Here is a 72,089-nt window from a genome sequence, read left to right on the forward strand (position 1 = left end):
GTAAAACTTTCTATGGATTGTGTGTGAGCAGCACATCCGACAGAGCTTCACAGGCTTTTGGGTGCTTCATTTTCTAGTAAACCACCAGCTGTTTTTGACACTCTAGAAACATAATCTTTTTCCCGGAACAGTTAGGGGAACATCTCGGGCTTTGAGGCTTCACTTCCCCATCCCTACTAAACCACTAATGCTGTTTCGCGTACACAACACCAGACTAACGCAAAACCACAATGAACAGGTTAAAAAAGAATACATTCAAATGCTGCTTTATTTCTCTATGTTTTTAAAATGTAAACACACAACATAAAGAGCATGAAAATTAAACTGTATGAAGAAAGCTTGCTTTACAATAAATCATAAATAATAATAAAAAAAAAATCTGCTTGTAGGCCTGTGTATAAATCTACACACTCAGTAATAATCAAGCTGCAATCACCATCTCCATCTGGTACACATGATAGAATGTAGCCTACACAATGCATAAGGCCAGACCTACTCTTAAAATTCATGCTGAACAAAACCTAGCTAAAAAACTGCATGTTTCATCTCCAGACTGAATCCACCCCATAGCAGTATCAGTAATGACTGGTCACCAGTCATTGGCTATATTTCACTCCACTTTACTGAAACCACTACTGAGACTCACAGCAAACACAAGTCAATCAGACCTCGACTAACATGTGGCTTTATATCATATTTTTCCATTTGTTTGGTGGGTAAGATAATTCTTATTATTTATATTGATTGCTTTTTGTAAAGTGTGATTAATAATGTGTTTTTGTCCAGTTAGTTAACAGAAAAGTAACTTTTAATAATTTTTAAATCATTCCAAAAAAGCATTAAATGACATGCTGTTGTAATATCTTACCTACACTTGTTACTTAACTTGTTACCAATACACTAAATAATAGACCCTTCATATTTATTTGCTTCAGTTATTAAGATGCGGTTTTATTTTTGGTGTGTATAATGTGGATACAAATGCAGTGAAGTCAGTATCAGTGAGTCTGAGGGAGATTGTCACTGCTAAACACTGATGTACTACTGAACTACAGAGAGAGGAAGTGATTACTGTGGATGTTTGGACCTCGAGACACTCGTATAGCTGAAATCTATAAGCAGATCATTTCTGTTTATGATAAAAAAGAAAAATTCAGAGATAGACTCAACGTGGATAGTCAAACTGGATCTCTGACCATCAAAAACATCAGAAATGAACACTCTGGGCTTTATAAACTACAGATCTTCAGTCAAAGAGGAACTTCATTCAAGAGATTCAATGTTACTTGTTTATGGTGAGAATTGTTTTGTAAATTGTTCATTAACTTATGTCATGATTATACACACTTCATTTTGCTTTTGATCTGAAAATCTCATATGACAATAACATTTCTCATAAAAACATAACAATGTTGCCCCTTTTTAGCCCATTTGCCCATTCCAGTCATCACCAGTACTTCAAATTGTTCTTTTTCATCATCATCATCATCTTCAAACCAGTACTGTGCACTGCTGTGTTCAGCTGTGAATGTGAGTGCTGTGACTCTATCCTGGTACAAAGAAAAGTTTATTGTCCAGCATCAGTGTGTCTGATCTCAGCATCAGTCTCTCTCTACCTCTGGGAGGTGGAATATCAGGAGAAAAACACCTACAGCTGTGTGATCAACAATCCCATCAGAAAACCAGACCACACATCTCAACATCACTGCAACTCTGTGTCATATGTGTGAGGTATATCATCAGTGATGTAATACAGGCTATGCTGATTAGAGATGATCTGTGGCTCTTACAGGTTTATTCATGAAAAAAATTGAGTTAAATTTACTTTATTAATGAAAATAAAAAATTTTAGTTAAATTTTCTAGATTTTGTACGTTATAGATATCTAATTAAAAATAATTTAATTATTACCTAATGTCCAACCAGCCTTAAACATTCTTTTTTTACCCCTTTGGATTTTTGCTGTTTGTCTATAGTGGTTTGATTTTTAAAGTCACACCAAAAAAAGATTCAGTCAGTATCTGTTTAAAAGAGTTAAAAGTACATGAAGTAATGTTTCCATTTTCTTCTAGATCCTCCCTCAGACCCTTTCCAGTGTTGTGGTTTCACTGAAGCTGTGATCCGATGGTTGTCTCTGCTGTGGTGGGCGTGGCGGCTTTTGCTGTGGTGGTTTATTACATCAGATCCTGAGCTAAACAGAAGAGGAGAGAAGAAATATATGACTCTAAGAACGCGTCTTCAGTGTTGCTGGAAAATGAAAAAAGGCTCTAATGTCAAGTTTATGTAGATGAATATTATAAGAAAGTAGTATCAGAAAACATTACAAAGAAAATGTGTCTGTGGGGGATATTAGACAGATTTAACCAGGCTTAGAACATAGCAGCAGTTCACCATGTAGATTGGTTTTGATTTGTCATTTAAGATTCATATCAATGCAGTTAACTAAGGAGGGAAAACTCTTTTATAAAACCAAAACCTGGATGAGGGGGAAAGGTTTCTACCTGGAAAAAAGGGTTTAGAGATGCCAGCAGGTGGAGCTCACCATGTGCTTCTATGTTTAAGCTGATGCTGAAGGCTTAAAAAGAAATGACAACAATGTCAGCAAAAGTGTAGATGGTCCAGTTGCAGTTTGTACACTCATTATTTGATTGCTGTTTAGTTACAGCTGGATTATTCCCCTTTTTTAGGCGAAGCCTCATATAAATGCAGTACCTCAAACCTCAGAGTTGTGTGAAGACTGTGCTCCCCCCTTCGCATGCCATTTTTTGTTGAGGTGTAAATTTATATCTATTTGGTGTGGTTTGTATGCTGAAAAAAATTATGCTCTCCCCTCACGTTTTTTTCTGTTTTTCTCAAGTTGTACTAAACAGATGCACCATCGGTAAATAGTGATCACTTATAGTATTGTTCACATGTCTATATGAGTCTAAATGTCAGTGATTGTTAATGGACATTTAAATGTCCCAACTGTTTGATTTATCTTATGGTCATGTGATTCAATATGCAAACAGATGCAAATTTACTGTATCAACATGTTATGGCATTGCATGACAGAAGGAGTTCATATTAGAAGATACTTGAAATATAAAGTAATTACCTTAACATTCTTAGAGAGTAAAGAATGAAAAGGATCCAAAAATGAAAAATCTGTCATTTAAAAAAAAAAAAAAAAAAGGATCCATAGATTTGAAACACTATGAGGGTTAAGTCAAACTACATTTGCTTTTTAAGGAAGTGAAGCAATTAAAAATGAGATATCAAAATGTAGAAAACATGACCAGGGGCTAGTGTTCCTGTCATTAGAGAACGTTAAATGAGAAGCATGAAAATTCTTACATCTGGAAAAGGGTATCTTGTGGTGGATCAAATGCGTTTGTTGAGTCAGTTGAGGCACATGTAATACAAGATCAAGCAACTGCAGGACAGGTTCATGAAAAGCTAATAATGAATTAAACGATTAAATTTAGCTAATAATCTAAATAAATTAACAATATAAAGCACTTACTAAAACTTGTATTATTATATTATTAGTTTAACTGCCATTCATGTGTCAGTAACTGCCATTATAGGCCTGTCACAAGAATATATTGTATTTTTTGTGAGTTAAATTTTGGGATGCCCCAAAACTATGGATAACCTACCTAACCTTGTCGGGCGGCAGGACACATCTTGCAGTTTAAATTGCTAGATTAAAGACCATCTCTGTAACCTGGCTTACACATAACACACTAAACACTTCTAATATCCAAATCCATTTAAAGGATTTTTAGGTGCCTTATTTAGAAACCGTAACATCAACATTCCCTAAACCTGATGTACTTGCTAATACATTAGATGAATGGCATCTCCGCTTCATATTAGTCTCTTTTATTTATAGTATTTATATTTATTTTATTGTATTTATTATTATTTATACGTGTTACTCTTTATTCTGAGATCACAATAGTCACCAGATCCAAATTCTGTATCCAAAGAATCAGATGGTCACTGCAAGCACCCGGATCCAGTTCGTATCCAGGCCAGATGGTGTAATCAGCACCTAGCGGAGGGACCGTTTACAGCCCTGAATGTCAGAGGAGACCAGGACACCTAGATGAAGCCCCAGAAGTACAGATCGCCCTGTAAAGACCTCTTCACGCTAGACAGGCCACTGGGACAAGACCACAGGAACCAAGCTGAGTCGCTCTGCACCATCTGACTTTGCTGCAGCCTGAAATTTTTGGGGGAATGCTGGTTTTCGTCTGGTCAGAGGAGAACTGACGCCCCCAACTGAGCCTGGTTTCACCCAAGGTTTTTTTCTCCATTCTGTCACCGATGGAGTTTTGGTTCCTTGCCGCTGTCGCCTCTGCTTGCTTAGTTGGGGACACTTCATTTCCGCGATAATCGTCGACTTGATTGCACTGATACTATAGAATGATACTGTAAAGCTTGCTTTGGACACAGTCTGTATTGTAAAAAGTGACTAATGACTGTAAAATAGGTGACTTGACTTTACTGTAGACTTGACTATAAATTTGCCTTTGCATACGACTGGATGGACCACTACACTCATCACTAACATTTACAGGCTTTATACATTAAAAACATAACTATTTTCTTTAGGAAGTGTGAGCAAGTTTCCCTTAGCACTCACTCCACACGGAATAAGTACCACTGCCTATTGTTGTTTTGCAAACTTAATGGCCCGTGTTCTTATGTTAACAATAACAACAGGGACATTACCTGTAAAAAAGGTGTGCAAACACATGTAGAACTAAGGGCAGATTGTACACAGTAAAACTTTCTATGGATTGTGTGAGCAGCACATCCGACAGAGCTTCACAGGCTTTTGGGGTGCTTCATTTTCTAGTAAACCACCAGCTGGTTTTTGACACTCTAGAACACATAATCTTTTCCCGGAACAGTTAGGGGAACATCTCGGGCTTTGAGGCTCACTTCCCCATACCCTACTAACACTAATGCTGTTTCGCGTACACCACACCAGACTAACGCAAACCACAATGAACCAGGTAAAAAAAGAATACATTCAAATGGCTGCTTATTTCTAATGTTTTTAAATGGTAAACACACAACATAAAGAGCATGAAAATTAAACTGTATGAAGAAAGCTTGCTTACAATAATATATAATATAAAAAAAAAAAAATCTGCTTGTAGGGCCTGTGTAATTAATCTAAACACTCAGTAATAAATCAAGCTGCATCACCTCTCCATCTGGTACACATGATAGAATGTAGCCTACACAATGCATAAGGCCAGACCTACTCTTAAAAATTCATGCTGAACAAAACCTAGCTAAAAAACTGCATGTTTCATCTCAGACTGAATCCACCCCATAGCCGTAGTATCAGTAATGACGTCACCAGTCATTGGCTATATTTCACTCCACTTTACTGAAACCACTACTGAGACTCACAGCAACACAAGTCAATCAGACCTCGACTAACATGTGGCTTTATAATCATATTTTCCATTTGTTTGGTGGGAGATAATTCTTATTATTTATATTGCTTTTTTGTAAAGTGTGATTAATAATGTGTTTTGTCCAGTTAGTATTTTTACAGAAAAGTACTTTTAATAATTTGTAAATCATTCCAAATAAGCATTAAATGACATCTGCTGTTGTCATATCTTACCTAACACTTGTTACTTAACTTGTTACCAATACACTAATATCATAAACCCTTCATATTTATTTGCTCCATTTATTAAGATGCGGTTTTATTTTAGGTGTGTATAATGTGGATACAAATGCAGTGAAGTCAGTATCAGTGACTGAGGGGAGATTGTCACTCTAAACCCCACTGATGTTACTGAACTACAGAGAGAGGAGCGATACTGTGGAATGTTTGGACCTCGAGACCTCGTATAGCTGAAATTCTATAAGGCAGATCATTCTTCTGTTTATGATAACAAAGAAAAATTCAGAGATAGACTCAAAGTGGATAGTCCAACTGGATCTCTGAGCATCAAAAACATCAGAAATGAACACTCTGGACTTTATAAAAACTACAGATCTTCAGTCAAAGAGGAACTTCCTTCAAGAGATTCAAATGTTACTTGTTTATGGTGAGAATTGTTTTTGTAAATGTTCATTAACTTATGTCATGATTATACACTTCATTTTGCTTTTGAACTGAAAAATCTCATATAACAATAATACTTGTCTCATAAAACATATAATGTTGCCCTTTTTTTAGCCCATTTTGCCCATTCCAGTCATCACCAGTACTTCAAATTGTTCTTTTTTCATCATCATCATCATCAACCTCATCATCTTCAAATCAGTACTGTTCAAAACTGTGTTTTCAGCTGTGAATGTTGAGTGCTGTGACTCTCTCCTGGTACAACAGAAACAGTTTATTGTCCAAGCCCTCAGTGTGTCGATCTCAGCATCCAGTCTCTCTCTACCTCTGGAGGTGAATATTCAGGAAAAACCACCTCAGCTGTGTGATCAACAATCCCATCAGAAACCAAGACCACACATCTCAACATCACTCAAACTCTGTCCATATGGGTGAAGGTATATCATCAGGGATGTAAATACAGGCTATGCTGATTAGAGATGATCTTTGGCTCTTACAGGTTTTCATGAAAAAATGAGTTTTAATTTACTTTATTAATGAAAAATAATCGAGATTAATTACAGATTTGTTCTGAATTTTGTACTTTATAGAGATCTAATTAAAAATAAATTACAAAAAACCCCAAAACTCTTAGTTTAATGTCCCATGAAAAAATCAGTTACCTATCTGTGTCCACCAGCCTACGGACGACAAACAAACAGTTCCTTTTTACCCCTTTGGATTTGCTGTTTTGTCCTATAGTGGTTTTGTTTTAGTCACCACCAAAAAAAGATTCAGTCAGTATCTGTTTAAACTAGAGTTAAGTACATGAAGTAATGTTTCCATTTTCTTCTAGATCCTCCCTCAGGACCCTGTCCAGTGGATGTGGTTTCACTGATGAAGCTGTGATCCGATGGGTTGTCTCTGCTGTGGTGGGCGTGGTGGCTTTTGCTTTGGTGGTTTATTACATCAGAATCCTCGAGCTAAACAGAAGAGGAGAGAAGAAATATATGACTCTAAAGAACGCGTCGTCAGTGTTTCTGGGGAAATGAAAAAGGCTTCTAAATGTCAAGTTTAATGTAGATGTGAATATTATAAAGAAAAGTATCAGAAAACATTACACAAAGAAAATGTTGTCTGTGGTGGATATATAACCAGATTTAACCAGGCGTAGACCATAGCAGCAGTTCACCCATGTAGATTTGGTTTGATTTGTCATTTAAGATTCATATCAATGCAGTTAACCTAAGGAGGGAACTCTTTTTATACAAAACCTGGATGAGGGGGAAAGGTTTCTACCTGGAAAAAAGTGTTAGAGATGCCAGCAGGTGGAGCTCATCATGTGCTTCTATTGTTTAAGCTGATGCTGAAGGCGTTACAAAGAAATGACAACAATGGTCAGGCCAAAGTGTAGATGGTCCAGTTTTCGGTTTGTGACATCGTCATTATTTGATTGCTGTTAGTACAGCTTGGAGTTAATTCTTTTTTTTAGGCGAAGCCTCATATAAATGCAGTACCCTCAAACCTCAGAGTTGTGTGAAGGACTGTGCTCCCCCCTTCGCCATGCCATTTTTTGTTGAGGTGTAAATTTATATCTATTTGGTGTGGTTTGTATGCTGGAAAATTATGCTCTCCCCCTCACGTTTTTTTCTGGTTTCTCAAGTTGTACTAAACAGAATGCACCCATCGGTAAATAGTGATCACTTATAGTATTGTTCACATGTCTATATGAGTCTAAATGTCAGTGATTGTTAATGGACATTTAAATGTCCCACTATTGTTTATCTTATGGTCATGTGATTCAATATGCAGCAGGAACATGTATGTATCAACATGTATGCATTGCATGACAGAAGAGTCATTTAGAAGATTTGAAATATAAAGAATTACCTTAACATTCTTAAAGAATGAAAAGGATCCAAAAATGAAAAATCTGTCATTTAAAAAAAAAAAAAAAAGCCATATAGATTTGAAACACTATGAGTGTTAAGTCAAACTATTTTTTTTTAAGGAATTGAAGCAATTAAAAAATGAGATATCAAAATGTAGAACATGGGACCAGGGCTAGTGTTCATTAAGAGAACTTAAATGAGAAGCATGAAAAATTCTTACAGGAAAATGTATCTTTGTGGATCAAATGCTTTGAGTCCATTTGATGCACATGTTAATACAAGATCAGAGAACTGCAGGAGGTTCATGAAAAGCTAATAATTGAATTAAACGATAAATGTAAAATCTAAATAAATTAACAATATAAAGCACTTACTAAAAACTTGTATTATTATTATATTAGTTTAACTGCATGTCATGTGATCAGTAACTGACATTAGAGGGGCCTGTCACAAGAAGTTATTTGTATTTTTTGTGAGTTAAATTGGATGAGATTCAGCTGATTGCAGGTGACCTTGACAACTTAGATGCCAAACAAGGTCTTTGTCAGGACAGACACGTCAGTGGAAAAATATACGCATCAACAACAAAAACAGAAAAAAACAATGAAAACAACTAGAGATCATCAGGGGCTTTTGTTTTGTTTTTTTTGTATCTTTTTGGTTCTTAACGACTACATTCTTCTTATTTGAACAGAGGAAAATAATAACTGTGTCACAGTGACAGACTCAGTTCTTAAAAAAGATATTTGTTAGGTCTGGTTTATTTTCTTTACGGAGTCTGTACTAAAGCATGTTTGGTTGAGTGAAAGTAGGTGTATGGCCACGTGTTTGTTTAAATTTTGCTGTTGTAGTGTTTGTGTATGAATGGATTGACGAAGAGCTGTTGTATTTATTTTTTTCTCACACTTAAACCCCTAGAATTTTCAGTCTTTTAGACTTTTGGGACTTCCATGACCTGTGATCTGGATCTGATGCCTACCAAGAAACAACAGCACAATTGCTTGGCGGTCATTCTCGTTTGAAATGAATAATGTGAAATTGTGAATCCCTACTGGTGTACTACAGGAGCAAACTCAAACTACACTATTTCAGTGTTTTTCATAACCCTGTCCTGAAGCTACTGTCGTCTGGTGTAACTGCAGCTGTAGCAGAGGACACAAGCTGTTGGAGAAAGTAACTGAGGACTTGATATCGGAAACACTGAAGTTTGCACCAAACTACATAAGGTAAAAAAAAAAAAAAAATTATTAAATTCATGCAAATTGAATACAGAAGAGCACAAATAAGGAGCAGCTCACAATCTGTGTGCCGCTCTCTGGAGAGTGAAATAGTGCTCGAACCTTGTTGCATTAAACAGGTAGATGCATTACAATCCAAGTTACAGTCAGTGGTTGGTTGATTCGCTGAATAAGTAATTTGGTAGTTTGTTTTTGTATTTCTGTCGGTATGATTTTGCTCTTGGTCCTTCTAAATGTGCTTACAACTTGTACAAAATATCCACGTTCTTAAAATTAGAATACCAAATCAAATTGTAAGCCTATTGAGTTTTTAACCCAACCAATCTAAATCCAAAATATTTGCTTGTTGTTAACACTTTCTAGAACAAAGAAAAAAAACAATGCCTTCACTAAAAAGAAGACCGAGAGAGAGAGAGAGAGAGAGGAGAGAGAGAGATGAGAGGAGAGAGAGAGAGAAGAAGAGACATAGGGAAGCTGCTAAAGGCAGGTCAATATTCAAAAAAATAAATTTAAAGCTCCAGAAAGCCAGCAGGTTAATCATCATATGTGACCATGGACCACAAAACAGACATAAGGGTCAATTTTTGGAAATTCCATTTATGTATGGTTTGTTAGGATAGGAAAATATTTGGCCGGGAAAAAACCACGACTCACGACTTTTGTAGCGTTCAAGGCAAATCACGCCAACTTCCTGAGCGCAAGGAATTGTAGCTAGATTATTAATTTTATTGCAACGTATATTGTTTCCTAAAGTCTATTCTCACCATGTAACCACTTGCATAAACAACCGCATCCGTAGGTAATATATATCCATAGGGGTTGCCATTGTTTTTGTTTCGTGGGTTATGTGACGTCAGAGCTCGGAACCTGGTAGAGTACATCGATCTAGTACGAGTTCACGGGTTGGAAGTGTCACGGGTTTGACTGCCGTTCCAGTGCACTTTCACGGGTAGTAGGTTGGAAAAACACAGGTTACGGGTTGCCTGGAACGCGGTATTTATAAACTGGTTTTATGGTCCCAGGGTCACATATGTTTTTAACATGATTGGGCCTGTTACTAGCATATGCTGGAGTTATTAACATGTCGCTTGGATTTTTCTAGGTTATTAACATGTCTTGCTAGTATTATTAAAAAGTAACTAGCATGTTGTTAGCATGATTTAACAAGTAACTAACATGACAGGCAAGTGGCTACAATGTTGCATAAAATGATTAAAAAGTTACTAGCATGTCACTAGCACTAGCATATTTCTAGCCTGATTAGCATGTTACTAGCATGTTACTAGCATGTTACTAGCGGGAAGTCGTGGCCTAATGGTTAGAGAGTCGGACTCCCAATCGAAGGGTTGTGAGTTCGAGTCTCGGGCCGGCAGGAATTGTGGGTGAGGGGGGGATTGCATGTACAGTTCTCTCTCCACCTCCAATACCCTGACTTAGGTGCCCTTGAGCAAGGCATCGAACTCCCCAACTGCTCCCCCGGGCGCCGCAGCATAAAAATGGCTGCTCACTGCTCTGGGTGTGTGTTCACGGTGTGTGTGTTCACTGCTCTGTGTGTGTGCACTTCGGATGGGTTAAATGGCAGAGCACGAATTCTGAGTATGGGTCACCATACTTGGCTGAATGTCACGGCACTTTTCACATTTGCTAGCATGGTCAGCAAGTGACTAGCATGTTTCTAGTGTTATTACTAAGTTACTAGCATTTTGGTAGCATTTTTCTAGCATGATTAGCATTGTTACTAGCATGTTGTAAGCATGATTAACATGCTACTAGCATGTTGTTAGCATGATTAGCAAGTTACTAGCATGTCAATAACATGTTACTAGCATGTCACTAGCATGTTGCTAGCATGATTAGAACATAAACTAGCATGTTGTTAGCATTATTAGCAAGTTAGTAGCATGTTTCTAGCATGATTATAATGTTACTAGCATGTTTCTAGCATGATTAGCATGTTACTAGCATGTTGTTAGCATGATTAGCATGGTACTAGCATGTTGTTAGCATTATTAGCATGTTGCAAGCATGTTGCTAGCATGATTAGAAAGTTACTAGCATGTCACTAGCGCACTTCTAGCCTGATTAGCATGCTCAACTACAACGCATGTTGCTGCATGATTAGCATGTTGCAAGCATGTTGCTAGCAGATTAACAACTAACACCTTTGCTAGCATGATTCAAGCAAGTTACTTACAGGAGCATGATATTAAAAACTTTGTGTTAACAAGTTGTATCTGTCACTAGCGTGTTTCTAGCTGATTAGCATGTTATTGCATGTTGCTAGGCATTGAAGCGAGTTACTAACGGTCAACATCTTGCTAGCACTGATTAACATGTACTAGCATGGCTAGCATGATTGTTTCTAGCATGTTTGTATGATTTCTAGCCTGATTATCATGCAAGTTGTTAGTATGTTCATAGTTGTTCCTAGATAGATGATTAGCTAAAAAAATGTTATCATTAAGTTGTGTGTATCATGCATGTTCATTTTTATCATGACCCCTTTACCCCCAACCCTAGCACACGTGTTTATTAATAGCATGTCATTTATTACATTTGTTAATATAGCATGTTACCTAGTGTAGTATAATAGAAAACATGATTGCCAGGAAAAGCAATAAGTAATTTAGTTACAAAAAGGTCAAAAGCATGCACCTAAAGGTAAGCCTAGCACAATGGTGGTTGCAGCCCAGTTTACTGAAAAAAAAAGTTTTGAATGTCGGTGCGTATGCATAAGTAATTTAACTTTTAGTTCACCAATGATTAGCATGCTACTACAGTATTGTACATTTAGATGTTGTAAATACCTCAGTATTGTACGTTTTAATATCTGTAAAACGTAAGCATATGTGCGTTTTGTAGAAATACATTTTTCATAAAATACAGATTATCATCATGTTGGATGATGAGTTTAATCAGGTGTGTTTGATTAATCAGTTAGCTGTGTGTGTGTCGTTTAACCTCCAGGGCGAGATGGCAGCAGGATGCACAAAGAAAGCAGGCAGGTGGGGGGGGCATTTCTTGGCAGTTTAACAGATAACCCAAGCAAATTGGTATGCAGCTTTATGCAAAGCTGTTTTAAAACATTTACATGTGTATGTATTTGTGCAGTTTGCTGTTGTCTGAGTGCAACGGAGCAGTCAAAAATGCACTTAGTTAAAATGCTTGCCTGGAAACCACACCAAAGTACCCTTGGTTTTGGTCTTGTCTTTGTTTTTTTTTTTTTTTTTTTTTAATTGTCTATTAATGGTACTTGATTTTTTAACCACTTCAAGGCTACTGCTTTTTAAAAGTAATGTGTACTTGATTTAAATGCACTTTAAGGCTACACAACTATGGGTTGACATGTTTACACTATTTTGATTTATAAAGCTTGAGTTTCTTTTTATAAAATGGGGGCTGGCTCAGGCCTCTTGACTGAAGTGCAGTCATATAGTAGAATATTAAACCAGAATATATTCTATACAGGAAGAAAACAGGCATTAAAGGGATACTCCACCCCAAAATGAAAATTTTGTAATTAATCACTTACCCCATGTCGTTCCAAACCCATAAAAGCTTAGTTCGTCTTCGGAACACAATTTAATATATTTTGGATGAAAACTGGAGGCTTGTGACTGTCCCATTGACTGCCAAGTAAGTTACACTGTCAAGGTCCTGAAAAGTACGAAAGTCATCGACAGAATAGTCCATCTGCCATCAGTGATTCAACCGTTACATTATGAAGCAACAAGAATACTTTTTGTATGTGAAGAAAACTAAAATAACGACTTTATTCCACAATTTGTCTCCTCTGCGTCTCTCCACATCACTGTGGCTCCATTTTGGAGAATATGAGCTGAACGCAAGCAGCTTACGCTCATCTGTGTCTGCATTGCTGCACGGATGCTCTGTTTCGTTCAAATCAAGGCGTAAATACATGTAGAAAACGTATCCTTGTGTTGCGGCTGACACAGAATAGCATTCGCCGCTTGCGTTCAGCGCATATTCTCCAAAATGGCACTATGGTGATGCGGAGAGACACTTAGGAGATGAATTGTTGAATAAAGTCGTTATTTTTGTTTTCTTCAAGTACAAAAAGTATTCTCGTCACTTCAAAATGTTACGGTTGAATCACTGATGGCAGATGGACTATTCTGACGATGTCCTTAATGCTTTTCTGGACCTTGACACTGTTACTTACTTGGCAGTCTATGGGACAGTCACAAGCCTCCCAGTTTTCATCCAAAATATTTTAAATTGTGTTCCGAAGATGAACAAAGCTTTTACTGGTTTGGAACGACATGGTGATCATCAAACTACTCTACCTGGTTTGTTTATTTTGAATACGCGCCCTCTAGCGGCGAAAAATGACATATTGTGTCTAACATGGCCATGTTTTAAAAAATAATTTGGACGAATGACAGAGAATTTCTGTGTTGAAAATCTTACTTTCGGGTTGGTACAAGTTTCGGCTGGTTTTTTTAAATCTTGGATCTAATGACGTAGACAATGGTGGAACTCTTTATATGAGCATTTCCATTGGAAAAAGAGCTTTCGTACACGTCGACCAGAGGAGAGAGAGACCACGCTCATCAACACATTTCATCGGGAAATCCTCGGCAGCGCTGCATGCACAATTCCCAGTGATAAAAGATCCCATTCATGTAAGTACAACTGCATCAGATTTCTGTCTTTTGTTGGAAATCCGCACGTAAGTGAATATATGTTAATGGAAACAACACGAAACATCAGTATTATAGCTCCGCCCATGGCACGCCTCCAGGAGCTCGGCTTTTTCTGGAGAGAATCGGAAAGCTGTATTTTTCTTTTATAAATATGATAAAACTAAAGACTTTTAGGTGGTATGAAGGATGCAGTACTACTCGATAGGTACTCAAGATTAACATGAGATTAGGTGAAACTGTGTATGTTATGTACCCTTTAATGACAAAATTTTCATTTTGGGGTGGAGTATCCCTTTAAGCTAATGAATATTATTGAATTTTAATAATGTTATATTATTGACTAAAATGTCTAGCTTAGAAATAATGAACAGGATCCAGTATCCAGGTCCAAGTTTTAGATAGTTTATTAATAAAGAACAATATCTGAGTTAATCTTTAATCTCAACTGTGATTCTGCCTTTGACTGTTAATAGTGAAAGTAGGTCAGAGCTGCACAAATTGATTACACAGGATGTGGGCTGCATTACATGATAAAACAGCTGTTATTGGTTAAAGTGGGTGTGGGCTGCATTACATTATAAATTATTTGTTTTGATGTGTTTTTTTATTGTCTGCATATGCAATTTACAAGTTACATAAATAAGAAAAAAGTCAAAGATGAGAGGTGTGTAACAGTGCCTGCTGCATTGACATCCATTCTTTGCTGTGGTTTTTAGCTCATTTGCTATTTATTTTATGGTTCTTCATAGCTTTGATCTGATATTCACCAATTTTTTTCAAATAATCTTGAGACCTTGATGATTAGAACATCTTTGAAATCTTTTGAAAATCCGAACCACTTAATAATACGACCTACTAGTCAACAACGGTTAAATGTGTTCATTGTCATTATTTGGGTGCTAAAGCTGCCACTGAGGCCTTCAAATAACTGCTGCTATTCACTCTCTGAGTTAACTTGCTTTAAATGTGTTTGGAATGAGTTGCTTATACTAATTACTTTGCATTTTCTTTTTGTTTATTCCAGACCAAAGCAATAATATTTTGGGTTTACAATTATTTTGTGATATTTAATATTTTCTTTTTACCTTCATGATTTTACTTTTATGTGGTAGCGATTTCTACCCCCTAGGTAGAAAAATCTAATTCATGGGGGTTCAAATCACGTTGCCCTCGGTAAATCGCGTTAATGGTGTTCCTGACTGCAGTTCATGGTCTGCCTTTTCACAACATTTAATAAACAACATTTAATAAAATTTTAATGGTGCATTTTAGTTATTTTTTTATTTTTTTGAAGGGGGTCATGACCATGCACACTGTGCATGCTATTTGTTGAGAATAAAGCATAAAAAAATAGAGAATGACCATGCAGATTTGATGACCAGGTCATCCTCCACAGATACGTCATGGCAGTCCATCCATTTATCCAAGCTGTGCTGTAATAAATAGTGACAGTGACATGCAAATATTAATGTGCACAAATTTTAAGAAAAAAAAAAATGGAGTTAAGCAAATAAATAACCAGAAATCATCTTCCCAGGTGATAAAAATCATTACAACAAACTCTGCAAAGGAAAGATTGTAACTGATGTACATTTTTAATTTTTTCCACTTCATACGATTTTATGTTTCCAAAATATGTGCTGTATGAATCACTTGTAAATAAAATCAAAATGGCTTTAATTTTAGACTGTATTTCTCTCTCTCTCTCTCTCTCTCTCTCTCTCTCTCTATCTCTCTCTCTCTCTCTCTCTCTCGGGACCGTCTGAATTTTATACTGTAGAGGTAATAGAATCCCTGTGACTCTCTGTGACAGCTATCAGTATATCAATTTTGGAGTTTAATTATTCCAGATTTTTGAGCAAAGAATAGGGATCACCCATTTCTGATGCTCTGTCTATTCATCTCTTCTAGTGTATTCAGTGGACGACTTTTATTTTGTTTTTTTAAGACCCGGATGTTTTTCATACATCAAAAAAAACATTTTAAGATTATTCACTTCGGATAAATGCCTTTTTGGGTCTGGTAAAGTGGGCCATCTATGATTTATCATAAAAAATAAATAAAAAAATCAAAATAATAATATATATATATATATATATATATATATATATATATATATATATATATATATATATATATATCTGATTGGCCAGCTATCCAGTGCTTTGTGATTGGCCGAAAGCCTCAAGCATGTGATGGAAATGTTACGCCCCTTGTCATACTTTGATGCATGTCCCGGTCATAACACTGGCGAGAAAAGACAAAAATCCATTACAAACTAGGCATTTGTTGCATTCAGTGGGGACATAGTTATGGATTATAATGTCTAATACCAGAGATCCTCAAATCTGGACCTTGAGATCCACTTTCCTGCAGAGTTTAGCTCTAACCCTAATCAAACACACCTGAGCATGCTAATCAGTGCCAATCAATGTCTTTGGGATCATTAGAAAATCACAGGCAGGTGACTTTGATCAGGGTTGGAGCTAAACTCTGCAGCGCATTGGACCTCCAGGACAAGATTTGAGGAAGGGGGTCTTATACTGTGTTTTTACGCATTGCATTGCATCGTGGCGCGTAAACATAAAACCATGTCTGTATTTGTGATCGGATAAACAACAAGGTCTACTCTACCCTGCTCAAAACTCGCATTTGAATCATCAGTGGCAAATCCTTTACATATGTAAACGTACTTACAGACTGTGAGTCAGAACATTGTAGTCTTCTCTGCCAGGATCAGGAAACAGTCCTCCATAAAATGTGCTGCACACATCTGAATATTTGGGTTGAACTGTTCTAGAACAGTGTTGTAAATACAACTTAACCACTGATTTCTAGTTGTGTGTCTGTTGTTGAACCACAGGGAAGTTTTTTGACTTTCGAGACTTTTTTTTCAGCTTGTAAGGCTGGTTGGAGCGGTGGGCAACAGCAAGAATCAAATTTACACCTTCTTTCTTTGCATGAACATCTGGGTGGTGTTATGCAATTCTTCCTACATCTTGACGTAGACATGTGGGGGTGTGTTTAAATGGGGAGTTTTAGGAGTGCGTGGTTGACTCTTAACCTTTATAAAGAATATCTCTTTGGGTTTGAGACTTTAGTCTTTGCAACTTTACAGATCTTCTTCATGCACCAAGAGTTTGTAACACTCAAAAGAGAAAGGAAAACTTGAAATCGCGTCATATGACCCCTTTAAAATAAAATAAAACAAATAAAATTCTGTCTGTGTTTTCTGAACACTTTAAATGAGCTCTTATTGTGAGAATATTTTAAAGCTTTATTCTTTGCATCAAATCAAATATTTAAAGAATAGCAAGGGATATGTAGTAATCACGCATGTGTTTGTGCTTTAGGAGGTTGTAATATGCTATACTGTTAGCTCTAAACTGCTTGATGATACAAGTTTGGTAGGACTGGCATAATTTGAGCCGAAAGTCATGGGGTAAGTTGAACCAGTGGTGAATATAAAGCATTATGTTACTGTAATTCTTCATTATATTTCATAAATTGTATACCAAACATGATTTTGATCTTTGTTTTGAACTTGATTTTGTTCTGTCAATTTTAAATAGGCCTTGTTTATGAAAACTGGCCAATGAAGTTTTTATGAAATTGTAGCTAGTCTATCTTCCTGCTCTTAGTCAAATCTTAGTCCTTGCTAGTATTGCATTTCTTTTAATTTTTTTTTTCTTTTTAATTTTGCTCCTTGGTTCATTTACTTATTTGCTCTCACTTAGTAGTCTTAGTAGATGACTTTTCTGGTTTCATTTCATATTTTTCTTTATTACTTCTCTTATTATGTTCTAGTTACCATGTACTTTAGGTTTTTGTTCTGTTTGTCCTTTTTTTAGTTCTTTAGTTTGTTCACTTTTGTGTCCTTTGATTTGTTTCGTTTCTTGTTCTTTTAGTTCTTTGTTTAGCTTTGTTTTTTACTGCCTGTCTTGGTTACCTTGTCTTGTGTTCCTGTTGAGTCTTGTCCTGTTCTGTTGTGAGTGTTCTCTGTCCCAGCTCTGCCCACCTCCTGGTCTTCCCTGCCTGCTGGTTTCCTCTGCCTGCTGGTTTCTTCTGCCTGCTACATAGTTTTGTGTGGATTTTAATGGAAAACAGAACTTACAAACTCGTTGAGGCTCTGCCCCTTTCTTGATTCCCAATGGCTGCAAAGTAGCGGATTCACACATCCATGGGTGAATCAGTTTCATTTCAGCTGAAGAGACAGACTTGCGAGAAACCACACAGCATGTTCCTAGAACTTGTTTGAGTAATATCAAGACAAAAACACACATAGTAGGTTAGTTGTTCCCAAAGACTTGCTTTTGGCTCGTGGACCCACTTTGCTTCCTGTCATTTTCAGGTTACCACCTTATTCAAGATTTATTTGTGGCATGTTTGCCTTTATTTCGATAGGATAGTAGAGATCCTAATGAAATGAAGGCAAACATGGCACAAATAAATCTTTAAAAAAAGTGGTAACCTGATTTTGTAAGGACTTTTACTTGACATAACACTTAAAATTGCTTCTGTTGAAGTAGTTTTCTTTTACAAGTTTATTATTTTGAAAATAATAATAATAATAATAACAAGTTATTGGGAATAATCACATGCAGCACATAAAATGTATAAATATAGCCTATATAGGCCCGGATTGGCTAATCAGGAGCACCGGTCGGGTGGGCTGATGTTCCCAGCCAACATTTCTATATAGAGTCCATATGAGTTTAAAATGGGCTGAAAGATGGGCCCCATGTAGAATTGTTCCGCAAATTCCATAATGGCCCCATGTTAATTGCCCACATGGATTCATAATAGGATTTGCACTTGCCACTTGGTGGGACCCAACTGGGCAACATGCACAAGACCCACCTCTGTCCCAGCTTTAACCCAACCTACATTTGAATGTGGGGCCCATGTGGGTTTGAACTGGGCTGAAAAATGGGCTAAATATGGGATTGTCCGGGGGTACCATAACAGCCCCATGTTAACTGCCCACATGGATTTCATATAGGATTGCATATGCCACTAGGTGGGACCCAACTGGGCAACATAGGAAAGACCCACCTCGGCCCCAACTGTCATGCCACTGGGGTTGAAATATGGATGCTGCCCTAGGCTGTCTGCATGCACTCACAGCCGGCCCACTCTTTTTATTTATTATTTTCTCGCAGTTGCAGTCTGCAGGTTAATATAGGTTTGACAACCGTTCTGTATAATACGGAATTGTCCCGTATTTAAGGCATCAAAGAAGTGTCCCATATGAAATTGCAGTTTGTCCCATATTCACAGGCATATATGGCATATGGCCACCAGACACAATGAATAACAAAATCTCAATTGACAATTAATCTTTTTTTTTTTTTTTGTGAACATAGCCATTTGAGGAAGGCTTTAAGACCCTGCCACTGTATTATGCGACAGTAAAGGTTTAGGATTAACGGTGAAGAAAAAAAAAATAATAAATTTAATAATTTTCTTATTTGTTTTTTTTATTTTTATTTGTATTTTGTGGGTTTATATAATGATTGTATAACAACATAACTGTGTAACAAACCTATTGGCTTGAAATGAATGGGGCTATCAAATTTGTGTAAATCAAGTCTTTGCTCATTATAGGCAGGAGGGGCAATATTATTTGTCTAAAACTGGAAAGTTGCTGAGTTTAACAGGGCAGAGGACTGTGAATTTACAAGATCTGAACCGCTTCCTGAACCAGGCTGGCCAAGCGAGGCTTCGGACGTCATCAGGGACGTCATTGCTCTAAAGCGATATAAGCCTCGATACGCGCTTCACTGAAAGCTGCCGGGATTTCTCCACACACGCTCCAAAGCCTCGGCACAGACCGTAACACCACGACATCTCAGAAGAGCATTATTTCGACCTCCCTCTCGACACCGAATATCCACTTCAGTCGCGCGCGCCGCTGTTAACACGGGCTTTCGTTTTTACAGTTTAGGTTCAAGACACGGAAATATACGCAAACGATTGTTCAGTGATGCAGCGCGTAAACACAAACAACATGAAGGACATGACTGAGAAGAAGAGCCCTTTATTACAGAAGAAACCGATCAAGCGCCACTAGCCTACAGGTAGACTATTACTGTATATGCCGGTATATTTCCGTCCAGGACTGTTACGAGAAAGGGCAGTGATTGTAAATGAGGTGTGCAGACAGACTTGTGATGTAATTATATCGCCAATATAAAACTTTAAGTATTTAAGACCCATAATTAAGATAACAATGATTGTGTATTATATCCGATGGTTAAAATGATTGAAGGGAGAAACTTTTTTTTATTTTAAATGTATTTATTTATTTAAGATTATTCATATGCCTAAGATATTATGCCTTTTTTTAAAAAAAAGGGGGGGGGGTGGGGGGTGTACTTATAAATTCTTCACATATGCGATGTTCAAAGGACACATTATTTCTTTTTACATACTGCACATTGTTGCAGCACCCCTCTTTCCAACTTGTCAATTTGTAACGCTCAGTACCGCCCCTCCTTCCCTTCCGAAAAAAAAATTGATAATGCTGATTTGGCTTTTAGGTTCCTTTTTTTTTTTTTTTTTTTTTTTTTTTTTGAGATATTGCATAATATATTTAAAAAGGCGGAGGAAAGAGGAGATGCACCATGTACCACTGGAATAAGTGTTAAATCCTTTTTTTCTAAAAAAAAAAAAAAAAATAAAAAAAAAAAAAACAGACAGGCACAAAAAAATGGATGAAATGGGATGTAAGAAAAACTTTTATCCAGATTTTAACAATATTTTTCTTGTACATGTTTTTCTGTCACAGAAAAACATCTGTCCACTCCTGTGGACATCATGCAACAATTGAGCCTATTGAGCCTATGTATAGAGATTCTGTCTCGTTTTGCATGTTTTATCAAAATTATGATACCATTTACACTTAGATTTATTGAACAGCAATAATAGTCTTCAGATTTTATAATTTATTTAAATGCTTATAGTCTATATTTATGTATTAGGTCATATAAAAGTGTAGGCATGTATACATGAATACTGTATGAGTGCATGTATATGTGCGCATTGATTGTGTTCGAGTGTGTGGTGGGAGGGTGTGTGTGCTTGTGTGTGTTTGTATTTGTGCTCCCCTGTGTATGAATAGCCTACCACCAAAGAGTTATTGGCATGATTTTTCACTTTAATAAAAAAATTGTAAAAATAAAAATAAAAAAAAACTTGTGATTTAGTCTTTCATGCATGAAAGGGTTTTTAAAGTAAATGCTGTTCTTCTGAACTTCGATGCATTAAAGAATCCAGAAAAAAATATATGACATTTTCCATAATAATATTTATATCTGCATTTTTGATAAAATAGGCTAAATGCAGCCTTGGTGAGCATGAAAGACTTAATTCAAAAACATTAAAAGTTTAAAAAACATTAAAAGATCCCAAACTAATGTATATGTCTGATTTTTGATTTCAAATATAAACATTAATTATAAAGCATAACAATCATAAAAACTTTATCCTAACACAGCAGAACAACTGGGAGTTCGGAAGATCCACTGAAAGAGAATGAATATGGAAAGAAAAAACAGATGTATCGAAAGTAGGAACATATTTCTCATTTATTTTGAAAATGCTCAATATTCTTTACCGCAACATTTGCACAGTTTTATTTATGTATTTATTTTTGAAACAGATGGTAAACACATTGAAACACAGTTGGGAAACATGGCACTGCATGACGACATTCCACAACACGCATCGCTCAGACAACCATCAATTCAAAATTCAGACCAGTATCTTCAAGATTTCAGAATTGACCAGAAAAACGGTGGCACAGTAGTTGCTCCAAACATACTAGGATCCACAATAGCTGGTGATGTTACAGTGAACGTCAATGTGGTGAGTGTTTGATCATTAAAATACTGTAATATTGTTCATTTTGCTAAGTTGCTCATTTAAGAAATGGCTTAAGGGTATATTCTTATATATGCTGTTTATAATGATTTGTATGTTTTTTTTTTTTTTCAGCAACAGGTGCCACACTTTACCTCAGTAAACAACAATGGTAAAAGTTGTTGCTTAATAAAAATGTTCATTCATAAGCGCAATACTTCTGTTAATCACATGGCTTTGCCCTGATTTTTAGAAACTCTTCGGAGCGTAATGTTTGGGGTGTAATAGGGATTGGTTGAGGTCTATGATGGTGTTTTGGTGTGAGGTGATTTTGGATGGGTGTGTACATCAATAAGATCTACACTCAACTGTTCATCATCAATAATGAGTCGGACCCCATCAATAAAGAACACGAGATCTGGCAGATTGAGACGACCAATGATTTAAACACATCAGCGCAGACAGTCATAAACTACAATGAAATTCTTAAACCACCCTTGGGTGAAAATAGGACTATGAAGATCGTTTTAACAAAAGGAATTGCTGGAATCGGGAAAACAGTCACTGTGCAGAAGTTTGTCTATGACTGGGCAAGTGGAAAAGCCAATCAGGATCTAGAGCTGGTTTTTCTGCTCCCATTCCGAGAGCTGAACTTGCGTGAGGGAGAAAACCAGAGTCTTTTTGACCTTCTTTGTGCCTTTTACCCAGAATTCAAAGAGGCGAGGCCGATCTCTGACTGGATCTGTGATAGAAAAGTTCTGTTCATCTTAGATGGTCTGGATGAGTATAAAAAAGGACTGAGCTTTCAAACCAGCATTTTGTCAGATGTTGCTAAAGAAGCCCAGCTGGATGTCCTCCTAGCAAACCTTCTAAGAGGAAAACTGCTTCCATCCGCACACCTGTGGATCACCAGCCGGCCTGTGGCAGCTGAACAGCTTCCATCTGAGATCTTCAGACAGGGATATGTCACGCAGATCAGAGGATTCACAGATGAACAAAAGAAGGAGTACTTCACGAGGCAGTTTGAGGATCCGGATCTAACCAAAACAGTCACCTGTCACCTGAAGTCTCATAAGAGCCTGTGGATATTGTGCCACATACCTCTCTTTTGTTGGATTTCATCAGTTGTTCTGAAAACCATCATTAAAAGTCCAATTTCAAATAAAAGTCCAAATAAAGACAGGGACATGCCCTCAAATCAGACAGAAATGTATATCCACTATCTGCTCATTCAGACTGGGTTAAGCCACAACAAATATCAAGGGAAAAATGTGTCACCAGAAGACGCTCTCATACAGTACAAAGGACTGATTAAGAAACTGGCAGAATTGGCATACTGGAAGCTGAAGGAACAGAATGCCATCTTCAATAAAGAAGACTTGAGGAAATATAATATCACTCTTGATGAAGCTCTTCGATATCCTGGCATCATTACCTGTGTCTCTGAGTGCAAGTTTGAATTTAACAGAACTAAATTTTTCAGCTTTGTCCATCTCAGTGTCCAGGAATTCTTTGCAGCCTTGTTTGTTTTTCATGAATTTCTATCAGGAAACCAAGACTCCCTGGGATTAACTAAAGCGAAAAATGGGCAAAATTTGTCTGATTTTCTCAAAAGCGTGATTGATGTGGCAGTGGAAAGTAAAAATGAACACTTGGATCTTTTTAACTGTTTCCTCTTCGGAATTTCTTGTGATTCCAGCAGACGTTTACTCGAAGGATTCCTGCCTCGATTGGAAGACAGTAGTTTAGAAGATCACAAAAAAGTGACCAAGTACATTAAATCTTTAAGGAGAAAAGATCTGTCCCCCGAGAGATGCTTTAGTCTCGTTCGTTGCATCGTGGAGCTCAAAGACAGGTCTTTTTTGCAGATGCCAGATCTTGAAAGCTCACGGACCACAAAGCCCCTCACACTGTTCCAGTGCACACTTCTGGCTTTCCAGTTTGTGATGTCAGATACAGACCATGATGAGTTTGTCCTCAGGAAATTCAACATCACTTTAGAAGGATTTCAGAGATTCTCTCCAGCCATTACATGCTTCAGAAAGGCTATGTAAGTATTATGAAAACATCTTCATACTGTATCATAAAATATTCCCAGATTTTATATGGAACATTTTAACAATATTGACAGGTTCAAAGGAAGTGGCTTTACAGCGAAACACTGTGATGTCCTGGTGCCTTTCCTGACCTCACCTAACTCTCACCTGACTCAGCTTGATCTGAGCCACAATAGTTTGGGACTGTCTGGTCTGAAGCAACTTTCTAAGGCCTTCTGTGATCCCAAATGCCAGATTCAGATGCTGAACCTCAGCCACAATGACCTCCAAAGTCAGGACATGGAGTTCATCAAGGACATGCTTTCAGGATCAAATGTGAATCTGAAAATCCTGGACCTCAGTGACAATAATCTAGAAGATGAAGGAGTAAAAATCCTCTCTGCTGGGCTGCGGAGTGCTAAGTGTCATCTTGAAGTTCTGAAGTAAGTAAAATTGACTGCAAATATCAGGGTCCTGACAAGTGAGATAATTAGATGTTGTAAGGACATTTATGGTAAGTTTGAAAAGATGCTAAGGTGTTTGAAGAACGTAATGTTGATTTTATAGTGTGACATTTTTATTTAAAAAACATCAAATGTAATATTTGTTTGATGTTTTCATGTTGTTGGTAACTAATTGACTTGTATCTGCAAAAAAAAAAAAAGAATTAACAAAGGCACCTGTTATCAATCAAAATAAATCAACAACAAAGATGAAATATGTTATTTGATTAGCTGCATGTCACGTGACCATTAATGCATTAAAATGTATAACTTGAATGCAAAGTAATTTGCTAAATGGGTAAATAAATGATATACAGAAACCAAGCTATGCTGCTTGGTCCCTGAAATATGCAAACAGGCATGTAATGAATGTGATTCCTTGGCCAGTTGATCTAAATAAAAATCGTGATTTTGCCTTACAGACACTCAGGCTGTCAGATTCAAGAAGGAGTTTTGAAGTTGCTGTCGTCTTTGAAAGAAACTCTGAGAGAACTGGACCTGCGGTATAATGACCTCGGAAACATTGTGGAAAAGAAAGTTTGTGCACTGAAGGATAAGCTTCCCTCACTGAGGTACTTAGCTTTTATCTGGTATTGGTTCATGTGGAAGGTTGGTATGAACATCACTGGATCCCATGAAACATGTTGTGAGGGCTTTGATTCTTCCTAGCCATTCAGTGAATTGTTCACTGTTGAGTTCAAGTATACTTCCTTTACGCGACTTTGATACACAAGCACTGTAGGTGGAGACTAATGTAAAGTTAAAAATGAGAATGCTTTGTCGAACAAGAGACTATCCATTCATGTTTAAATGTGCTTCAATAAATGTGCAATGGTTTGATTCTTGTCTTAACATATTAACCCATTCTAACCCTTACTCTAACTCTAACTAGAATTTACACTGGAGGAGTCTGCAACCACCAACCAGGACTGTACAAATGTGAGTTTAAACATGGGTCATTATAAAGATTGCAGGTTAAAATGTAGATAAATGTTTGTTTGTAGACACTGTAACTGCTTCACCAATTTTAACACCTTTTTCCATTTCATTTTGAAAGGTCTTGTGGTGTGACAGATACAGTTATTGCAGTGCAAATACTGTTTCTCTAATTTACTGTACATTACTTCAAAAAAACCTGCCCTCATTAAAATAATGAAAGAATTACCAACATGTTGTTTAAAGTATGGCATGTGACTTCCCTGAAGTATTTTACATCATTACACTCAATATGCTGCTACTGCTAATTGTAGATATTTAAGTTGACATTTTCTGATAAATCTCTTTGTTTTTAGATGCTGTCACACTCACCTTTGACCCTCAGACAGCTAACGAATACCTCTATCTGAGCGAGGACAACACACTAGCTGTTTGTAAGAGAGAGAGGCAACAGCTTCCTGCTAATGATGAAAGATTTGACAAGTGCAACCAGGTCCTGTGCTGCCAGCCGCTGTCAGGACGTTGCTTCTTTACGGTGGATGTGATCGGGACAGGGGTGCACATGGGTGTGGCCTGTAAGGGAATCAAGAGGAAGGGTGCAAATGACACCGTACGTCTGGGATGCAATAAGATATCGTGGTGTTTATGTTGCTCAAAAACTGTATGTGTGGCTCATGACAAAAAAACTGAATCACTAACTAAACCGCTTCAAACAGAGTCCACCAGAAAACTTGGTGTGTTCCTGGATCGAGAGGCTGGTTCTGTTTCCTTCTATAAGTTTAGCCCAGATTCAGAGCCTGAACTCTTGCACATGTTTGACGCAGAGTTTCCTCAGGACCAAGAACTTTACGCTGCGTTCAGTATTCAGGAACCAGACAGCTCAGTCCGTTTAAGGCAAGCATCACTATAACTACACCTTTACAGTTACAGTTTGTGCTCCAGACATGAATGATGCCTCAAATTAGGAGAGTGTGATTGATACAGTATACACCTGGCAGACCTACTGAGAGAAGCAAGCTGGGAAAAGCACCTAGAAGATCAGCAAGTGTTGAAACATGACTTCATCATCATTATTGTGCGCTTTATAAACACTAAACAACAGTACTATAGCATTATTGTGTTACATATCACTTAAGATGTCTTTAGTTTTGAATATCTCAGTGTAACTGGTTTCATTTAATCAAAAATAGAGTTTTATTAATTGGATCTGATGCAGTTTCTCTGTACTGGACTGATTTTTTAAATCTGCAATCCCAAACCTATATGACTTAACTCTCTTCTGGGGAGCAATAAAAGAAGATACTTAATTATGAACAAAAACATAAATTATGCTCATTGGCTTAATGGTTTTGCTTCCACCGAACTCCTCTTTGTTTTCGAACTAGGGTTGGCAACTTCAGAAAAGGAAAATAAGGGACAGAATAAGGGACACACACAGAGGCATATATATATAGATATATATATATATATATATATATATTATATATATATATATATATATATATATATATATATAATATATATATATATATAAGCCCAGGTAAGACGCATCTGATGTTGTCTGTGGTTCAGAAGTGGCTTAACAAGAGGAATACGACAACTGTAGCCAAATTCCTTGACACGTCTGTAAGCCTTGACTCCAGCCTCAGTCCATTCCTTGTGAAGTTCACTCAAATTCTTGAGTCGATTTTGCTTGACAATCCTCATAAGGCTGCGGTTCTCTCGGTTGGTTGTGCATCTTTTTCTTCCACACTTCTTCCATCACAACGCACTGGACAGCTGGCCAATCACAGCACACCTCGCTTTTCAGAGAGATGAGCATTGTGAAAATCAACATGGGGCATAGAGGAGAAACAACAATGTACAGTACGTGGAAAATAATGTGGTTTTTTAACCTTAAACTGCATAAACATATTTCATTACACAAAGCAGCAGTGTTGGTGGAGCGGCTGTTTGACATGAATTTCCCCAGTTTCACTAGCTGTTGCCTATCTGTCAGAAAGCTGGTGATCCACTGACAGATAGAGCTAGGAACAGAGAGCTGGGTCAGTTTGGTCTGGAGGGCTGTTGGGATGATGGTGTTGAACGCCGAACTAAAGTCCACAAACAGGATCCTCACATAAGTTCCTGTTTTGTCCAGATGTTGCATGATGAAGTGCAATCCCAAGTTGATTGCATCATCCACGGACCTGTTTGTTTGGTAAGCAAACTGCAGGGGGTCCAGTAAGGGTCCAGTGATGTCCTTCAGATAAGCCAGAACCAGTTTTTCAAATGACTTCATGACGATAGACGTTAGAGCCACAGGTCTGTAGTCGTTAAGTCCTGTTATCTTGGGTTTCTTTGGAACGGGGATGATGGTGGAGCGTTTGAAGCAGGGAGACACTTCACACAACTCCAGAGATCTGTGAAAAGATGGGGGCCAATTGGTCAGCACAGGTTCTCAGACAGGATGGTGTAACACCATCTGGGCCTGGTGCTTTTCTTCTTTGGTTCTTCCTGAAGACCTGGCGCACATCGTTTTCACTGATTTAAAGAGCAGGGGCGGGGGGGGTGGGTATTGATGGAGGTGTTAACGGTTGTGTAGAGAGATGATCAGAATGGATGTGGGGTGTTTCAAATCTACAATAAAACTCATTCAGGTCTTTAGCAAGTTGTTGATTAGCCTCAGTGCAGGGGGATGGTGTCTTGTAGTTGGTAATTGCTCTCAGTCCTTTCCATACTGAAGTTGAGTCGTTGGAAGTAAACTGGTCTTCCAACTTTTTTGAGTAGGTCCTTTTAGCCGCTCTAATCTCTTTGTTCAGTGTGTTTCTGGCCTGATTATACAAGACTCTGTCCCCATTTCTGTAGGCATCCTCTTTGGCCTGACGAAGATGTCTGAGTTTTGCTGTAAACCATGGCTTATCGTTGTTGAATGTTAAATAAGTCCTGGTAGGAATACATATATCCTCACAAAAACTAATATAGGATGTTACAGTCTCTGTGAGTTCGTCCAGATCGGTGGGTAGCAGCTTCAAAAAACACTCCAATCAGTGAGGTCAAAACAGGCTTGTAAATCCTGCTCTGTTTTGTTGGTCCATCTCTTCACAGTCTTTACTACAGGTTTAGCAGATTTAAGTTTCTGCCTGTAGGTTGGTATAAGATGAACCAGACAGTGATCAGACATTGAATAAGCTGCTCGTGGAACAGAGTGATATGCATCCTTTATTGTGGTGTAACAGTGATCCAATATATTACTGTCTCTTGTGGGACATGTAACATGCTGTCTGTATTTTGGCAGTTCACGGGAGAGATTGGCTTTATTAAAGTCCCCAAGAATGATTAAAACAGAGTCCGGGTGTTGTTGTTTTGTCTCTGTGATCTGGTCAGCGAGTTTCTGAGTTTATACATGTGTGTATTTTATTGTACCTTTTTTTATTATGTGTGTTGTTGTCTCATGTGTACTGGAAGCTTGTCACACTAAAACAAATTCCTTGTATATGCAAACATACTTGGCAATAAAGCTCTTTCTGATTTATGGTATGATATGGTTGTGTTTAATATACGGTAGGCCTACTACAGAATGAAAATGCATATTTTTCAATTAAAGAGAACTTATAGAATAAATATGGACTGCTTTGGGTGCTTGATACGTCATTTGTCATTTTGTTTTAAGAATGATATTCAAGGTTAAGATAACGCTGGAAGTTACTTAAATGTAAATTTTTGTGGGTATAGGCTGTGTTAGAGAAAGATGACTTTGCTTATTGATAACGTCTTCCCTCAGGTAAAATACATGTTTTCTTGCGTGACTGGATGTTGGAATAGCGTTGTTTGCATTCGCTCAAACTGATTCACTTAAGTCGAAACGCAGACGTTAATCACCTACCTCCGTTAGCGCGAGCCGTCCTCGCTGTGAAGCGGGAGCGAGCGACCAGCCGGCGGAGGATTCCGCTTGGTCTTAAAACCTCCCTTGAACGGCTATGTTCACAAGTCAAACACTTGTCCAAAAAAAAAAAAAAAGATTAATTCTCAATTTAGAGGTTGTTATTAGTATGGTCTAGTGGTCATACGGCATATGCCTTAAATACAGGACAAACTGCGTTCCGTATAGCTTTATACGGAACGCGTCTTTGATGCCTTAAATACGGGACGATTCCACATTATACGGAACGGTTGGCAACCCTATTTCAAACAGAAAGGGCGCCTATTACAAACATCCAGTAAGGTGCAATAGGAGATCTTGGAAAATGCTAACATTAGCCTGATAGCACTGAAAGCGAACATCCCACCCTCCCTGCAAACACCGTCCAAAGCCACGCCCCCTGAACGCATTTATGCTCACAGACCAGAATACCAGAGACAACATTACTACAATAGACTACATCTGAAACTCCCGATTGCAGCGCGTGTTCTGAAGTGATTTATGTAGTCAGAAATGAACAGTGTAGGGATCATATCAACTGGAACACAGTTCATTCACGTAGCTTGAGTTGGTCATCTGAACGTGGGAGTGTTAACTGCGAGACCATCTATAGACTGTATAAAAACATGACTGACGTAGTGTCCGTGACATCACCCGTAGACTCCCTGAAGAGCGTTTTTTAAAGCTCAAATGCCCTGTCCCAAATGGCACACTCCAGAATTGTGGACTTCCTCAGAGTCCACACTTTTGTGACGTCATGTAGTGCAGACCTATAGGGCCGTTGGCACGAGTCCACGAGGGTGCGTAAGAGGTATTTTTGGGACAGACTCGATCGTCACGCTGGAAATAACGGTCTGGTTGTTTTTGACAGGAGCTGCAGGTTCGGGGAATATGCTGCCTATGTTCCATTTGAACTAAGATTACAATTTTAACATAATAAACATGTGCGTAAGTTTCAGATGAATTTACAGGTTTAAATATAAATACTAGGTTTACATATGACTCAGTAAAGCCCTGCCATTCGGTTCTATTTATTTAATGAATCATAACGCGATCGTATTATTGAACGCGCTATTAATATGTTTGAGATATCAACCACTGGTCGATGTCCATAATGTTTGTATAAACTGTAGGTAACAACTGGTAAAATGTACACCTAGGTCATAAAAACCGTAATGATGCCTACACTTAATTATTTTCTTCTCAGCCATGTCATCAATTGCTCTTGAGCAAAATCTCCTCCCACCCGTTGTCTGATTGGCATTTCGCAAGGATCCCTGGGTCGTTAAAGTGTGCGGAGCCTGCACCTAGCTCGACGGCAGTGTCAGCAGCGGCAATCCACCTGTCACTCAAGTGACCACGCCCTTAATTATGCAGAACTTTAAGGCTTAATATAATTTAAACGGATGAGTTATAAAAAAATTCACCCCCCTCACAGTTGTCATGAAGGGCAAAATTAGCTATATAGACCAAAATCAGAAATTGAACCAGGCTGTAAACATGTTTTTTTTTCTGCTGCATTTTAACATGGGGAGTCTATAGGACTGACACCCTTTTGCAGCCAGACTCAAGCGTCCAGTCGATGTCACTTCCTTGTTGGCTTCACAAGAGAGAGCGCGAGGTTGGCGCTCATGAGAGACATGCAAAATATGTGCGCGAGCCCTGGAATTGGGAAGAGATGGGCTACATCATGTGTCATTAACCAGCAAGAAACCTTTAAAAGTACTCCAATACCAGGAAGGAAGACCGGGTTGTTGATGTTTGTCTCCCTTGTGGAAAAGAAGTGCACTTAAGTATACTTTTATAACTAATGTAACTTAAGTATACTTTTATAACTACTACTAATGTACTGAAAAGCAATTAATGTGAACTAAAATACACTTTAATGTCAGTTAACAATACACCTAAGCGTGAATTTAATGTAATGTTTTCGACCACATAAATGCATAGTATTTGTACTTAATTTCAAATATATTACAGTTTAAAATTACATTCATTGCAATTAGTTGAACTTGAGTGATATTTTTGAACCACTTACGCGGGACTTTAGTATATTTTATATATACTTTGAAATATGGTAAATATGTACTTCTGAATAAGCAATTAATGTGAACTAAAATATACTTCAATGTCATATATCTCTGGCAATGAATTTTAATATATTTAAATATAAAAAAAAAAAAAAAAAATTTTCTTAATTACCTAGTTATAATCAACACAAACACAAAATGGAAAACCCTCTACATTTATTGACAACATCTCTAAAACAAATACACAAAACGCTTTTTGCTGATGCCCAAGAAAAACCCAACACTATACACATTTAAAACACTTCAACTCACTTATTAGAAAGAGTCTGGATACAACAATACAAAATCACTTACATACAAAAGTACCTAATCTCACCATCATAGAAAACATCATTCTGTAAGATGTATAAACCTGTTTCCTCATTGGGGACCTCAAAATGTCCACAAGGTCAAAATTTATTGGTATTACTATCCTTGTGTAGTCATTTGGTCCTAAAGGAGAGAAGAAACGTATAAGATTACTAACACACACAAACATACAAACAATTAATACAAAAATAAATAAAAAAAATAAATAAATAAATCAAGAAAATTATAATTCCATGTAAAACAAATAAGACCTTATTGTAAAACATTACTAAAGTAGGTTACTTGTAACCCTGGTTTCACAGGACAAGGCTTAAGACCAGTCCCAGACTAAAATATAATTCTGAGCCGTTTCCAACTGAAAGAAAAATTGCACTGACGATCTTTAAAAATATATTTTTAGACACAATTGCAGTCCAAAGTTTATATACACCTAGCAGTATCTGCAAAATGTTAATAATTTAACCAGTAAGGGGGTAGAGAGGTAGAATCATTAAAAAATTGTAATTACTGCCCTGATGAAGCAGTATATACTGCAAGGTGTATGCAAACTTTTAACCACATCTGCATCACCTAAGAGATGAATTAACGTTACCTCAATCATCAGGGCAACATCGTAGTAGAAACATGTCGTTCAACCCGGAAATTTTTTTAATTCGTTGGTTTGTGTTATGATACTTCATTCATGTGGGGAACTGTGTTTTTTTTTTTTTTTTTGAGTGTCAATTGGATAGAAATGTAGGTGGACACTTGAATCCACCAATCAAGCGTGTGTGTCAACCTCTCTTTCAAGTCGTGTAGCTCAGGTCACGTACGAAGCGCAGATGGATTGACCGCTGTCACGGACGAGACTTTTTTCGACCTCCCGCTCGACGTATGACAGTAACGCGCCGCTGTTAACGCGCTTTCGTTTTCACAGTTCAGCTACCGTTAAAGACACAGAAATATAGGCTACACACAAACGAATGTTCTGTGATGGAGCCCGTGAACACAATCAACATGAAAGATATGACTGAGAAGAAGAGCACTATATTACAGAAGAAACCGATCAAACGCAAGTACAGGTAGCCTATTAATGTAACCTACACACCGGTATGTTTCCGGTTCCAGAATGTTTAGAAAAAGGGCATTGATGTATAATTGTGAGGTACAAATGCGCTGGTAGGCTGCTGATGTCATTAATATAGCCAGTATTAATAATTAGCTATAGGAGAAACTAAGTTTTCGAAACACGTAAAATTTTTTGGTAGCCGCCTTCTTTCTTTCTTTCTTTCTTTCTTTTCTTTCTTTCTTTTTTTTTCTTTCTTTTTTCCCTTTCTTTCTTTCTTTCTTTCTTCTTTCTTTCTTATTTATGTATTTGTTTGTTTGTTTATTAACTTTCAATGAGATTTTATTTCAATGAGATTTATTTCAGCTAAGATCCCATATTATCCACTTTTTGTTTTGGGGGTATTCTAGTTTTTCATTGTTGAATGTTCAAAGGATAGCCCTATGATTTTTTCACATATTGCACATTGTTGCAACACCTTTTTTTCTTTGTTCGTCCGTACAGCTCTGTTTCGTTTCGGTCTCTGAGAAGCCCCTCCTTTGAAAGGCCCAATATTTGCGTTTGGCCAAGAACATGTTACAGAACATTCTAATATGCTGATTTGGTGTTCAAATAGCATTTCTTATTTCTAAGCTGTTGAAAACATTTTTTTGCTGCTTAAATTTTTTGTGATGCACTATGATTAAAAAATGTGGGGTAATTAATACTTTTATTCAGCCAGGACACATTTGGTTGATCAAATGTGACTGTAAAGACTTTTATAATGTTACAAAATATTTATATTTAATAAATACTGTTTAATAAACACCGAAAAAAAAAATGTGTGACAGTTTCCATTAAAAATAAAAATCTGTATTTTGATAAAATGCAGCCTTAGTGAGCATTAAAAACCCTTTCAGAAACATTAAAATCTTTTAAAGATTCCAACCTTTTGAATGGTCGTGTATATGTTTGCTTTCAAATGTAAACATTAAAAAAATTTAAAACATTAAAATGTATCATGAACTGTTTATCCTAACAAAGCGGAACAACCAAGAAGTTGGAAGACCCTCCGAAGGAGAATATATTTGAAAAGAAAAAAGTATCACAAATGGACAAGTGCTCCAAAAGGAGCCGTATCGAAAGTAGGAAAATATTTCTAATTTACTTTGTTATTAGAAAATGCTCAATCTTCAATAAGCTTTACTGTAACATTGTGATCTTTTGGTTATGTATTTATTTTTTAAACAGATGGTAACAGCGTTCAAACACAATTTGGAAACGTGGCACTTCAACGGCATGACAACATTCCACAACATAATAATAATAATAGATCTACATCACTCAGACGATCATCAATTCAAAATTCAGACCAGTATCTTCAGGACTTCGGAATTAACCTGAAGAATGGTGGCACAGTAGTTGCTCCAAAACTACTAGGATCCACAATAGCTGGTGATGTTACAGTAAACCAAAATGTGTGGTGAGTGACTGGATCACTAAAACTACTGTAATATTGAACATTTTTGCTGAGTTGCTCATTTAAGATATGGCTGAAGTTTATAGTGTATATACTGTGTATATTGATGTATTTGTTTTCTATCAGATCTCACATGTGGTTCTCGCTGTACCTCAATAAACAAAGAGGGTAAGAGTAAAAAACTCTTGCTGCATAAAACTATTTATTCGTCATCAGTGGATACTCCTGTGTAATAACAGTTACTTTCCATATTTGTCCTGATATTAGAAAATTCTTCAGGGAGTAAAGAACAAGATGAAATCAAGAATGATGAAGGAGTCTGAGAGTATTTTGGAGAGCTTACAACAATCAGTCTCTCTAAATAAGATCTACACTCAACTGTTCATCATCAATAATGAGTCGGACCCCATCAATAAAGAACACGAGATCTGGCAGATTGAGACGACCAATGATTTTTAAACACACACCAGGGCAGATAGTCTATAAAACTACAATGAAATTCTTAAACCACCCTTGGGTGAAAATAGGACTATGAAGATCGTTTTAACAAAAGGAATTGCTGGAAATCGGGAAAACAGTCACTGTGCAGAATTTGTCTATGACTGGGCAAGCGGAAAAGCCACATCAAGGGATCTAGAGCTTGCTTTTCTGCTCCCATTCCGAGAGCTGAACTTGCGTACCCCCGAGGGAGAAAACCAGAGTCTTTTTGACCTGCTTTGTGCGTTTTACCCAGAATTCAAGAGGCGAGGCCGACTCTCTGACTGGATCTGTGATAGAAAAGTTCTGTTCATCTTAGATGGTCTGGATGAATATAAAAATGAACTGAGCTTTCAAACCAGCATTTTGTCAGATGTTACTAAAGAAGCCCGCGCTGGATGTCCTCCTAGCAAACCCTTCTAAGAGGAAAACTGCTTCCATCCGCACACCTGTGGATCACCAGCCGGCCTGTGGCAGCTGAACAGCTTCCATTTGAGATCTTCAGACAGGGATATGTCACGCAGATCAGAGGATTCACAGATGAACAGAAGGAGGAGTACTTCACGAGGCAGTTTGAGGATCCAGATCTAACCAAAACAGTCACCTGTCACCTGAAGTCTCATAAGAGCCTGTGGATATTGTGCCACATACCTCTCTTTTGTTGGATTTCATCAGTTGTTCTGGAAAAAACCATCATTAAAAGTCCAAGTTCAAAATAAAAGCCCAAATAAAGACAGGGACATGCCCTCAAATCAGACAGAAATGTATTATCCACTATCTGCTCATTCAGACTGGTTAAGCCACAACAAATATCAAGGGAAAAATGTGTCACCAGAAGACGCTCTCATACAGTACAAAGGACTGATTAAGAAACTGGCAGAATTGGCATACTGGAAGCTGAAGGAACAGAATGCCATCTTCAGTAAAGAAGACTTGAGGAAATATTATATCACTCCTGATGAAGCTCTTCGATATCCTGGCATCATTACCTGTGTCTCTGGGAGCAATTTTGGATATAACAGAACTAAATTTTTCAGCTTTGTCCATCTCAGTGTCCAGGAATTCTTTGCAGCCTTATTTGGTTTTCATGAATTTCTATCAGGAAACCAAGACTCCCTGGAATTAACTAAAGTGAAAAAGGGGCAAAAGTCTAATTTGTCTGATTTTCTTAAAAGCGTGATTGAGTGTGGCAGTGGAAAGTAAAAAAATGAACACTTGGATCTTTTTAACTGTTTCCCCTTCGGAATTTCTTGTGATTCCCAGCAGACGTTTACTTGAAGGATTCCCTACCTCATTTGGAAGACAGTAGTTTTTAGAAGATCACAAAAAAGTGACCAAGTACATTAAGTCTTTGAGGAGGAAAGTTCTGTCCCCTGAAAGATGCTTTAGTCTCGTTCGTTGCATCGTGGAGCTCAAAGACAGGTCTTTTTTGCAGATTCCTGAAAGCTCACGGACCAAAAAGCCCCTCACACTGTTCCAGTGCACAATTCTGGCTTTCCGGTTTGTGATGTCAGATACAGACCATGATGAGTTTGTCCTCAGGAAATTTAACATCACTTTAGAAGGATTTCAGAGATTCTCTCCAGCCATTACATGCTTCAGAAAGGCTATGTAAGTATTATGAAAACATCTGTAAACAGTGTTGTGGTAAAACATTACTAGTAATGCGAGTTATGTAATGATAACTTTTTTCCAGTAACTAGTAAAGTAACACATTACTGTTAAATTTACAATAAAATATCAGAGTTACTTTTCAAATGTGTAACATACACTCTTTAAAAATAAAGGTGCTTCACAATGCCATTGAAGAACCATTTTTGTCTAAATGGTTCCATAAAGAACCTTAACATCTGAAGAACCTTTTCTGTTTCAAAAAAAGGTTATTTTGTGGTGAAAGAAGGTTCTTCAGATTATAAAAAGTTAGGAAAGAGATGGTTCTTTTAAGAACCTTTGACTGAATGGTTCTTTGTGGAACCAAAAATATTATTTTATGGCATCACTTGAAGAACCTTTGGCAGCACCTTTTTTTAAGAGTATGATACACTTTGTTTTCCCATTTATTCACTGACAGCTCTCCTGTCCCCATATTGAGAGAAAACTGGAAGTAAGCAGAGAAACAAAGGGAATTTTCTTCAGCCCAATACTTATTCATTTCACTTTTGGTGTGAAAGGGTCCTCACAGTTTCCAAAAATAAAAGACATGTTTTTTTTATCATAGTTAAGACTCTGCAACACCTCCCTATAACGCCTAATTCCCCTAAAACGCCCACGTCTACATCACTATGGGAAATATTTACATAAGGCCCGCCCAAATGGTGATGAAGCTTGCGATTATGGGTGTTACATTTCGACAAGTGCTTGCGGTGTTCAGCCAATCACAATGCACTGGGTCAGCTGGCCAATTAGAGCAGACTGCGCTTGTTGGAAAGAGGGACTTTGTAGAAAACTACATGTTTGAAAGAAGCGGGGTGTAGAGGACCTACAATAATGTACAGTATTTGAAAAATAATGTTTTTTGAACATTAAAGCATGTCAACATATTCTGTTACACCAAATACACAAAATAATGATCTTTAAAAAAACATCATATTAAAAGTAACTTTCCACAACACTGTCTGTAAACATCTTCATAATGTATCATAAAATATGCTGAATCAAAATTAAGTCTAACAGAGTTTACATGCAAAATTGTAACAAAGTTTAAATTGACAGGCTCAAAGGAAGCAGCTTTACAGAGAAACACTGTGATGTCCTGGTGCCTTTCCTGACCTCACCAAACTCTCACCTGACTCATCTTGATCTGAGCCACAATAACCTGGGACTGTCTGCACTGAAGCAACTTTCTAAGGCCTTCTGTGATCCCAAATGCCAGATTCAGATGCTGAACCTCAGCCACAACGACCTCCAAAGTCAGGACATGGAGTTCATCAAGAATGTGCTTTCAGGATCAAATCTGATTCTGAAAATCCTGGACCTCAGTGACAATAATCTAGAAGATGAAGGAGTAATAATCCTCTCTGCTTGGGCTGGGCTGCGGAGTGCTAAGTGTCATCTTGAAGTTCTGAAGTAAGTAAAACTGACTGCAAATATCAGGGCCCAGACAAGATAAATAGATGTTGTAAGGACATCTATGGTAAGTTTGAAGCATGTAATGTTGATTTTATAGTTTGACGTTTTTATATAAAAAAAATTAGTTGTGTAAATTAACTTGTATCTGCAAAAAAAGAATTAACAAAGGCACCTGTTATCAATCAAAATAAATCAACAACAAAGATGAAATATGTTATTTGCTTAGCTGAATGTCACGTGACCATTAATGTATTCAAATGTATAGCTTGAATGAAAAGTCATTTGCTAAATGGGTAAAATATACTGAACAAAATTATAAACGCAACACTTTTGTTTTGGCCCCATTTTCATGAGCTGAACTCAAAGATCTAAGACTTTTTCTATGTAGAGAAAAGCAGAGTGCGAATTTACCCCACCATAATTGGGGGGTACTGCTCCTTCACTTCTTCTATGACCATCATGGTCCACATATCAATCCCCACCGTGATCGCCAAGTGCAACATGTGTTGTGCAACACACATACAAGGTCTAAACATGCGACAAACTGATAATCAGTCTGCTACTGAATATCTCATTGTTATTTTATATCCAAAAGAGAACTGTTTTGATCAACTCAAAAGTTAGAAGTTAAGTGCACTGAAATACCATTCTAATTACTAGTAAAAGTAATATCTTTACAAGAAGCCTTTTAAAAATATGAATTTTTTGATCAATACTAACCAATTAAAAACAAATTCAAATACTAGCATGTACTATTTAGCCTAGGCTACTTGGCTCTTTTTGTTTCCATGTTTCACCTGATGTTATGTTTGTTTTCAAATTCAGTTTAGTTTTAATTAGTTTTTAAAGTGGGTTTTTTGAAAATGCTTAGTTTTAGTTTTAGTCACATCTTCTATACAGAATTCACAACCTATACAAATACCACAGCTGTACAATTTTCACACCTTATACTAAATTTACCCTATACAGTCAATAGCCTACTCGATCTGAATTGAAGCAGCAAACATTCAGTGTAAAAGTAAAAAAAAAAATGGCATAACATTATTTAATATTTGAATCACAGCTTATATAGTGTTTTGACATCGACAACCACAACCAAAAAGTCCATTTTACCTCAAACTTGCGACTAGTTAACATTCTAAAGAAGGCTCAATCGCTTCTCGGGTCGACATTAACACACTGACAAAATTATATTCAGAATTTAAAATATTTTTATACCACTTTTTAATGTGTGATTGTGTAAAAGTGTTCACGAGATAGAGATACCGACCTTTCGCGGACTTGCTTTCAACGTCGAACGAACGTTCTCATGGAGACGCGTGTGCACGGAGGGGAGGGGCTGTGTGTGTATGTGTGTGCGCGCGCGCGCATGTGAGAGACGCATGAGTGAGAGACGGAGGAGAGCAGGGAAAGGAAATACGCTGAAAGGCACGCTGTGCCAATATTCATCAAACAATTCCAGCATTTTGCAAATAAACACAATTTGCTTTGCAAAGAAAAACTCGACTTTCAAACAAACGCAAAGTGATTTGCAAATACAAAATTCTATTTGAGAGAAAATGCAGAGGTATGGACAAATATATTTATAGTGTGTTACAATTGTGAGACTCATTTGCATTTTTATGAGGAATCTTGGTTTGATTTTCTCACAAATGCATGCAGGCAGATTTTCTCACATGCGTCAAGTTGGATTTTCTGACAAGCAAGTTTATTTTCCAAAAACAGCAGATGGCGCTGTTGGTCAATTTACGCTAGTCTCCTGAGATCCGAAACATCTGTTTACCTTTTCAGACCAATATGAGAAGATATCCTCGCTGTCCAGAGTGTGTCTTCACCCGTGTAGTGCACCAACATCCAACGGGCAGAAAAAAGAAAGTAGGCTAAATTCTATGATGAAGCGTTGACGTTTTGATGGCATTTTTCAGGGGCATCTACATGCTTACCTGGCTGACCTCAGATCACAAAATGCACCGGCACGGTCTTCGACCCCAAAGATTAGTTTCTAATCATTACATATCTTTCTGAAATACTGGTAAACCACTATTTATTAAAATGCTGAATTTAGTATTATATCAGCGTGAACTTGATCTTTCTCCCAAATTCACAGGACAAGAGTGACACCAGAAGATAAATATTCATCATGTTGCTTATCTAAAAAATACATAATTATTTAGACACAAATGATTGCACAGTGTTAAAACATTTAAAAAGTTTTAGATATTGTACTAAATAATGTGATTTGCTTTAAAAATGTTATTAATAATTAATGACCTCTTGGGTGATATTGCTATATCTGATACTAAATTAAATTGTCTAAGCTTTCATTTTTGGTACACAATATTTTTATTTATACATTGAACAATTTTATCAACATGTATATATTCTATATCCCGTGATCCTACAGAGTATAAGATGTATGGAGAATGGATCAGTTTTTTATAGGGAAAGACCGCCTAGCTAAATGTTTAGCCATGTCACAACTGATTTTTGAACTAATCAATCATGTTACCAACTTTACAGCCCTTATTATGAATTTCACTGACACTAGTAGGGTCGCTTTGTGAAAACATCTAAATGGTTAATTATATAGTAAGACAGGAAAACTCACCTGTTCCCAACTCATGTTGGTCTGCTGTATTCCCTGAAAAGGTAAACAGGTGTTTCAGGGTCTCAGGGGGACTAGCATAAATTGACGGACAGCGCCATCTGCTGTTTTTGGGAAAATATAGTTGCTCAATTGCATTTGTGAGAAAATCTGCTTAAACACATGTGGGAATATCTGCCTGCATGCATTTTTGAGAAAATCAAGCCAAGTTTCCTCACAAATGGAGTCTCACAGTTGTAACGCACACTACATATATCTGTCCATACCTCTGCATTTTCTCCTCAAATAGAGTTTTGCATTTGCAAATCACTTTGCGTTTGTTTGAAAGTCGAGTTTTTCTTTGCAAAGCAGATGGTGTTTATTTGCAAAAATGCTGGATTTGTTTGATGAATATTGGCACAAAATTCGCTCTATAAAATGCAGCTGCGCTGCGTGTTTTAAAAACGTCTTTTACTGTCTATACGCTCCGTGTTTTAAATAGCATTAAAAAAATGAAAGACCTTGACAAAGACGAAAACTAAGGACATTTACTCTATAATTTAATTTAATTTTAGTTAGTTTTGCGCTCCGTGTTTTAAATAGCATTAAAAAAATGATTTTTTTATCTTTTTTTTTTTTGTAATATATGCCTCGTTTTTATTTTTATTTCAGTTAACGACAATGTTTTTTCCCACCTAGTTTTCATTTTTTCGTTCGTTTTCGTTAACGATTATAACCTTGGACCCCCCCAAAACTGATATTTCTGTCCCCTTTTATTCGAACTATGCACAAAAGGCCTATTTCTCCTCAAATATTGTTCACAAATCTGTCTAAATCTGTGTTAGTGAGCACTTCTCCTTTGCCAAGATAATCCATCTGCCTCACAGGAGGATTCATCCGTGAAGAGAACACCTCTCCAAAGTGATAGACGCCATCAAATGTGAGCATTTGCCCACTCGAGTCGGCTACGACGCTGAACTGCATTCAGGTCGAGACCCCGATCGATGAGGACGATTACCATGCAGATAAGCATCCCTAAGACGGTTTCTGGCAGTTTGTGCAGAAATTCTTTGGTTGTGCAAACCGATTGTTGCAGCAGCTGTCCGGGTGGCTGTCTCAGACGATCTTGGAGGTGAAGATGCTGGATGTGGAGGTCCTGGGCTGGTGTAGTTACACGTGGTATGCAGTTGTGAGGCCTGATTGGATGTACTGCCACATTCTCTGAAACACCTTTGGAGATGGCTTATGGTAGAGAAATGAACATTCAATTCACGGGCAACAGCTCTGGTGGACATTCCTGCAGTCAGCATGCCAATTTCACCACTCCTTCAAAACTTGCGACATCTGTGGCAGTGTGCTGTGTTATAAAAACTGCACATTTTAGAGTGGCCTTTTATTGTGGCCACCTAAGGCACACCACCTGTGTAATAATCATGCTGTCATGCTGTGAGGTGGATGAATTACCTCGGTAAAGGAGAAGTGCTCACACTAAAACAGATTTAGACAGAACAATATTTGAGAGAAATAGGCCTTTTGTATACAGAAAAAGTAAACAGATTTAGACAGAACAATATGAAAAAAAATGGGGCAAAAAAAAAAAATAATTGTTACAGCGTTTTTATAAATATTTTTCTGTGAATATACAGGCAAATGTCATGAATGTCATTCCTTGGCCAGTTGATCTAAAAACACAAATCTGATTTTGCCTTACAGACTCTCAGGCTGTCAGATTCAAGAAGGAGTTTTGAAGTTGCTCTCGTCTTTGAAAAAAAGTCTCATAGAACTGGACCTGCAGTATAATGACCTCGGAAACATTGTGGAAAAGAAAGTTTGTGCACTGAAGGATAAGCTGCCCTCACTGAGGTATGTTGCTTTTATCTGGTATTGATTTAAGTGGAAGGTTGGAATGAACATCACTGGATCCCATGAAACATGTAGTGAGGACTATGATTCTTCCTAGCCATTCAGTGAATTGTCCACTGTTGAGTTCAAGTATACTTCATTTAGATGACTGTGACGAGTGAGACGTGCTGCCGAAGATCGCTCCTTCCTCCCGGGTTTCGGCACCAATGTAACAATATAAACTTCACAATCACGGGAAGAAGGAGGCGGGAACCGGCGGACATTAAAAATTAAGCTTTAAAAATAAAATAAACACAAAACAGTGCGACAGCCCCTCACGGACGAGTGCCGCGCATAAACAGAACCAAAACACAAAATAAAGCCCAGGCCTGGTCCTCTCTCGTTCTTCACTGTCATAGCTCTTCTTTTGTATCCTTCCGATCTCCTCTGTGGGACTCGAGACCGGTGAGTGGCGCAGGTGTCGCTCATTTCCAATCACTCCACCGGCCTCGCTCCATTCCCATGGCTCTCGGCCCCACCCCACTCGTCACAGCGACTTTGATACACAAGCACTAATGTAAAGGTAAAAATGAGAATAGTTGTCAAACAAGAGACTATCCATTCATGTTTAAATGTGCTTCAATAAATGTCAAATGGTGTGAGTCTTGTCTTAACATATTAACCCATACTAACCCTTACTCTAACTCTAACTAGAATTTACACTGGAGGAGTCTGCAACCACCAACCAGGACTCTACAAATGTGAGTTTAAACATGGGTCAACATAAAGATTGCAGGTTAAATAGTAGATGAATGTTTGTTTGTAGACACTGTAACTGCTCCACCAATTTTAACACCTTTTTCCATTTCATTTTGAAAGGTCTTGTGGTGTGACAGATACATTTATTGCAGTGCAAATACTGTTTCTCTAATTTACTGTACATGAGTTCATCAAAACCTTATTAAAATAATGAAAGAATTACCAAAATGCTGTTTAAAGTATGGCATGTGACTTCCCTGAAGTATTTTACATCATTACACTCAATATGCTGCTACTGCTAATTGTAGATATTTAAGTTGACATTTTCTGATAAATCTCTTTGTTTTTAGATGCTGTCACACTCACCTTTGACCCTCGGACGGCTAACGAATACCTCTATCTGAGCGAGGACAACACACTAGCTGTTTGTAAGAGAGAGAGGCAACAGCTTCCTGCTAATGATGAAAGATTTGACAAGTGCAACCAGGTCCTGTGCTGCCAGCCGCTGTCAGGACGTTGCTTCTTTACGGTGGATGTGATCGGGACAGGGGTGCACATGGGTGTGGCCTGTAAGGGAATTCAAGAGGAAGGGTGCAAATGACACCGTACGTCTGGGACGCAATAAGATGTCGTGGTGTTTTATGTTGCTCAAAAACTGTATGTGGTGGCTCATGACAAAAAAACTAAATCACTAACTAAACCACTTCAAACAGAGTCCACCAGAAAACTCTGTGTGTTCCTGGATCGAGAGGCTGGTTTCTGTTTCCTTCTATAAGTTTAGCCCAGACTCAGAGCCTGAACTCTTGCACATGTTTGATGCAGAGTTTCCTCGGGACCAGGAACTTTACGCTGCGTTCAATATTCAGGAAACCAGACAGCTCAGTCTGTTTAAGGCAAGCATCACTATAACAATACCTTTACAGTTATGGTTTGTGCTCCAGACATGAATGATGCCTCAAATTAAGAGAGTGTGATCGATACAGTATACACCTGGCAGACCTACTGAAAGAAGCCAGCTGGGAAAAGCACCTAGAAGATCAGCAAGTGTTGAAACATGACTTTATCATCATTATTGTGCGCTTTATAAACTCTAAACAACAGTTCTATGGCATTCTTGTGTTTCAGATCAGTTAACATGTTTTTAGTTTTGCATATCGCAGTGTAACTGGTTTCATTTAATCAAAAAAATAGAGTTTTATTAATTGGATCTGATGCAGTTTCTTTGTACTGGACTGATTTTTTAAAATCTGCCATCTCAAACCTATATGACTTACTTTCTTCTGGGAAGCAATACAAGAAGATACTTTGAAGACACTTTTTTCTCTCTCTCTATACAGTGGAAGATACAGTGGAATTTAATGGGGTCCAATGATTTTTGGCTCCCAACATTTCTGCAAAGTATTTTCTTTTATGTTTCCTAGAATAAATACCACCTGCTTAGTTGAAACCTAAATGTAAAATCACATTTCCATAATCATATTTTTTTATTTTAAGTTTTACACTGTATTAGATAGCTATTTTCTGTGCATTACAAGCGTAATCCCCCTCAAAAAATAATGAGCGCGTGACACCCCTGCATGTGCACATGAATAAAGTCCTCTTCTCGACTCGGCTGATAGCTGAAATCAAGGAAGTTAAATGCTGCCCCCTAGAGCACAAAATTGTAACTGTCCCAGTAATGACAGCATTATGTGTATGGATTTAACATCATTTCACAAAGGTGTCTAATACAATAAAAAAAAAAAAAAAGATTTTATAATAATTCCGGTAATAATACAATTTACATGTGTTGCCATGATATGAGGGTTTGCATTCATTGTTATATCACTCAATCAAACCATTGAGGTTTTTTCTGAGTCTGCTAGTATCATACTTAAAACCTTCAAAGCAGTATTCAGAGAAAATTCCAATCCACTACATGCTCGATATCGCTGTAAATGAAGTGTCCCCAACTAAGCAAGCCAGAGGCGACAGCTGCAATGAACCAAATCTCCATCTGTGACAGAATGGAGAAAAAACCTTGGAAGAAACCAGGCTCAGTCGGGGGCCAGTTCTCCTCTGACAAGACGAAACCAGCAGTTCAATTCCAGGCTGCAGCAAAGTCAGATTGTGCAGAAGAATCATCTGTTTCCTGTGGACTTGTCCCGGTTGTCGTCTGAGACAAGGTTTTTACAGGGGATCTGTATCTGGGGCTCATCTAGTTGTCCTGGTCTCTGCTGTCTTTCAGGGCTGTAAAGGGTCCTTTCTAGGTGCTGATACACCATCTGGTCTGGATACATACTAGATCCCGGCAGACTGCAGTGACCCTCTGATCTGGATACAGACTGGATCTGGTGGCTACGGTGACCTCGGAATAAGAGAGAAACAGACTAATATTAGCGTAGATGCCATTCTTCTAATGATGTAGCAAGTTCATCTGGTGTTATGGGAAGTGTTCATGGTTCTGGTTTACCTAATTAATGCAGCCTAAAAATCCTTTAACGGATTTGGATATTAGAAGCGTATTAGTGTGTTATATGTAAACCAGGTTAAAGAGATGGGTCTTTAATCTAGATTTAAACTGCAAGAGTGTGTCTGCCTCCCGAACAATGTTAGGTAGGTTATTCCAGAGTTTAGGTGCTAAATAGGAAAAGGATCTGCCGCCCGCAGTTGATTTTAATATTATAGGTATTATCAAATTGCCTCAGTTTTGAGAACGCAGCGGATGAATGTTTCTGTTATTGAATTCTGAAATTTTTCTAACATTGAATTCTGACATTTCCTTCCCACCTAACAAAAATATGCTGTATATAAGAATGTTGTGCTAATGTTCTGTTGAGTTATGAAAAATGTATTTCTAAAAGTTTTATAAACGTTTTCTTTTTTTCTTTTTTTTTAAGTTTCTCTTTTGCTGTTGGAAAAGGTGAAACTAAAATGAATGAATTTGACTGCTGTCTTTTGCGTATCCAAATAGTCCCGTGAAAAACGAAGACACATTTGCATGCACAGCGATAGTAGTAAAGAAACACGGTGTCCATGATTTCATCAAGTACAACATGGATGTTGATCCAGGAACATCATTCCAATCAACCAATCAGAACTGAGAGATAACTTTTCCGGAAATGTCAGGGTTAGGTGCTTCTACACCCTTGTTAACCAGCTATCATTTCCAACTGATTAAGGGTAAGGTTAGTTTTAGGGGTAGGGACTGGGTTAAGTCTGTATTTTTGGACAGTAATGTTGATCCAGGATCAACAAAAGATGTTGATCCAGGAGCATGTCTTACTTGGCAAAATTTTGCTAAGACATGTTTCCCAACATCTTTTGCTGATCCTTGATCAACATTACTGCACAAAAACATAGACCTAACCTTCCAACCTAACCCTACCCGTGACTAATTCCTATTTTTTATTTATTTATGATTATATGGTTTATGAATATGATTTATCTTAAAATGGTTTCAAATAATATTTTTAAATTTAATTATAATTTATGTATTTAGCAGTTCGTAAACGTAGGCTACTTTATTTCTAGAACAAAATGAAATAACATTAAACATGCATTAAACATAATTTAAAACATTTCTCCTTATTGAGAAAATTGAGTCGAATAGTAGGTTCTCCACTAAACCTCTTTTCTAAAAGTGAATGGTGTTCGCTTTAGAAGCACTGACACATCTGTAAACGTCACAACTCACGTGTTACGCAGGTGCATTTTTCGTTTTTCATTTGGGATTGTCTTGTAGTAGATGACTTTTAAGTTATGACACTTACAAAAGCAGTTGCCTACATGTTTCTCCAGTTAGATTACAGGTATGATCTTTACAATGAGAGAAACAGCAGAGCAGCCGATGGTAGCACGATGGAAACTCTTTAATCTATTCAAGCTGAAGAATTTGATTTTTTTTTCTTTGCTTTGTTCTGTTTTAATTTGTGTAAGGATGGTGAGTGATTCAATTTTAAAAATTCTACTCTATTTTCTAGGACTGTAAACCAGGGATTCTCAAAGTGGGCTCCGTGACCCATAGTTAGGGCATCCGCGAAATAAATTTAGTGCGTCGTGATTTCAGCGATGCGCTAAACGCGGACGGAATCCATGCTATAATTCACCATATAACGCGGAATGTCACGAAATTAAATCCAAGTTTCGATAAGTAAATCAAAAGTAGGTCAGTACGCTTAATCAAATCGCGATATGGACTCGTGTCTGTGAATATTAAACCGCAAAATACTATTTGAATACATTTAGCCTATGTGTTAACCGATAACGTAGACACGATCAGTTTCATCTACTATAGCCTACAAACTCGAACACAACGCCCGCTGTGTAAACTTATCTCCAGAGCTGCCTTTAGAGTCACTTATGAGCATTTTACCGTTTCATTTGACAAAAACTAGGCTTATATATGCTTATACACAGTGAAACGTTTCTTTGGTGACCAAAAGAATAACTGAGATTTGTCCTTTTGAATAACTAATAGGCTAGATGATCACACACACACACACAAATACAAAAAATAGGCTGCAACTTTGCATGACAGTTTCTAAGATTGATTTTCAGATGCATTAACATTTTTTTTCATCACTGACCATATTATAACAACTTTTTACTAGATGTGAATCATTTTGCGAGGGATGAAATGGTGACACGTGTGACTGAGAGAGATTTCATCATTCTTCACAATGATAATGATAAAATTCTATTTAGGCTAATAATGCTAACAGGATGAGAAGAATTTTTAAATTACAATGAGTATAAAGTTTTTAAACTGGATTCTGTGTTTTACAGGGTGTAAGAGTTGAAAAGTATGTTTCAGGGTCAGTGATGGAGGGAGGAATGCGTGATTATGTGATACCCAATGCTACTGAAATACAAAGCGATGATCTGATACAGTGGAAGTCTGCAGATGGATATCATCTATGTAAAGCTATCAACAATGAAAAGAAAACGATTGAATGTGATGAGAGGTTCAGAGACAGATTTCAGCTTGATTGTCAGACCGGATCTCTCACCATCAGGAACATCAGCACAAAAGACCCTGGACATTATGAATTTACCATCATCAGAAATGGATATATAGAATCGTTCAAGCGTTTTAGTGTTAAAGTCTATGGTATGCAGTTTTCTTCAACACTTGCATGCTGGTTATAAATTAATTTGTTGTACAGGTCTTAAAATGGAGAGTTTATTATTATGTTTTATTTTCTGTCTTTTTTTAATGTTTTTTGATTTTTCTTGTTGTGAGAGTTGACTGATTGTTTTAAAGTTTTTAAAGTATACATTGTGAGAGTTTTATGATTGTTTATTTGTTGTTGTAGTTTGTTTATTATTTTTTTATCTGTAGCCTACTGTTTGTAGTAATTTGTTGTGAGAGTTGACTGATTGTTTTACATCATCATCTAAACGTTCATCAGTGTCCAGATGTTCACTGCTGTGTTCAGCTGTGAATGTGAGTGATGTGACTCTCTCCTGGTACCAAAGGAACCAGTTTATTGTCCAGCATGTGTGTGTCTGATCTCAGCATCAGTCTCTCTCTACCTCTGGAGGTGGAATATCAGGATAAAAACACTTACAGCTGTGTGCTCAACAATCCCATCAGAAACCAGACCACACATCTGGACATCACTCAACTCTGTCAGCCATGTCCAGGTATCTCTTTTCCACTAATTGTGTTAATTTAATCAAAATCGTGTTTTATATTATTTAGTCAATAGGCTTTAAGGTTATCTATGTGATCTCTCATCTATAATGTTATCTTAAATACTGACAGTTCATTGATAACAGATATTATCATGTACAAATGTTTGTTTAGCAAATCAAGATGTGATGTTTGTCTTAATTAAATTTAAGCCTATTGCTGGTATAAAAAATGGTCAAGATGTGATGTTTGTCAACATCATGTTTCAAAAAGAAAAAAAAAAAGAACAAAGTTTTAAAAAACTTGTTCACCGAACAATTTTTGAAGCCTATTGCTGGTATAAAAGATGGAATTTTACTGCAGAATATAAGACATGTTGTGAGCTGTAAACATCAAAATATTCAAGTAGGCCTACTTTACTTGAATACCTGCTTAGGTGAAGTGTAATATGTTCAGTGACAGATTCCATCATTCACAATAATTGTTTTCTTTAAAGTTTAAACTGTACTGTATTCAGATAACACTAATGACAGTTTTCTCTGTGCATTACAGCACTGGATGAGAGTTCACGTCCCATGAGGTTAAGTGCTGTTATTCTAGCGCCGCTGGTGTTCGTAGTTGCATTTGCAGGTTTTATGTAGCTCAGAAAGTGCATACAACCAGGAAATGAAGGCAAGTATTGAAATTAGGTTTGTTTTATTTTTGTTTTTTATTAAAACAGTTCAGACTAGGAATGAAGAGATATATTATGTTGATCCATCATACTGTACACATGGGTTTCAGACAGAGTATGGTAAGATATATTGTGTTACTGTGAGGTGTGTTTTGTTTCCATGTGTAAACACTCTCAGCTTCTATACATTCCTGTAGTCTATAGTGTATGTGTCTGAGCATGTGCTTACATGATCACACTGCTGTCCTTTGAAAATATAGCTGTTGTTTTGTATTATTCTGTCCTTTACTTTTATAATTTAGTATGACACGTGTGTTTAAACCTGCTTGATTTTATTTTTGATTGTGAATTTGTTTTCTTGCGGGATGTTTTACAGGAGATCACACACTGTACTCAGTTGTTAGGAAATGAATTTAGGATCCAACAGACTTTTTATTTATTGTTATACTGTAGGTTAATGCCATGAGTTCTTGCAGTTCAGTTTTCCCCCCCTTATATGTGTTTCATTACACTTCATTTAGGATCAGCTATTGTAAAATTAGTTATGTAGTTATTGTAAATATGTATCTTTTTGTTTCACTCCACCTTTCACAGTATTGTTTCGTATGTTTTTATATATTTTGTAATGCTTTAGGGGTGGGTGTCATATAATCCTGTCTCTCTTACTCTCTTTCAAAAGACCAACAAATCTGGATGCAAAAATCAGCTTTTTGCTGACAGTCTGAACAAGGCCTATGTGTGTGCATATATATGCATAAGTTGTTTTTGTTGTTTTTGTGTCTAAAGTTACAGTGATTAATTTTTACATAATTTACAATTCTCTTTTATTATTTCTTTCATTTGGTTTTGAAGGAGTGGATACCTAGTTGCCATATCCTTCATATTGATATTAATTATATTATTACATTATTTCTTGTTTGACTATTAATCAAGTTATGGCAAGAGTGAAATGTGCAACCTTATGTGCACTTATGAGATATTAAAGAATCCTGCTTTATGCTGTACTTCTACTCTCTAAGATGATGAATTCATAGTGTGTTTGTAACAAACCATACTGATAAAATTCTATAGGGCTAGGCGTCCTTGAAGTTCTAATAAGTTTTCTGCGTATGTGTGTTAGTATCTGTCTGTACAGGGAGATTTATAATATGCAATCTCTTAAAGAATTTTCGATTCACAATGAGTATCAAGTTTAAAGTGGGTAATTGTGTTTTACAGATGTAGGAGTCAAAAAGAATGGTTTAGTGATGAAGGGAGACTCTCTGACATTTTTCCCCAAAGCTGCTGAAATACAAAGCAATGATCTGATACAGTGGACGTCTGCAGATGGAGATCATCTGTGTTTGGCTAAAAACAATGAAAAGAACATTTTTACATGTGATGAGCGGTTCAGAGACAGATTTGGAGTGATAGTCAGACCGGATCTCTCACCATCAGGAACATCAGCACAAAAGACACTTGTTGTTATGAATCTGCCATCATCAGAAATGGAAAATCCATAATATTCAAGAGGGAGTTTTAATGTTAAAGTCTACTTGTATGCAGTTTTCTCCAACACTTTCCTGCTGGTTAAAAATCAATTCTGTCATAATTTATCCTCACACCTCTATGATATTATTCAGTGGAACAGTGATGATTGTCGTAGCTTTTTTTGTGTTGTTTGTGAGAAGGATTGTTATTATGTTGTTATTATTACTGTTTTGCTAGCATGATATTAGTCATGAGTTTTTATCTTAGCAAAAGGTTCTGTGTTCACTCTAATAGCAAATGAAACCATTTTTTGCACTGAAACACCCAGTCTGGTTTTTCTTGTATCACCTGATATTAGACATGTGATGGTTATAAAACACTGTTACTGTCTATGGTGAGTATGTTAATACATTTTAATTACCGGAAACAGGCTGAACACATATAAAGTTTTTTTTTTTTTCTTCTTCCCTGTGGGATGCGAGAGATGTCACGATGGAGAGGTGTACAGATTTACAGGATAGACTTCAGGTTAATAAGATTTGTGAGACATTTTCAGGTGGTATTAATGTTGTGGCTGATGTCATGAGTTTTTATGTTAGCAAAGGGTTCTGTGTTTACTCTAATACCAAATGAAACCATTTTTTCCATTGAAACACCCAGCCTGGTTTTTCTTGTATCACCTGATATTAGACATGTGATTGTTATAAAACACTGTTTGCAGTATACTTTGCCATCTTTAACATATAACTGCCTCATTGGCTTCCCTTGCTCCCCTTTAGTTAGACTGGGATCATGGAAGAAGAATGAGCAAAATTTAAGTCCATCTGCACACTGTTTCTCATGGCACTGTAATGTCATGTCTGATAATCTACAAACCTGATTCCAAAAAAGTTGGGACACTGTACAAGTTGTGAATAAAAACAGAATGCAATGATGTAGAAGTTTCAAATTTCAATATTTTATTCAGAATATAACATAGATGACATATCAAACTGTTTTAAACTGAGAAAAATTTATAATTTTAAGGGAAAATAAGTTGATTTTAAATTTCATGGCATCAACACATCTCAAAAAAGTTGGGACAAGGCTATGTTTAACACTGTGTGGCCTCCCCTCTTCTTTTTATAACAGTCTGCAAACGTCTGGCGGACTGAGGAGACAAGTTGCTCAAGTTTAGGGAATCGGAATACGAATTGTCCCATTCTTGTCTTATACAGGCTTCTAATTGCTCAACTGTCTTAGGTCTTCTTTGTCTCAGGCTTCCTCTTTATGATGCACCAAATGTTTTCGATATGGGTGAAAGATCTGGACTGCAGGCCTGACCATTTCAGTACCCGGATCCTTCTTCTACGCAGACATGATGCTTTGCCAATAATGATGGTCCCGCAGTATGTGGTTGGCATTGTCATGTTGGAAAAATGCAAGGTCTTCCCTAAAAGAGAACGACAGTCTGGATGGGAGCATATGTTGTTCTAGAACTTAGATATACCTTTCAGCATTGATGGATTGATGCCTTTCCAGATGTGTAAGCTGCCCATGCCACACGCACTCATGAAACCCCATACCATCAGAGATGCAGGCTTCTGAAAGGTGAGCACTGATAACAACTTGGGTTGTCTTTGTCCTCTTTAGTCCGGATGACATGGCGTCCCAGTTTTCAAAAAGAAACTTCAAGTTTTGATTCGTCTGACACAGAACAGTTTTCCACTTTGCCACAGTTTTCCACTTTGCCACAGTCCATTTTAATGAGCTATGGGTTCAACAGAGTTAGAATTTCGTTGTTCCTCATATTGAAATTAAGTTATTTTGGGAAATGAGCATGATCAAACATATTGTGGCAGTGGAAGCTGGGTCGAGGCAGGACTATAATATGCTTACAGTAGCATTCCCTGTATCTGAGCGTGCAGTGATATTCATTGAAGATGGGTGTGGCTGAATCTAAGGGCCCGAAGGTCACAGGCTACTCCAGTTTGGTTTTCCGGCCTGTGACCCTTATGCACAGGATGATGTGTCCAGATTCTCTGAATCTTCTGGATGATCGAGATTATGCACTGTAGATGATGATACAACTTCAAACTCTTGTTGCAATTTTTCTCTTGAGAAACTCCTTTCTGATATTGCTCTACTATTTTTCGCCACAGCATTGGGGGAATTGGTGATCCTCTGCCTGTAGCGGCACATAAAGAACAATCCCAAAGACCGCTAGGGAGCTGAGTGGAGGAATAACTTTCGTGACGCGTTTCCTTAAAAGCTTAACTGTTGTTTTATTTGTACAGGTTTGTACAGGCTTGTACGGTCAACAAAAATATGTGCTCCAAGCACTCAACCCCATTCTTCCCTTCCTCCCGCACACACCCACACAGGTGTTTTTAACCCCACTTAATGAATGACACTCCCATAAACATTAGGTCACATGATTTTCCCATTACATGGCTCCTACATACCAGCCCTAATTATTATAATTAATAATTTTATATTAAATACCAGTAGGAGACATTTATAAATACAAGATCTCAAAATACAAAAGAATGTTGTCCTTTTTTCTTTACATCAATCATAAATGTTTGCACATTTACAATACATCAATTCTTCAGTACTGAATGAGTCCTTATAGTCCCACTGTAAAGTCCATCACAGAGTGTCAGCACGGAGTGAATTTACCATCAATGTGAAGTGAGGAAATGTGGCATGTCAATGTAATACATGTAATGAAGTCCGTCTCTGTGTTAAAAGTAATTCCATTTCATGGAAACATATCAAATATCCACCTCTTGCAGAAGGCAGATTTTGTGTCACTGGTCTGATCAAACGGTTTGTCTTGGTCTGAAGTCCTCACTTGACGAACAAAGCCTTGATTATCTGGAAATGGTTTGAATCACTTCCCCGTTATCCATGAATTACGTGGTGCTGAGTCATCAACCCAAAGCACAATATCACCTGGAATCGAAGTTGCGAGATGGAGATGACCATTGTTGCCGCTCTTGCAATTGAGGCAAGTACTCCTTTATCCATCGTTTCCAGAACAGATTGATATATATTGCACCTGTTTCCATCGACGACGAGCATATATATCATCCATTTTTGAAAGATCCTGGAGGTTATGATGGAGTAGTCTTTAACAGCAGCAAATGATTAGGTGTCAGTGCTGCTAGTCCAAAATCATTGGCGTCAGTAGATTCCTTAGTAATGGGACGTCCATTAATAATAGCCTCAGCTTCACATAGAACCTGTATGAAGGGCTTCTTCGTCGAGAGTTTGTGTTCTTAAGGTGGTATTAAGTACTTTCCTTACAGACCTAATCATTCTTTCCCATATACCTCCGTGATGGGAACCAGTTGGAGGATTAAAAATCCACTTTATTCCTTTCTGCAGAAGCATATTGTTGATCCGAGATTGGTTCCAGCCTTCAATTGCTTGTCTTAACCTCGCGTCCGCTCCCACAAAATTTGTACCATTGTCAGATTGCATTTCCAAGACTTGTCCACGTCTGGAGATAAATTCTTCGCAGTGCATGCGAATAAAAGGAATCAGTATCCAATGATTGTACCACTTCAATATGAATAGCACGAATGGCTAAGCATGTGAAGATAACTCCGTATCTCTTCACAATACTTCTCCTGCTCTTAATATCAAAGGGTCCAAAACAGTCGACTCCAACGAACGTAATATGGAGGTTTATCTGGAGAAAATTCTATTCAAGGTAGGTTCGCCATCTGTTGTGATGCACTGGAGCTGCTTGCAAACGCTTGCAGATTACGCACTTGGACAATATACTTCCTTATGGCTATACTGGCACCAAGTATCCAGTACCCTCTGATTGCATCCTTGATAGCATATAGTTTCGACCACCATGACCCACCTCTTGATGAATGTGTCTAAGAATAATATCTGAGATGTGAAAATCCTTAGCAAGTATTAACGGGATGTTTTGTCTCTTCAGGCATAACTGCCCTACTCAAACGTCCGCCAACTCTTAAAAACACCACTTCGAGGATAGGATTGAGCTTATAAATGTGACTGTTCTTTTTCACATTTTCTCCCTTTTGCAAGCTTGAAAATTCATCCAAGAGTATTTTCTCCTTTGGCAGTAACCAATTACTGCTAATTCAGCTTTACTTAGCTCTACCACAGAAAGCTTGCTTCTGTCACATTGTGCTGTTTAAATTTTTTCCATTTCCTCTTTCAAGTGTTGTCTTTGGGTGGATTTTCATCCATGCAAGACTGCATTAAGTGCATACTTAGTGATTCCTCTTTTGACTTAGATTGAAAAGCAATTGCCTAAAATCTAAGGATCCAGGCCACCGACCTCTTCAAGTGAATCCAAGAGGAGAAAATACTGGATGAAGAATGTTGTAACGTCTGTGTTCTCTATTTGTACAGCATTGACTGTAACACTTGCCTTTATCTCTGGATCATCTGGTGAACATTCCCCCAGGTCAATAGGATTAACCGGCCACTCTATGTTCAGGGCAAAAGAAAAAAAAAAACTTAGGTCCAAGCACCCAATTCTTGTTTCTTCAGGAATGCTTAACCACTCTCAAACCTCTAGAAGCTATATCTGCTGGATTCATTGCAGTATTCACATACCGCCATTGTGATGATCGAGACACCTTAAGGATTTCCGAAACTCGGTTGGCAACAAAGGTTCGGTACCTAGAGACTTCATTTTTGATGTATTTAAGTACAGAAGTACTGTCAGTCCAGAAGACAGAGTCTTGAAGGTCCATGCACAGTTCTAATCTCCACAATGAATCCATTCGACTTGCCAGTGTTGCAGCGATGAGTTCCATTCGAGGTATAGATACTAGCTTCAAAGGAGCTACCTCTAGCTTTCCCCCATAACAAAGGCAACATGTGCTTGTGAGTCAACATTATGCAAAAGCAGATAAGAAACGACGAACTCACATCACCGTCTTCACTTGCATCAGAAAAGTTGGTGTATTGTTGTGTGTTTATTTACCTCTCACGAAATCCATGGCTCTTTAAAGCATCTATCGATTTGAATGACCTTTCCAATTCACGCAATCCATCCAACCACTTGATCCATGTCTGAGCATTTGAAGCTGGAATGAATGTTTCGTCCCAGGGCCTAATTTCTTCCTGCACAAAATCTTGCAAGATCTTTTTTTGCATATAAAATACAGGAGACAGGGATTCCTAAAGGATCGTAGACAGAACTCATGGTAGCCAGGATCCCTCTTTTGGTCAAAGGTCTTTGCTGCAGCACGATCTTAAACTTGAAGGCATCAGATTGTATGCACCATTGTACTCCCAGGACTCTTTCCACCGGAAGTAAATCTTGTTCCAAATCCAAGTCCTTCACATGTTTTGCTCTGAATTCCTCTGGGATTTTTGCCAGAACATTTCGATTATTACTCATCCCTTTTGTCAACGAAAACCCTCCTTTCGCACAAATAGCAACAAGGTTGCGATAAAGAACAAACAGCCTCTTCCTCCGAATTCACTGACAACAAACAGTCGGTTACTACATAAAAACAATGCAGGATTGCCTCGGTTACTTCCTTGCCGAAGTCTTTATTGTCTTCAGCACACCGTCTGAGGGCAAAGTTTGCACAACTGGGTGATGAAGTAGCACCAAAAAGATGCACAACCATACGATGTTCGACCATATTCCGCGTAAGGTCACCATCGGGCCACCAAAGAAATCTTAACATGTCTGTATCAATCCTTTTGGTACCCCTCACCTGGTGAAACATGGCTTCGATATCAGCTGTGATCACAACTCTTTCCTTCCTGAATCTGGAAAAAATCACCCCGATCAAAGAACTGGTGAGATCCGGACCTTGTAACAATTGGCTATTTAAAGATATACCTCGAAATGTGTAGCACCACAATCAAAGACAACCCGAAGCTTTCCCTTTCTTGGGTGATGGACACCGTGATGTGGTATGTACCATACCTTCCCATCGCCACGTCTTAAGTCCTCCGTTGGCACTCTCTCTGCGTAACCTTTAGAGATATGTCTTTCATGACAGCGGAGTATTCAGAATGAAATGAAACATCCCTCTTCAGCCTTTTCTTTAGGTTCAGAGCACGCTGTTCAGCAATTGTCCTGTTGTTGGCATACAAAACATTTTTCTTCCTCAGAGGTAAGCCAATAGTATAATGACCATCTACAAGCTGTACACGAGTTTGTTACCACCTCAATGAATTTGTGATCTTCTCTTGAAAGCCCAACCCTGTTCGTTTTCGTTACACTCTGGAAAATAACCTTGAATTGTTGCTGCCACAAACTCTCCCAAGTTTGAAACTGAAATCCGGTTGACCGTAACGTCAGGATACTTAAAGGCAGACTGGTCACCACCATCTTCTCCTAGTGGACCATTTACTGTCCATCCCAACCTGGTTTTAATTGCATATGGTCCGTTGTTGACACTTGCAGATCACTTGAATCGGCTCCATAACCCTTGGGGCATTGATTCCTATAAGAAGTTCAACATCAGAGTCAATTTCAGGTAGAGACACATGATTAAGATGTGGGCCACCCTTCAGATCCTTTTGTCTTGGGATGTTTCCACTATGCACAGGCATAGTATTTTGAGTATAAGCATCAGGCAACTCCCAAAAGTCATCTTTGTTCCAAACCAGCCACCTCTAATCCAGAAACAACATGGGTACTTGGTGACTTTCTCCTGTCCCATAGTAGGCAAGAGAATATAGTCTTTTTACCTGAAAGACCAAGTCTGTTCATCAGTGAAGGTGTACAAAATACCGCAGAGCTACCTTGATCCAGAAGAGCGTAAGTAATCACAGTCTTATTACCCTTTTTTAGATTTCACTTGCACAGGTACTATGGAAAGCTTACATTCAAATTCACCAGCCCAATAAATCCACTGGACTCAACAGTTTCTGGAACACTGCCCATTACAGTGTCCGTGTGTCTCCCTAACAGATTTCAAATCGGTCTCCTTGGCCCTTGAGTAGATGTGAAGTATACTAGGATGTTTAAGATTACACACTTACATGAAAGGCGACTTCTACAATCTTTACTGATGTGCCCTGTGCACATACAGCCCAAAACGACGCCATACTCTTTTTAAGAATGCAATCTTCTCATTATGGCTCCTCTTTTCCAATAGAGGGCACAACTCCAGAGCATGTCCACCTCTGCAAAACAAACAACTCTTGTTGCGGGGTACTATTTCCTTTTTTGTTGGTTCCAACTTCTGACTTCTTTTCCATTTCTGTGACGGTAGTAGCAAAACTGCTTCTTTTAGATTTAAGATAAGACTGAGACTTGCTTTTTGTTCAACAATTACTCACCTGGTAATGTGGGACCATCCTGTATATCTCCAAAAACTGGATCAGTCATATTTTTTACTTGGTCTTTCAACGAAGTCAACGATGTCGCTGAAGGTAGCTCTTTGTTGGACGGGGGGGGTTACTGCAATTCACAGACTTAGATTCTCCATTTTTCCCCAATTTGAATGGTAATTTCTTTCACCACTGTCAACATATTAGAGGGCGTATCCAACTCGTGAAAAATACTGAATATCTTCCATGGAGTTACAACAGCTTCTTAGAAACAGACTGTAATCCTGTAAAGCTCTGACTCTTCACTTTTGATACTTGCCCATGAAAGAGCCTTTTCATATAAGTAGATGCAATTATATAACTGGTCACCAAAATGCTCTTGTAGCAAACCCTTAGCTCTTAAATACCCACGGTCGGCAGGCATATGCTGGCAACTCTTTATAATCTCCTTTGGATGACCCCTGGTATATTGTTCAAGAAAAATATAAAGCGAATCACTAGAGCTTTCAGTTTTACGCTCACACACAACTTTCAAAGGATTTCATAAAGGCATGATATTGCAGAGGGTTTCCATCAAACACTTTGAATTTCCCTGTTTTGGCAAAGATGACAAACACTGTTGTTGAATCAGGTGTAAAGATGTTATGTCATTTTGCTTATCCATAATATGGAGAACTTGATCCTTATTTCCTGGACCAGGAATTCACATAACCACTTGGATTGGTTTTACCTTAATTTTGAGATGTTCATATTCTGGGAATAAATTTATGTTAAGAAACGTTCCCCTTTGGCTTTGGCACCTTCACTGCCCATCACCACCATAGATGAAAACAATTTGTTGAAGTCTCAGCTCTAGGAGTAAATGAATTTGCATCAGCACTGAGTGGCTGGGTGCCTGTTGTCCTTTATCAAAAATAGGGATTCATTACATCAGAACGATGAGGTCACATCACTTTAACACGATGCACACTAGAAACTTTAAGCACTTTCACTTTGTGCCATAGTTGCAGCAATCTCCATTCGCAATTCAAAATCCTCTTTCTGTTTCCTTAAGGTCTGTTCATTTTTCTTCAAATTGCGTGTTTTTACTTCATTAAATTTTGACGTACCAGCAAGGCTGCAATGTCAGCCTCTGCCTTAATGCGGCCGACCGAAGAAGTTGTTGATGTGGTTGTGAACGGTCTTGTGGCAGCACTACGTTTGACTTGATCCTTTACTTCCCACATTAGAGATACTGTCACTTGGGTTTATATCATCTTGATTCTGCATGGAAATTTGAGTCCTATTCCTGGGTTTTTTGGATCATTCGAAGGGCATTCAACTGTTTTTCAACTGTTGATCCTGGTTATCCTCATGGCCTTTCTTAATTCCCATGTATCCATTCATTGGTCTCTTTTATAAATTCATCACTGTATTTATAGATGCTTGAAAAACCACTCATTTTGTTTGATTTGCTCATCAATAGGCAATAATGGGATCACTGAATCATGAAGCTTAACTGTCTCTTTAAAAGTTTGCCCCAAAGCTTCAAGTTCAGAACTGTACAGCTGAGACATTCTCATTTTCAGCGTGAGTTCTTTGATGGCTGGTATAGAACTTTTAATCACATTTACGTTTTTTTTCGTTCTTTCTGAAGTTGCTCAAATTTATAAGTCAAAGCCTTGCTGTGAGTTGAACTTTTTCTTCTACATTTGTCCGGTTCAAGTACAACATCCTGCACCGGTTTCAATCACACTCATGATTGAAGCACGCACACACAGCGTTCTAAATACGACACACAAGCGAAACAATTCAAAACCCCCCCCCCCCCCCAAAACATATCATTGGATTGCATCACAACTTCAATAGACTCACAAAAGCCCAGCCAGTCTAAACAACGATTCAACAAAACACACTCCAACAGTGCGACTAAATACAGCATAAGACACTTCCTAAAACAAGCGAACACAATCCAAAAACAACGCATATCAACTGGATATTTCACTCAATAGATTTCGCAAAAGCCCAGCAGTCTAAACAACGATTCACCAAACACACTCCAACAGCGCTGCAGCAATCGTAAACAAACTGCCAAACCATTTCAAATCATCCCGCGAACACAAGCAAATACGTGAGAACCCAAATGTCCTACCAGTTCAACAGCGGTAAACCAAACCTATATCCGAAAGCTGTCGATCCCTGCTGCCTGAACGTCCAATTGTGTGATGATTATTAGCAGCAAACGTATTCCCAAAGACATCGGTCCCCGTTGCTTTGGAAATCCAATGTGCAATGATCTTCTTGTTAACACAAGCGTGGTAAATCCCCTTCAGTCCGTCGGCTGCGCAGCCTGCACTTCCTTTCCGTCCAGTCTAAGCGTGAGGGCCTGGTTCCTGAATCAAAAGTAAACGCTTTCACGTTCTCAAACGAACAATTTTGTTGACTAACATGTAGCGGCACATAAAGAACAATCCAAAGACCGCTAGGGAGCTGAGTGGAGGAATAACTTTCGTGACGCGTTTCCTTAAAAGCTTACGTTTGTGTTGTAATTTGCTACCGGTTTGTACAGGATTGTACGGTCAACAAATATATGTGCTCCAGCACTCACCCCCATTCTTCCTTCCTCCCGCACACACACAGGTGTGTTAACCCCACTTAATGAATGGACACTCCCATAAACATTAGGTCACATGATTTTCCTCCCATTACGGTCTTGCTGACATTCAAACTTTGTGCGTGCGGCATTGTCACCTCACACAGAACACACCAAAATAATTTGATCCTCAGCTACCAGCTGTTGGTCAAAAGTGATAAGTCATGTAATCATAATACTAGTGCTTTGTATTAATGATTTTTCTCCGTTTCTCGCTTTAGCGATCACGAATTTGTTCAGAAGATGTCAAAATACATCTTGAGGGCCATCTCGGCAAAGCTTTGACATATTTGTACCAAACTTGTATTCGTGCCATTGCCTACCCTCAGTCTGACCATGCCACATCAATTTGGTAATAGCGCCACCTATTGGTCAAGAGTAAATCATCTATTAACCATTAATAATTATGCATTTATAAAAATGCTAATAACTTTTCAATATTGTAATAGCCTATTGCAATGAAACTGGTCTCAAAATATTCCTTGGCTTATGCAGAACATAGATGTTTCAACATGCCAGGAGTACTTGAACTTCCTATTCCGCCATTTTGATTTTTATGTTGAAAACCTACTTTTCGAACTCCCTCATCAACCGCTAGTCCGATTTTCACCAAAAATTGAATCAGATGATCTTCAGGACTGTGCTACACAAATGTTATGGATTTTGTATTGATAGACAAAACTGATTTCGCGATACCACAGCGATGAATTTCAGGCATGATGCAAATGCGACACTTCAGCCCAGTATCTCTGCAAATGCCTTTCTTTGCATACTGGATAATACCAAACTTGTGTGTGGCATTGTTCACCTCACACAGAACACACTAAAATGATTAGATTACACGGCCACCTGTTGGTCAAAAGTGATAAGCCATTTAATCATAATACTAGTGCTTGTATTTATGATTTTTCCGCTTACTTCACTCATAATCATCCTAAAATGGCTTCATACTCCTTTCTGCATTTGGTCTGATGGTCCATGCCATGCTTAGCCCTCTACCTTTGTCAGCTGAGTGCTTGGTCTCAAGAATGCTGCTTGCAGCTATATTTTGTTTTTGAAGTCATATCTCCTTGCCATTCAATAAGGTATTCGGCTTCCAGGTAATAACCCTAATTATTACATTATATATTTTATTTTTACATGCAAATATAGATATGGTCATAGAAAGTACTGAAATCTACACACAATATTGTAATCCTTAATATTCACGCCGTGATTTCCTGTAAACATCACTTAGGCGCATTATGGCTACCACGCTGGAGTAGTCAATTGTTCCACAGCCGATGCAAGCCCTAGTACAGTATGACAAAATGTTGTTGTATTTATAAAAGATGCCCATTAGAGCCAAACGACGCTCTAGCCTTGACTGCCATGATTTGTCATATCATCCTGAGCTTTATGCAGGTGTGTGTGCTAGCGCCAATGCATCAGTCATTTTAATTTTGACCACAGACATAATCACAGCAACAGCAGCATTATAAAGTATATAAAATGTAAATAAAGTACATAAAATAATCTGACTTACAGCTCCAAACTTAAGCCCTGAGGCCCGTGTCCTTAGAGTTTAGCCTCTAATTAAACACACTTGAACCAGCTAATTAAGCCTTATAGACACACTAGAAACTCCAGGATAGGTGTGTTAAGGCCAGTTGAGCTTAAACTTTTCAGGGCATTGGCCCCTCCAGGATCTTAGCGTTTTGAGACCCCCTTATCCTACAGAGCTGTTACTTTCACATGGTTTTTGATCATTACAAATAATAATGTAAAATAATTTTCTTTAGAATAGGAGATATGTTTGCCCCTCGTGATCACATATAGGCTACATTATCAGTAGTTAAGTATGTGGTCTTGAAGAGGATCCTTTTTTCCTCATTTGACCTCGGCCCCTGACTTGACCTCAAACTTTTGGACTTGACTTGACTTGACTCCTCAACTTTGACTCGGTCTGACTCGGTCCTCAATTGGTCCTGACTTGGACTTGACTTGACTTGACACGCTGGACTTGACTACAGCCTCCAGGCTTACGTTTAGCTGAGAAACATTACCAGATAAGGTTTTTGTTGGTTTTATGAGTTATGTGGCGGTTGCTTTCTGTACATCCCTCCACCACTCATGTTATGCAAATGTCAACGGCTCTGGGCATATCGCGCGCTGTATGTAAAGGGAAAAGAGGTGCAGTAAGTGTGGAGGAGATCCCATGAGTATGATGAATGCACACAAAATCGCGAATCAATGCTGCAATTGTGGAGGGGAGCACAGTGCAGTGCTACCAAGGTTGTGGAATTTAGTAAAAGAGCCAAAGAGGTACAAAGAATTAAGGTAACTGAAGGCATTAGCTACTCTGAAGCAGTAAAGCTGGTCCCCAGAGTGAATGTAATAATTAAACTAAATGGATGGCATTGGAAATGACATAATAAATGAAGAGATGAAGAGGGCAAAAGGAAAGATAATTTAGCTGTCAGCAAACATGACTTTGTGGATTTTTATGGTTGAAGCATCAACTGTTCTGCACAGACAACGAAATGTGACTGAAAAGGGATTAAAATTATTGTGAAAAGCAGCTGAAAAATATTTGGGGATAAAAGGAATGTAATTTTGGGGGAAACAGTTAGATAACTTATACAGACACTCAGTCTACCTGCAGCACAATGTTGGTATAGACTAAATGGTGGTAAATGTAGGCATACTACAATGGAATGCCAGGAAGTTTAATAGCTAACGGCCAAGAATCTCAAGAAATACGTAGCTGAGTTAAATGAGAAAACCAAATATGAATATGCGTACAAGAAACATGGTTGAAATCGGAGTTAGATTTTATTATTAAGGGATATTCAGCAATATGAGAGATAGAGAAAATGGTAGAGGGGGGGGAGGATTAGTAACTTTTATACAAAATGGTTTAAGCTATGAAATTATAAATGTAAATGATAAGAATGAATCACCATCATAAGGATATGGACATTGGCAGTTATTCTATAGATGTAATAAATTATTATAACTTTGTGGGAAAAATAGAGGGAAGCATTTTGAAAATATTGTGGATCACCACTCAGTGAGGTAATATATGTGGATTTTAATGCACACAATACATTATGGGGAAGCAATATAGATGTATTGGGTTTAGCTTTAGAAGAATATATTGATGTGATAAATGCTTGGCATGTCTTAAATAATGGTGAGGAAAACACGGTTTAACAGCATAACAATACAGAATCAGTACTTGATTTAACTTTGAAATCCAGTAATAGCAGGTATTAGTAATGCGGAGTGTAGATAAGGGAAACTACAATAGGTAGTGATCATTTCTCATTCTAATTAAAGTTGGATCAGGGACGGTCAAGAAAGGACTAAAAATATTCCAAGGTGGAAAATATCGCGAATTGGGAACAGTTTCAGATCATTTGCAGGCAAAAGTCTTAAACTTAAAAAATGAGGATAAAGAAATAGGAATAAATGAGTTTAATAGGTATTATAAAATGAAATAATATTGTCAGCTGAGGAAACAATACCTAAAAAGTAAAGGAAATAGGAAAGGTAAGAATGTACCATGGTGGAATGATGAGTGCAGTAAAGCAGCAAAGCAAGAAACAAAGCCTTTAAATATACAAGAAATATCATTCTCAGGATGCTTTGATAGAGTATAAAAAGAAAGCAGGCAGTAGTTAGGAAAAAAAGTTAAGACACAAAAAAACACAATTTCTGGAGGGAATTTTGTAAATGATATAGGAAGGGATGTGAAGTTATCTGATATATGGGGGAATGATATGAGGATGGGAGGAGTTAGAAGGAGTTATGAAAATACCAGTATTAAATAGTGGTGATAAAGTGGCAGTTACTAATTTAGAAAAGAAGTTTTAGCTCAAAGATTTAGGAAAGTGCATAGTTCTGAGAACCTCACTAAGGAAGCACAAGTGAATAGAAGGAAAGTGTTGAAAGTTTCCCAGATGTTCTTAAAAAGAAAGGACATCTGGAAATCCATTAGATGTACCTTTAAATATGTTTGAGCTGAAAAGAATCCCACGCAAAAACAGACTGGCTCCAGGAAAAGACATGGTATGTTACAAAATGGTAGCAATATGATAGATGAGACACTATTAGGAAATAGTACTAAAATTTTTAATAAAATTTGGGAAATGGGTCAGCTTCCATCAGTGTGTGGAAACATGCAATTATAGTGCTCTATTTTAAAGCCAGGGAAAACCCCTGCCTGACCCGCCTAGTTATAGACTAATTGCCTTAACATCGCAGTTGTGTAAAATAATGGAAAGAATAATGATAGAATGACTCCATTATTTAGAAAGTACCTAATCTTTTTTTCCCATATCAGAGTGGGTTTCATAATAAGTACAATGGATTCATTATTATGTTTAGAATCCCATATTAGGAAAGCACAGACTAATAGGAGGTAATAGCGGTTTCTTTGATGTAGAGAAAGCATATGATATGCTTTGGAAAAAGAAGGGCTATTAATTAAATTACAACGATTAGGAATTGGTGGTAGAGTATACAATTGATTTTGATTTTTGTTTAATAGGAATATTCAGGTAAGAGTAGGTGCAGAATTTTCTGAGGTATATACAGAGAACGGAACTCCACAAGGTAGTGTATGTAGCTCCATTATTATTCAATATTATGATTAACGATATATCTCAAATATTGGTCTAGAAAATTGAAAACTCCTTGTATGCTGATGATGGAGCATTATGGTTTAGAGGTCAGAATGAATCTTATGTTAAATCAAAAATACAAGAGGCAATTAAGGAAGTGGAAAAATGGACAAATAAATGGGGATTTAGATTATCAGTGTCAAAATACGCCATATGTTTTTCAAAAAGCATAAGATCACACCTGTATCCTAAATTTGGTATAGTCAGCCTCTTGAGCAAATGAAGATTATTAGGTTTTGGGATGTGGTTTGATGAAAAACTGACATGGAAGATCTTATCGAAAAAATGGTTACTAAATGTAAAAAGATTGTTAATAATCCTAATGCATGTTTATCAGGACAAGCATGGGGGAGCAAGAGGGCACTTTAAAAATTATATATTAAAATTAATGAGGTCTGTCTTTGATTATGGGTGTATAGCATATATAAGCCATCAGCAGAGTCTAATATCAAACATTGATGTCATGTAAGCTCCAGCTCTAAGGATATGTAGTGGATCTTTAAAAACATCCCCCGTATCTTCTATGCAAGTGGAAATGGGTGAGGATGCCCTTTGAGGATCAGAAGGGTACAACTGATGTTAGCATACTGGATTAATGTGAAGGGACAAGTTGATAGCCATCCAGCTAAAGCTTTTCATCTTTAAAAATTGCTGGGAACATGGAAAAGTCCACTACAAAAGTTTTGTGGATTTACGATGCTAAAGCTGAGAATATTGGGTTACATAAATTACAGTGCAATTATTCACCCAGGTTTCCCAGTCCCTCTCTATTCCACCATGGTTTTTCCTATACCAGATGTAGATTTAGGCATTCATAAGGGAAATAAAAAGTAGGTCAAAGGAAGTAGTAGCAGTGAGGATATTACAAATATTATCTGATATGCATTTTCTGACTATACATCTACATTTACAGATGGTCTCTAAGGATCCAAAGACAGGACACTTGGGTCAGCAGTATATATTCCAAAGAATGTGGGTAATATGTCAGGAAAGAATAGATAATTTATCAGTACACACAACAGAGCTGGTTGCAATTTTGTTGGCCTTGAATGGGTAGAGAGGGAAATGAGTTAAATAACTCAGTGATTATATCTGATAAAGCATTATTCAGCTTGCTTACAAAAACTGAAAATCTATAAGAAATGATATAATTCAAGCAATTTGTATGGTTTTTGCATAAGTTAAATGCAAGGACAAAAATCAGCTCTCTTTGGGTACCTGCACATGTTGGAGGAAAGGAAATTGAGAAGATAAACTTGCAAACAAACACTGAAACACACAGAATACTACAAGTTCCATATAGTAAATCTGAAGCTGGGAAACATCTATTAAAGCATATGCAAGATCAAAATGGCAGGAGCATTGGGTGGATCAAGATAAAGGAGGCATTTTATATAATCTAGCAACCAGAAGTGGGTATAGGAAGGACAGAGTGTAGGAGTAGAAGAGAAGAAAGTATTATTACACGGGTTAAGAATAGGACACACTGGGCTCAATTCTTCATTGAAGATAATAGGGAAACATCCAACAGGGAACTGCCAATATTGGTAGCCATTTAGAACTGTAGAGCATATTTTATTTCAGTACAAAGTACAGCTACAAGAAAAGAAACCAGCTTTTTCTAGTCTCAGCGTCAATCAGGAATAATTTTACAATGCAAGGTCGATAGGGGAAACATCCAGAACATTCATCAATTTGTTATTAAGTTTCTAGAGACAATAGACTTAGCCAGTAGGATTTAATTTTTTTTTTTTTTTTTTTTTTTTTTTTTTAAAAATCCAACATCTCCTGATTCACACTCCAGCCCAGTCGGTGGCGGTAATGCACCGTTAAGTTGGTTTGCACAACCGCCATAAAAAAACAAAAAGAAGAAGAAGAAGAATTTGAGTCCCGCCCTCAGTTAATTTTAATAGGAGTTCTTCTGATCGAAGCATCGACGGCATTTAAAGCCGTATGGTTGTCTGCTTCCCGCCTCCTGCTCTGTTTGGAAAATCTTTTGGCCAATCAATGTCGTATTAGCTATGCCTAATGCCATATTGTGTATTGTAACGCACATTAAAGTAATTAACTGGCTTTAAAATGTCAAAAAGTGTACATTATGGCTAACAGCATTGCATGCTGTCGTGATTCGCTAAATTTACGCTGCTAATTTCGCTTTGAGTAGTTGGAAACATTTAAATTGTTTGCCTCATGTACTAAATATAAACACAAATAGTCAAAACTCACCTTTACATTTCGTCTACGAACTATTTGATCATTAAAAATCCACCTTCTAATTTTTTAGCTTTTAAGTCGAAAAAAGACAGAGGCAAAATGCCTGGACGTGGTGTTTCAGAAGTGCTTCTTCCCGTCCATCCGTAATAATGACGGAGAAAATTCAGACCGGCTGCAAAGGCCTGCCGCCAATCTCAATTAGTGTCTTGTTGCTATGCAAATTATTTAACACAGCAAACCAATCATGTACATGAAAACAGTAATTTGGTCGGATTGCAATGGAAAGCAAACGTATTAAATTATGCGGATACCAATGATAAATGTATTTCATCATGATTGTCTCTATGAAAATATTTATTAAAAACTGCATGAAGTATTTTGTTTTATAAATATCACAAAAAACCTGTTTCCTCGTGGTTTTCACATGTTTTTGGCACTATTTTTTTTCAGAACTGTTATGATAATGTACATTTAAGACAGTTCTATAAAGCTCATTTAAATATTTTAATCTGTAAATTATTCATAACTTTACTATTTAATCATTTTCGTTCACAGAGATTGTATGCTATTTGCAAATGTAATAATAAGGGAGCTGTCTATCAAGGTTGACAGGTATTCAATGTACCCTTGATGTGAGAACAATTTGTACCTTCATTTCAGCTACAATAATTATAAAAGGTACCAAACAGTATCATCAGAGGTCTTTCCTGTACCATTTTAGGGTACACCACCATTAAAAAGGTACAAAACCGTTCTTCAGGAACATTATTTGTACCACTGTACCTTTTTTTCTGAGAGTAAAGTGTGTGAACGCCTCATCTGTTAACATAGGCACTGCAGAAAAATACGCTAGCTGGCTTGCCCTGGCTGCCGCTATGTGTGTGAACCCGGGCGACAGTCCTTGCCCCCTCATTGGAAAAAAGCAGGAGTAGCAGGGCTTTCCAACCCATTTCCATTCGGGAGCTACTTTTTAAAAATGAAAGCTGCTGAGAGCTACCAATGTTATACAGTACTTAAATCTCTTAAATAATGTATCAAACTTTGTTCAAATGTGCTGGAAATATTAAAAAGTACTGATACACACACTGAAATAATTTTAATTAGTTTTATGTCAAAAGCCAACAAATAAATTAGCAGCATATGCACTTTATTTGCCTAACAAAGGCAGTGAACAATATAACATTTGAAAAAATCATGTAGCTAGATTTTTAAACTAACAACAAATATTCATAACATGTTATCTACTGACATGTACTACATGTTTAAAAGTATAAACAATTAAATTATAACATATCAGGCCTTTATTTATTTATTTATTTATTTTTAAATGACTCACAGAATATTAGGAAGAAGTGGAAAGAAACTATCAATTCTGATTGATGAAGATGTTTGAGAGGAAGTCTGGGAGGGAAGCTAAAAATATATCAGTTCTGTAACCATGCGCGAGAGCAATTCAGCTGAAGATACTGCACAGGCTACATATATCTCCTAATCGCAGACATACTTTAACAGTTCCTTTTCCCCAAGTATGTATTAAATGTAAGACCTAAATTGGTACTCTGACTCACTGTTTATGGCCATGCCGCTTTTGATACAGGATTACTGGTGTAAAATACTTTGAGAAATGTAAAAGATTTTGAGTTTGGATCTATAGATTTAAAACTTTTGTCATTGTTACTAGGATTGCCTGATAATAAGGTAACTTCTCTGGCTAACAAAAGGCCCTTTTAATGTCATGACATTTTCAGCACGGAAAATCATTATTTTCCAGTGGACCTTTTTGATAAAGCCTCCTGTGAAGGGCTGGTATAAAGAGTTAACAGAGTTATTTACCACTGGAATACCTTTACTTGTATAATTCATTAAAAGACATCTGGATCTTTTCTACAAAGAATGGATACCGCTTGTAAATTATTTGGACCCTGTGATTGCTAATATTATGCTGTCTGGTTTTCATGAATGTAAACTTATACTTTTGTATGATGAGAACTTCTACCAATATGTTGAAATTTGGCCATTTGAGCTGCTTTTTTTTTTTTTCAACCTTGTTTTAGTTCTTATTTTACTTTGTAGATTAAGGTTAATGGATGTTGTTGATGTCTTTGTCTCATTGTGACTTGCAGTTTGTGAAAAATCAATTTAAAAAAATTCAATTAAAAAAAAGAAAAAAACATTTACCTTAAATCATGTGGCACTTTTCTTTGATTTTCTTAAAAACCGCTCTATCCCATGTTTTGTCAAATTCAAACGATTTAATATGTGTCCAATTTCATGCAAGTGCTGTTTTTTCTTTTTGCTTTACTACTCACTACGCCAGGAGAGGTCAACAGTATAACATCCTTATTAAAAGTCCGAGTGGTATTGTGTCCTTGGCCTGTAAAAAACACAGTTTAACAAAAAGCAAACTTTAACCACATTTAAATTTCTTGACATCCTTAATTCTGAAAATGGGTAAACTCACTATTGAAACTGGACTTAGTTGGGAACACATTTTATATTTTTTTTACTATAGAGGCAGGACATTTTTTACTCTCTGTCTGTGTGTGTGTAATTTGCATAGCGCTTGATGCATTTCATGAAGATTGCATAGAAGTTAAATCTCACCTTTTTCCTAGATCGAGACTGCCAATTAACTTACTGCTGGCAAGTGTGATATAATGGTCCGTGAACTCAACCGGGCGGATGATGTTGGCATCGCTTATGGTTATTATAATAGCGGGCGAAGAAAGAACATTTCCTCAGAAAATGCTAATTGCTTCAGTTGTAGAACCATCCCTATCCATGATTGCAAATGCGTATATAGACAGGTTACTCCGCTCACGCTTTAACGCACTTCCTTTACACTGAAATGCCTTCCGTTTAAACTGAAAAGTTCACGCACATCTACATACGAAATCACTTGCATATATATATATGAACACAAATAAAGCATGTGTCTTTCTTATCTGAACTGTATATACGCTTAGTAAATGTTATTTTTTTATGTATGCGCGAAAGTGTTTTATGGATGTATGCGCCAGCATTGAGCTTACATTTATGTGCGAAGTGTTTAATAGGTGTATATGCACGGATCAAGTTTATATGTATATGCGAGTATGTGCAGCTGTGTTTGTATGCAGCTTAGTTTTATATGTATGCTCGAGTGTGTGTAGGTGTATATGTATGGATCGAGCTTATACATATACGTGAGTGTCTGTAAGTGTATGCATGTGTCAAGTTTATATGTATACGCAAGTTATTCACAAGTGTGTATGCATTCATTGTTAACATTATATGTATTGGTATCGATTTCATATTAGTGTGCATGTGTATTTCATATATGTATTTTGTGGAACGTCCCGTAGTATGCATGTATATGTGAGTAATGTAGGGTGTATATGCACGTGTTTTATACATGTATTCATAAGCAAAGTTTGATTTAAATCCTACACGGCGCACCATAGTTATGCTATGTTATAAAATAACAATAAAGCAGATAAAAGTTTCTTAAATTAATATAATTTTATAACATGGTAACTGATATATAACATATATTATGTTATAAAATAACAATAAAGCAGATAAAAGTTTCTTAAATTAATATAATTTTATAACATGTATATATATATATATATATATATATATATATAACATTTTATCTGAGCCAGGGGGGGCCTTTCTGTGAGGAGCTTGCATGTTCTCCCTTTGTCAGCTCCCCACAATCCACCATGCAGTAGGTGAATTGGACAAAAATGGCTTGGTGTGTGTGTGTGGTGTCTGTGTGTGAGCTCCTCTGATGTACTGGGCATCTGTCCAGAATGTGCCTCAGTTGCGCCTTGGTTTCTGAATATGTCCTAGTTTTATGGTTACTGATTATGTTAACAGCCCAACCTGTTTCTCATTATCTCTATAATTTTTTTATGTGGTTGGTGTTTTTTTGAGTTTTTCCGTTATTTTTTTTTTTGTTTGTTTATATTTCAGTTCTTGTTGTCCTGTGTTTATGATTTTGTAAATAAAACCACTTGCACCTATCCTTGCCTCATCTCTCTCCTCCTCAAGTTGAACCACACTGACAGGGTAACTCTGTTTCTGACTCCCATGACAGCTCAGACAGTATGAAGAACACTGAACAATATCAGCCTCTATGGGTGGCACCCAAGAAAAAAAAAAACCTGCTTTGTTCTGGCACAAACTGCAAGATAAGACTCTGCTAAAGGACATGAAAAAGAAGCCTGATGAATACTGGGATTACATTCTTTGTTCAGATGAGATAGACCGACAAAAGATGTTTGGTGAATCTGGCCAGTACTACTACAGTGAATGCATAGTCCCAATGAGCAAACATGGAAGCACAGAGGTGGGGAGTGCATGACGATATGGGGCTGCATGAATGCAAAAGGTGTTGAGAAGATCACATAGATGCCTATATACCAAAAATACTTGTATATAAATACTCCCAGTCTACAGAAGCTTCATAGAAGAGGGATTTTTCCAGTATGATAACAATTCAAAGCACACAGCCATAACAATCACAATCTTGTTTAGTTTCTAAACAAGAAAAATAGTAAAATAGTAAAAAAAAAAAATAAAAAAAAAAAAGGCCAAGAATGATTCCGGTCTTGAACTCCAACAGAACACCTTTGGGGGGGATTTTAAAGAGAATGAATAGCAACACAACACCTCCAGCAAAGAGCAACTGAAAAATAACTGTCTCAGAAGAATGTCAGATAATCTCTCCAGAAAACTGTACAACAATGATATCTTTCTTGGCCGGGAGAATTGAGTTTGTCATCAAAACTAAATGTGGACATATTAAGTATTGAAAAAA

The 72,089-nt window shown here is 37.4% G+C and overlaps 2 pseudogenes; both read left to right on the forward strand.

Annotated features, from left to right (window-relative positions):
- The first annotated feature begins 21,533 nt into the window (after positions 1 to 21,533).
- LOC109098142 lies at positions 21,534 to 26,659 on the forward strand (annotated as a pseudogene).
- Positions 26,660 to 32,219: 5,560 nt separating this feature from the next.
- Positions 32,220 to 44,381, forward strand: LOC122141675 (annotated as a pseudogene).
- Positions 44,382 to 72,089: the final 27,708 nt, after the last annotated feature.

Source organism: Cyprinus carpio, chromosome B22 (genome assembly GCF_018340385.1).
Source record: "Cyprinus carpio isolate SPL01 chromosome B22, ASM1834038v1, whole genome shotgun sequence".
Taxonomy (NCBI): domain Eukaryota; kingdom Metazoa; phylum Chordata; class Actinopteri; order Cypriniformes; family Cyprinidae; genus Cyprinus; species Cyprinus carpio.